The 68,594-nt window shown below is 31.9% G+C and overlaps 2 protein-coding genes across 2 annotated transcripts in view; both read left to right on the top strand.

The window, feature by feature from the left end:
• The first annotated feature begins 14,236 nt into the window (after positions 1-14,236).
• LOC134694780 (BMP-binding endothelial regulator protein-like) lies at positions 14,237-62,792 on the top strand. Its single transcript, XM_063555833.1, has 13 exons — positions 14,237-15,075; positions 28,344-28,426; positions 41,420-41,611; positions 45,691-45,781; positions 51,139-51,221; positions 52,457-52,556; positions 53,066-53,175; positions 53,961-54,098; positions 54,910-55,014; positions 56,064-56,115; positions 57,037-57,703; positions 58,307-58,437; positions 61,125-62,792. The coding sequence occupies exons 1-13, from the start codon at positions 14,970-14,972 to the stop codon at positions 61,304-61,306; spliced, it is 2,040 nt and encodes a 679-aa protein (XP_063411903.1). The 5' UTR covers positions 14,237-14,969; the 3' UTR covers positions 61,307-62,792.
• Positions 62,793-65,349: 2,557 nt separating this feature from the next.
• The window catches only part of LOC134693913 (perlucin-like protein), a 6,320-nt gene continuing 3,075 nt past the window's right edge, over positions 65,350-68,594 (top strand). The window contains exons 1-2 of the mRNA XM_063554848.1: positions 65,350-65,463; positions 66,176-66,276. Of these exons, the coding sequence (XP_063410918.1) occupies positions 65,412-65,463; positions 66,176-66,276 (153 nt within the window). The 5' untranslated portion in view covers positions 65,350-65,411. The remainder of the gene's footprint in view (positions 65,464-66,175; positions 66,277-68,594) is intronic.

Raw genomic sequence — 68,594 nt, 5'->3', positions numbered from 1 at the left:
CACTTTCAATTTTAAATGTTCATGATAAAGACAATTTACTTTAAAATTGTGAGTTTCAATTTAAAAAGATTATGATAACGAAATTTAATTTTGACATCAAATTCCGAAAATCATGTCAATGAATTCAAAAACATCCGAAACTAGTTTTCGTAGAATACACATCCATTATTGTAATCAAACACAAAATTTCCAAATCTCTTATCCTGTAAACAGATACAGTTCTAGGTGTATGTTTATATATAGTAAATAATCCTACATAGATTAATCCCGCCGACAAAAAGTAGGTCTTTGTGCTTTATCTGACTTTAACGTTATTGTCAATACCATGATAATGATATATTTACAAATAAATTTTAACATGCTTTTGTTAATTTAAAATTTAGCGGGTTGCCGAGTAGTTTTAATGATATATGATAAAGATAAACATTGACTGAACCGGAGATCTTATATCTGTATTTATGAGCCTCTTTATGGGGTTTGATCATGTGATTACTTGGCTGTTTTTAAACTTGATTATCTGATTACCGGACCAAATATGATTATTTGTATATCCATGACTGTATTTTTTATTATTTGATTATCTTTTTTGAAAAAAATGATTATTTGATTTTATATATGTGGCTCGATATGTGGTTTTAGCTTAATTCTGACCAATGCTTATATTCCAAATATATATGTATTTATGCCTCTATTTTGTTGTTGTTACCAATTATGTAAATCAATTTATCTGATTTTATGCCCTTTATGGGCCCTGTAATTTGGGAAATAAAAATATTCTATTCTATTCTAATCTATTGGCAAAACATTCGTGATTATGTGATCATTAATTGGACACCACCCATAAAGGGCCTCTATTATCAGTAGATAAAAATCGTATTTGCTGTCTGTGATCGGTATAGTGTAATGCGCGGGGTATTTTTCATTTGCATGTGTAACAATAACGCATTGATGGGTGAGAGAAGATTTTGATCTCAGCTCTTCTCACTTTCTAACCAAACATTCAAAATCTGACATATTTAATTATGAGGATGTATCTTACTACCAGATTTACGGGTAAAATAACGATGGGACATATAATCTACGTTATTTTCTTGCAACACAAAAGAAAAGGATGAAATTAATTTGGGATTAAATAAAATTTGCTATCATTCAGTGAAAAAAATTAATAAGTAATTTGATCATGGTAAACATAAATGGTACCGTTTATATTCGTATGCACTAGTGACCTGCTATTCGTTGGAAATTCGCTATACATGATGCTTATTTAAATTCACAGTTATATTTTGCATTCAAAATGATCATAAAATTATAATTCATCAGAAAATGATGAATGTCTGAAGATAACTGGTACTTTTATTGCGAGTAACACAGCACTGCGCACGAGCCAATTAAGATGATTCGCTTCACTTAGTCTTGAGTCGATTGGCCTACATTTTACGATAGCTTTACATACTCTTGTTATTAGTTTACCTCCTTTTATAGCTATTATATACCGTAAGTTGTCGTAACCGACGTAACTCTGATAAGAATCGAATTCAGTAAAGCATAAAGTATAACATACTAAGATGTGGTATGCTTGCAAGAGAGCAAGAGATGAAATTGTGCTGTGTCGTAGATTTAAGCAAATGAAGGGCCATCAAACGCTTATCATACCGTCTTCCATATTCTACAGAATGCATACCGTATTGCGTGTCGAGTTCATTGTAGGCATTCAGTCAATGGATTGTCAAAATACAACTCATTGTATCTTTTTGTTAAATTGTACTTTGAAGGGATTGACTTTTTTGTATTAACCTATTACTATTAGATTTACTTTAAGCTTCAGTTTAACTTCCATTTAAACAATCCGTTTAATGTCGTCTTTCATATTCAAATTTACTTAATTTTTAAAGGATTAACTGATCGAATCAAAACAATATTAAAGACGTTAAAATAATAAGATGTGGTATCATAGCTAATGATATACTACTCTGCACTAGAGACCAGATGAAATAGAAGAAATAACTATAAATCATCGAACGGTCTTTAACATTCAGCAAAACCCATACCGCATAGTCAGCTATAAACGGCATGACAAATGCAATACAATTCAAATAAGTACACTAACGGCCTGATTTAGGTTATTAAACAAATGAACGGACAAATGATGTACAGCAGCAAACGAGTTACTGGTTACTGGCATGAGACAGACACATTCAGAATGTGGCTGGAATGAACATGTTTCGAGGGTGCCAAATCTTCACCCTTACCAATGTCGATTTTAATAGCACAGAGTAGATGTTTTGCCACTGGTTTGCGGGTATTAAATTGAGAAAAAAAGACGCCCTAATGGCAAATCCCTGTTGTAAAAATTCGGCCTGAATTCTAAACTGAAATAATTGATTCATCGATATAAACAAGTAATTTCAGAATTTACCCCAAAGAGAGATAATAGCTGTATCGGGCCTGTCAATAGATGACATTTCATTTTAATCTCAATTTAGCACTTGTCATACGGAAACTTGCATGTCATCTGAAATAGTCTAAATTGTAAACCGAGATAATTAATTTTAATTAAAGTCATTATAAGTTATAGTATGACTATGGGGTTTGTTAGCGGGGGTGCGAAACCATATTGTGATATTTCGATATCTGAATAAAAAATCTGTATCAATTATATTTGAATCATTGATAAGTATGATCGACTAAAATGTTTAGCTTTACATTTAAAGAATTAAAGGTTAAACGATACAAACAAAATCACAACTTAATTAATGAAGTTATTTTTTGGAGGCTTTTTTAAAATTCTAAAATGCGTATTTGCACAACCAATATTTGAAAAACAGGAATAATTGATTGAAATATTTTTAACGCCACTTTCAGCACCGATATGCCTTTTTCGTAGTAGTCACTTTTTATCGGAGTGCTCGGAGAAAAACATCAATCTTCGGTAGGCCTAGGAAAACTAGATATCCTTGTCAATTTAAGTCGGAGTCCAGAGCACCTTCTATGGATTCGAACTAATATCCTCAGTTTGACAGCTTTAGTGATACAGTAGTTAGACTACTTACATGTAAATCCCCTGAAAGATCAGCATACGCCATACAAAAGCAAGAGCGATAATATGTTATTTGAAAGTGGTCGTTATTCATGATTATTGCATATAAAAATTTGAACAATTTCGTACTAAAAAAGTACATGTATATGGTTTCAAACGTAATTTTTGAAAACATTTCGGGATCAAAAAGGACGCCCCCAAAAAATGCAACTGTTATAACATATTTTTTTTTATTATAAACACCGTAACAAACAACTGCCTTAAATAATTATAGATATATAGAAACCACGTTAACAAAAAGACACGGAGCTTAAAAGTGAATTTTATAGATTTTGAATTAGATTGACTTTCCCATAGTTGCTGATTTATCAAAAATAATAATTTTACTGTATTTACTGTCAACTCACAGGAGAGCAAAAATAAATTGAATTTTCACGTGAATGGCATTCTTTTCTTTTCTGTTTCAACTTCAAATTCCGTCCTTAGAAAGAAAATTGTTATAAGTTTTGGGGACAATGGTACTTCTAGATAAAGTCTCAGTAGACGTATTATTTGTGCATTGTACACCCGGTACAATCTCGCACAATCTCGTATATCATACGCAAATCCAAACAATATTTCAAAAATGTGTGTTAGTCTTCTTTAATCATAAAAATTTCCTAATTGGGTTCTATGATCAAAGCGACTATGCTTGTCTATAGGCGGGTTAAAACATATATCGCCCAAAACAAGCAGAACATTACAATTATATCCCGTAAATAAAACAACACTCTCAGATAATTACCTATAATCAAAATGACAAAAAAACAAGACTATTGATACTAACACGTTGAAATCTAGCTTTTAATCATGTCGCTAATGATTCGTATAATTACCCATTCTCCCGGCAAAAAACAAGATGTCGACAAGATACAACGAACCGATTAGTATTGTTACTTACTAAATTAACGTGTCAACATTTGTTTAACAAGATTTTCGTGGCATTTATAATAAAAAGTTCAATAGTAATCACCGTTAATGTATATTTTACTCTGTTTGAATGTTTTTAAATATGCCAAATCACCTGTAGCCCTAGATTTCATGCATTTTGTACATATTTAGAGTGCGTTTCAATATATTATATATTTCATAAGCATGTTTAATCTGACATGTAAAAAGGGCGATCAGATCTGTGTCAGTATAACATGTTTTACTGACAGTTTCGTCTACAATTGGAATAAATTCAAATTATGCCCACAATCTGTAGGTCAGAAACTCATTTTAAAACTACTTGCAATTTTCTATATTTTATTTATTTAATTGAATTTTTAGCGAATTATTGATTAACCATTTATTTTGTAGGTTATATTTTAGATCAATTTATGTGAAGATGGATGGGTGACATGTTGTGTTTTGACAACAGCAATACATTATTACTGACCTAGTAAAGGGGCAATACTAACGGGTATTTATTGAAATTTGGTGTTCAAGATTTGATTAAGATAATAAAATCACAAGAACTCAGAGGAAAATTCAAAACGGAATTTTGTAATCAAACTAAAAAAATCAAAAACTGATGAAATTCATCAAACAAATGGATATCAACTGTCATATTCATAACATGGTATACATGCATTTTCGTATGTAGAAAATTGTGGATTGAACCTAGTTTGATAACTATCTAAACCTCTCACTTGTAGAAAAGTCGCAATAAATTCCATTATATTGACAACGATGTATGAACAAAACAAACAGATTTTATAGACACACACTTAACTTATTTTTTCAGAACACAGGTCGTTAATGGTTTCCATGGCCATCAAACGGTGCAGATGTATTAAACTACGTTTCCAACTGCCTTTAAATAAATGCAATGTTAGCCTTTATTGAATTTGAATCTGATGTACAGTGGCTATCGTTTGTTACACTAGTATTTTTGAATATCCTTTATAGCTTGCTGTTCGGTGGATGCCACGGCTTCGTGTCGAAACCCATACTATGACCTTTAATGATTTACTTTTACAAAATGTGACTTGGATGGAGAGTTCAACTTAATTGTCTTATACCACATTTTCCAATACAATGTATCTTTGACTATTTGTTAAGGAACTGTTTGGTCAGATAGGTTTTAAAATATAGAAAACAACGCTTCGGACGCACTAGATTAATAGAGTATTTAATATTTCATTGCATATTATTTATTTTAAACATTCTTTGTTTAAATTGTGTTAGTGTCTTAATGTTCTAACTGTACTGATTGCAGCTAGGTAACTTGATCGGTCGGATTCATCGATAAATAATATTTCGAAGCAGGAGACAATAGCAGATGATCCCGCCAAATTTTGGTAAATACCTTAAATAAAGAACATAAAAGTATACTGGTCGTTGATATATTTCATAGGCGGACACAGGAGGCCCTGGTGTGTGTTGGGGAGGGGGGCCTTGTGTAGGAAATATTTAGTTCCTGAAATAGGGAATCACTGACGCATGACAAAAGCGACCCCCACCTTATATCAGTCAAAGGATGTGGATGGGGAATACAGAATAGAGATCAATTGGCATAAAGAAAAGAGAAACACGAACCTAAAAAAATCAAGAATACGAGATTGATGCAGTGCTTAAATATAAAGAATATAGATTCATATTTAAGGACCCAGAATCAAGACCCTCTCCCAGTGACAGAGACTAGAAAGAGAACTTTTACCATGTTAAGCTGTAAAAATCAAATTAAATTAGAAATGAAGACCCTCTCCCAGTGACAGAGACAAGAAAGAGAAATTTTGCCATATTAAGCTGTACAAATCATATTAAATTCACCATGCAACAGGTGACTTCATTTAAAAAGTAAAGAATTTAAACGTTTGAACTATAAATTCGAACATTCTTTACTAATTGGATTAAAATTTTACCTTTAAGACGAAAATTGCCTCATTTAAAACGAGACAGCTGCATATTCTGCACTCTTTATAGATGTAGAAACATAAAGTCTGTTTGATAGAAAAGTGCACCGAATTCCGTAAATTGCAACAAATGTACTAAGTGCAATTTAAATATATCGCGTTCTTTCTTCGAAATTTCGAAAATGTCTTATGACTGAATAAAACAGTACCCATGATTTTGATCATGGAATACACTAAAATGTTGGTGCCATGCATGCTCAGGATTCTGGCAGGGTTATACATATATCAGAGTGACTGAATGTTTTAGTATTTTCTTCTAAACTAGATTCGGAAAGAAAATGTGTACGGTTATTGTCTTCTGCATCATTTCATCCTTGGTGGTGAGTTGTCAAATTGAAAATCATACCACATCTTCTTATTTTTAAATTGATTTTTATGTTCTGATTATGATCAGTGATCGTTCATCGTTCAAGATATTGTTTTTTTTCTAGAGGCTATGTTCTTGTTATAAATGTACTTGCATCGTCTATAGATAACTCGGTCATTTATTGGTAAATAAAATAATGTAATAAAAATACATGATATACCGGGTACGAATCAACATAGACTGTCGGGGAAAATAAGAGTCCCTACTGTGGACAGTAAATAACTTGCACTTGTTTCTTCAGACAGCTTCCAAAATTATTTCTCTATAATGTATGCATAATAAAGTAATTAGAGAAATGAAATAAGATGTAATAAAAATGGGGCATGAATTTTGAAATACAGTAGTGATTTGGTCCAGTTTGAAAAGGTCAACAATAAGTATGTCTGAACCTGTCAAAAGGAATTACAGACCCTATTATCAGATTTTGAGTAAAAGCCGATTGACTTTTCTTTCATTTTGATAGAATTTGTCCCAAAAGTAATACACTACACTGTAAAATTCGCTTTTGTGAATTTCTTAACTTGGGTTTTTCGTCTGAAGGGGTACACTACGAAATAACTGGTCTCGGGCCATACGCTATAAAACAGATTATTGGTCAATCAACACTATATCAAGTTCGGTGGTGGTCATTTAACACGTTTAAAATCAGTTGTAAAATTTTTAAATAAACTGACGCCATTATTTTTGAACAAGTGGCTAGATGAGATTAAGATAAAGATCACTTTCTTTAATACGATAATGACCAGGAATTAGGCTGACGAGCCATGGCCTCAAACTATACCATTTTCTTGTGTTGACTTTACCCTGACCGTAGTGAAGAATGTCTTCCTGCGTTCTCATTGTTATTGTTGAACGACCATTTAAATTTAGAAAAAGGGGGGTATGTTTTTTCCCCTAAAATATAATCAATTATTCTGATCCCCAATTAAACGAAAACAAATATTTCTGATTTAGATTTTCCTCACCTTATATATATATTTTTTTTATAGAAAACAAAATTTGATTGATAGCGTATAAAAACAATTCTGATCCCCAATTTGATGAAAAAAAATATCATCATTTAAGAACTATTCCGAATGAAGATTTTCCTCATATATACCTTATAGTGTTAAATTGAGAAAAAATATTGATTGATAGCGTCGAAAGTATTGGTAATAATTTCGCTTTGGGTGAACAAATTTCTGACTCAGATTTGCAATTTTAACTCCATTTATTGAAAAGTCCCGGACAATGAGGAGACAGGATTCTACAATTATATATGCTACAGTTTGCATAAAACATGTATTACTTTTATAGATTGTGACTTGGATGGAGAGCTGTCTCATTGGTTCTCATACCACATCTTCTTATATCTAAAGCTTCTGTGAACACATTTATTACAACATAATATGACAAATTTTAGAAAAGATAGAAATAGTGCAGCTTCAATTTAGATTTGTCTTTGTTAATGAAGGATGACAATTAAAAATACTCAAGAGTTTTATAGTCGATATGCGTTTTTCATTGTTAAAGGCCGTACGGTTGCTTATAAATGTGTACAACTAATTAATTTGAACTTTGATGGATAGTTGTCTCATTGACAATCATACCACATCTTCTTTTTTTATATTTGGTGGCTAGTTGTTTCATTGGCAATCATACCACATCTCCTTATTTTTTATAGACAGGATATTATACTGGGATGTAAAATAAATTGCTTCATTACGGGTAAATTTTCGTGGATGCTTTTTAAAATAAAAATGATACATTTAATTATTAAATGTGAAGTTACTCAAGTCTTTAGATTTTACTTGTATGCAAAGCAATTTACTGAATTTACCAATGGACCGCAATGATTTAGAGAAAAGTTTCTTAAATCAGTTCGATCAGTCAACAAGTTCAACGTTTAAACCTTATTTTCCAATCTTCATTTATGAACAAAAAGCGAGTTAGATAACAAAGACAGGATAATGTGATTTAAGGACAATAATTTTGAGATTTATTTTGTCAAACAGTTTGTTCTTTCATTAATTTCTAGCCAAATAGACTGTGGTACAACGTTGTCGCGCCAGGCATCCTCAATCACAATGTCCTAACGTATGCCGTCATTTTTGTGGCCTTTTAACTTTTTGAAACTGCAAAATTTGTAATCTCATCTTAATTCGGTTATAAAAGATGAAAATTTCATACATGAAGCATCATAAAGGCGGCTTATGCTAATCAAAACAGTATAAAACCTGGTCCGCTGTCCCGCAGAGAGTATAAAAAATTGTCGTAAAAAAGGTAAATACAAACAGTCAAAATATTATTAATATTTTATATGGTGCCGTTTGTTGTATTATATGTATAATACCCTATTATCTCTACTATCTAATCTATACTTTAGTAACCGGAGAGGCGAAAAATGAAGAAAGTTTTTACACTTCGATAAGTTTGTACAACAGGGACCACCGAATTTGAAATATTATCGTGTTTAAATTCAACAAAAACAGTTTATATCAAGTGATTTCAATCAAATCGTATTTGTTGCCGGTTATAAAACTTTCAAAATTGTTAATGTTTAAAGAAAAATGGTGTCCCCCAAATGAGAATTTTATTTGATAGGTAATATCTCAACATGTTCTAGACGAATGGCGATAATTTTTTCATGAGGGGATTAAAAAAGATCTGACATCTTCCCCCAAAAAAGAAATTTATTAAAAAAAATGGGTGCGCTGTTTTGCTTTTATTTATGGCTATCCTGGGATTATACTATTCTGTTAGTATAATGGTTCCAGAGCTACATGTATCATGCAGATATGAAAAAAAACGTGTATGTATCTAAAAAGATAGAACTATTGTGGGAGAATTGTTTTTCTCGTTTGTCGGCCAAAATTTTCCCTTTTCGAAGAACACAAACTTGTCCAACGTATTAATGTTTTGTTAGATGGAATTATTTTCTAAAGCAATGTAAAGTCTTATAAGTTGCATTTTCCCCCTTATGTTTTGCATCAAACAAATAACTACATGAATAATTGAAATTTCTACATTTACGATTTACACAGGCAATTGCGAAAAGAATTTCCACGATATTTCTACTTTTAGTATCTATCTAACGTAAAAGTAGACTGAGTCGCCCGCTCGACTTTAAGCATTTAGTTGGAAATTTTAGACTCGCGTTGGTTGGCTTGCGTTAGATCTCGTCTGTGTAACAGTCGTTTTTGAAACACATGAATGTACGCATGCATGCGACTTTCCATTTTAACATGTAGCGCTAGACCAAAAATATTTCATATCATTGTCAATTTTACAAAATGATATCAAAATACCTGAAAATAATAAAATAAATAAACAAATATCCATGCCAAGTTACGTCTATCAGAGGCAAGCTTTAATTCAAACACAGATTAATATTAACTATATCACAATGTTAAACAATAATTCACGATACCCATGCAGACATTTTAATCAGATACTAAACTTTTGTTTATGATGCTGTAAAGTTATATTCAATTAAACAATCAATTTATATCATTAAAATAACGAAACTATTGCGACTTTATCTCCTGTAGACGGCAGAATTGTAAGTGTCACGATCATACACGTCCATAAACGTTAGGAAATATCCACAGTGGTGATAAGATAGATCATAGTGGTTTGTGTAAGTTTATATCAGTTCTGAATATTTAATAGTACATTGGTATGTCTTGTTTATAAATACGACTTCGAGTTGATAATATTTCATGTTTGCCTTTTCCAACTGTTTTCTACTTGGTAATATATATCCCAATGAATTTAACTTCATACTAGAGTTAGTACACGGTAGGTAGTAATACTCCCATGTTTTCCCCTTATTTAAATTTAACAGTTGTGTTCATTTTAAGTTACTCTTTTCCCTTTTCCCTTGTTTTTATTTAACAATAATATTATTTTATGTTACTATTACTATTAGTCTTTCTCTCTCGTTTCTTTGGTTGTATTTCCCGCGATAATTATTTTACGTTAGTGTTTCTCTCCTATTTTTCATCGGTTTTTTTTCCTGGTACCTTTCATAACTATTTACACCACTGGGTCGATGCCACTGCTGGTGGACGTTTCGTCCCCGAGGGTATCACCAGCCCAGTAGTCAGCACTTCGGTGTTGACATGAATATCAATTATATGGTCAGATATATAAATTTTCTGTTTACAAAACTTTGAATTTTTCAAAAAACTAAGGATTTTCCTACCCCAGGAGTAGATTACCTTAGCCGTATTTGGCATAACTTTTTGGAATTTTGGGTCCTCAATGCTCTTCAACTTTGTATTTATTTGGCTTTTTTACTATTTTGATCTGAGCGTCACTGATGAGTCTTATGTAGACGAAACGCGCGTCTGGCGTATAAAATTATAATCCTGGTACTTTTGATAACTATTTATATTTGCCAATGATATTTATTTTATGTTAGACTTTCTCTCCTACATGTTTACTACTTTTTTTGTTTTTTTACAAAATGACAAAGGTTTTAACGATTTTCTGAAGCAGTTTAATGATAGACGAATATAAAAATGTGGTAAGGTTGCCAATAACACAACTTTTCACATGTGACCAAAAGCATACTAGAGATACGTGACTGTTTATGCACCAGTCTCCAGGGTATGGGGAGAGTTGAGCACCCAGCAGGCTACTTATATGTTAAAAAACAATCCCGTTGAATTCAAATCTATGGCATGGCGAGTTGTCTCATTGGCAATCATAGCCAATTTTCATATAATTAGACCCAAAAAAAACTGCGCCAAATCTATAAACAAAACATGCAACTTATATCCTAAATACATCTTTTGAACTTATAATAATATCAATATAGGTCAAATAGTATCAATATAGGTCAAAATAGTATCAATATAGGTCAGAGTTTGCATTTTATTTTCTCTCTCCTGTCTATGTTATCAGGTAACAGTACAATCATATTGACTAATTGATGTAGCTGTCATGTCATGTAATCGTAATCCTCAATTAAGTCTTAATTAGGTAGATAAAATATTGTATTGCCCATAAACAAGATTTACCTTTAAGATTCTACTAACCAGTATTTTAGCATAATTTTATCACAAAAATATATACATATAATAACCTAATTGCTTATATCTACGTCATAATATTTTGGTGTCTGGTAGATAGTTGTCCTATTGGCAATCAAACTATTTTTTCCAATTTTACCTTTAAGAATTTGTTAACCAGTACTTATATGCATGATTGTATCACAAAAATAAATACTTAAAATAACCTAATTGCTTATATCTACGTCATTTGGTATCTGCTAGTTAGTTGTCTTGTTGGCAATATCAAACCACCATTTACTTACCGTGTAGTAGATCATTCATATTGATATCAAAATAAGAAGATGTGATATGATTGCTAAAGAAACCCATCTTCACAAAAGACCAAACGCCATGGAAGCTAACAATGATAGGTCACTGAAGGTCTTCAACAATGAGCAAAACCCACACTGCATATATTCGAATAAAAAAATCTATATCATCTCGTTGTAACCTCATGCAGATCACTATACTTAAGGCGACACCATATATACATGTATATGATTATCAAATTTGTTGTTTTTGAATTATGTGAATCATTGCGTGATTTTTTCCAACTTCTTCGATGAGTTGATTGATTGACTGTTGTGTGTTTGATGCCACTTTCAGTATTCGTCTCTGTATCGTGGATGTCAGTTTGTATTGTTTCTAGATTCAGGTTATTATTGTTTCCAGAGTTCGGGTTTTTATTGTGTCTAGAGCTCGGGTTATTATTGTTTCTAGAGTTCGTTTTTGTTTGTTTTTGTTTTAGAGCTCGGATGGCCTGGCGAGAAACAACGACATTCGACAGACAATGTCAATCGTATTCAATTTAGATCTGAGTTGAACGCACCTGTCGAATGCGGGATTCATACTCATTACATCAGCTGCATATATACCACTTAGTCAACGAGACCTAGCCATACTCTTCTACCCTTTAGTTGTAACAAAAGCTTAGTTTCCGTATGGTTTTAACTCCGATTGAAGCATGCCTGTATTTAAACATAAGCAAATATTTGTACCGTTGTGTTGCTCTCTTATTGGAGTCATTCAATATTTATATGTAGTCATCTTCATTATATTTGTTGAAATAAAAGACGATTACCAAAGAAGAGTGAAATTCAACACATTTAATCAATCACTTCATATACACAGTGAGATCTGTTTAATCCGAACCTCTTCTGGACTTAGGATTTTGTTCGATGTTCGATTTAATCAGGTTCACAACGCACATCATTTGATATGACGGTGCATTCGAACATGCTTGGTTTATACAGGTTTTCGGTTTATACAGGATTCGGTTTAGTCAGGTTTCACTGTATATAGGCTTCTTTTTCTTCTATGATAAATGTGGTTTTATAACTGACACATACCTATCCATCTTTATTACATCTACTTAGTATTTTGTTTTTTTTAATTTATTATCAGTAGACTGAGGTTTTGTTTTAATAGTTGTGGTCAACCAGTATACAGATTTACCAATACCACAAGAAACTTCCCAAAACCACTAAAACGTGTAAACTATTATTGTTGTTTTTGAGTAGTACGCTTTAAAATTGGCCTATTTTATATTTTTATAATACCCATGACAGGAATCTGGATTTACAAAAACCAAGTAGCCTATTTGAAACATGCCCCTCAGCCCCCCACTCACACACACCCATCCCCCTCCCCTGCATATTTATCAGACTTAATTGGTAAAAGTATTGTTATGATAACAATATTCGAAATAATAGCACAGTGTGCCAATACATGTGTGTCTCGCAGAATGGGTGTTGATACATTGTATTTTTAAATGCTTGCTAAGACTTCAAATGTTCGTTTTTACGTGTGTATCATCCTTTGTAATATTTTGAAAATAAAATATAAACAGACATTTTAATACAAGAATCCCATGGTTCTTGTTGTTTCGTAAACTGTGACAAAAACATTTGATGAGATGCCGTTGGAAGATGAGAACTTAACCTTCCTAACTGGTACCCGAGACTGGTACACTGTTTGAAAGAGGACGTATGTATACATGTCTCTAAGGTTCATATTGAATAAGCAAAACACCGACTTTGTTTTAAAGGGTCGTTCATGCCCGAACACCACCTTTAACATTGGAAAGATGTATTCCACAATAGTCTGATTTCTGTAATACTTAAACATCAAATCGCTTAAACAAGGACAAATCACGAATGGAGAGTTGAATTGCACTGAACTTCAAAATATGTTGATCTCAGAAGAGTCCACAAATATGCTGATCGCTTTCATACCAAAATAATCTAATCACTGAAAAACAGGAACAGCCAATTCTGAATGGATTTTTCGCTGAACTCGAAATGCACAAATCATCAATTGGAATCAAAACAATTTTATTAAAAAAAATACAAAATTGTAATGTTAAAATTCTTTGTCTTTATTACAAATACTAATGTACTGAAACACCTGTACTTACAAAAAGTCAAATATCTTTACGAAGTCGACCGTAGATTTTTGTCAATGAAATTCATTTCCATTTTGATCACTTAAGATTTCTCTCCTATCGTTCATGGATAGTTACTTCTCATAAAACACGATCAGCTATAATGTTTCAAATTAAATGTAAAATATTTTTATTAATATAAAAATCTTCAAAAGGATATGACAAATTTTATGATGATGTGCAAAAGAAATAAACAGCAATACATTTAAAGTTCTGACGGTAAAATGGCTCCATTAACTAAATAAATCCACGTGAAATGTTGGTCGTCTGCAAATATTTGTACTGCATACTATATTAATGTTATTAACTTTCTTATTGACCACGCCCAATTGTTGTAAGGTAACCAATCAAAATATGTCCTATTATGGTGAAAAAATGTAAATTTAACTATTGGATAAAGAAGATAAAAGTTTGTACTGCAGACGACATAATTTTCTTAAGTCATGAATAATATTTATGAATTATCTTTTTTGAGGTTTATTATGAAAACTATCAGATCTGAGAAGAACTTAAAATAAAACCCAAGTGGATTGCGGTTGGGAAGTAGGCAGGACATGGTCTCTGATGTTAGCGATCGTCCTGATGAAAGTGATCTGTGTCAATTAATATCTCCTGCATATCGACAGAGGACTTCTTGAGGGTAATTAAGCAATTTTGATTATTACCCGATGATAAAGAGAAGAAACAAATGACATTTTAATTTTTTGCGATAATATTCTTGATATTAACACGGATTTTTCCTGAGGCTATTTAAGGAATACTTTAATGGTATGATCAGTTAACGAGATAAAGAATTTAATTACTGGTTTATCTTGAAGAAAATATTTGAGAAAGTTTTAAAACGAATTAAGATCGTTATCATCGAGAAATCTTAGGAACATGTATGTCTACCAGGGTGTGAAACGGACTAAAACCTGGCGACATATCCCGTAACTGTTAAAAAAAACTCTCTACCTGGGAGTTTAACTTAATTAGGAAGCAGTTGATATTTTTACGAACCAAAAGGGATAATTTACTTCTTAATTTACATCTTTAAGTATATAGTTTACGTGGTGTGTTTTTGTAACTTTATTACAAGAAAGTAATTTTGACCATAGTAGAATGATCGTGAACTGCCGGGAAGTTCCGATGTGTAATTTTGACTATGCTTATTTTGACGATTAATTACAGAAATCATCAGTGTTTTGTGATTTTTTGGATACTACATACACTGACATTTTTATTCGCACCTGTCGGATCCCAATTAGTAGGTAAGTAACTATAATTACATTATTATGCTAATTTCTTATTACACCTTTTTACATTATTAGATATGTCAATTTTCTTAACTCTCACCTGTTATATATTTTGCCTACCTATACTTACAAATTTATTATTGTCATTCTAAAACAATTTACTTTTTTTCTTGTTCGGGTCTTTCATAAAATCAATGCATGTCATAAAATTATTTTATAAAAATATGTTCTGTTCTAATTGTCTCAATGTCTGCAAACAAAATTATAGATAGATTTAACAGTGCATTTTCATTAGTTTAACGGATAGTTCTGAAAATAATTATATCAAAGTAATAAATATTTCCATAACAGAAAATGATCAAAAGCAATAACAAATAAAAGTATTTATAATATTTTCATTATTAATACATTCATACATTTGCATTCCTCTATAAAACTTATTCGGTTTAAAATTGCAGTCGCTAACAATTGCTACAAATTTTAGTTTTATAATACCCTTTCGTTTAAAATTTACCAACTGCTAGCCAAAGAAATTGCAGATATATTCGTATGTTTTATTTTGGAATTCAGTTAAACCGTCTAGCAGCGTTCTCCTATTGCAAGGCTTATTTGGTATTAGCCTATTAAATAAGATAAACAAAAGAAAACTTTTAAAATGAACGCGTGTGTAGAAACTTAAAAATCATACATGTACAATAAATATAACCAAGACAACTTACCCACAAATTTAGATTTAGAAAAATTTAGTATTTTTGTTTGTTTGATGAAATATTTTAAAAGTTTCACCTAAATAATTATTTGAAACTTTTTAACTGCATTTATGTTTAGCGCTATAACATCAGGTTTAATCCATCATTTTCCACATTTGAAAATGCCTGTACCAAGTCAGGAATATATGACAGTTCTTGTCCATTCGTTTTTGATGCATTTTGTTATTTGATTTTGTCATGTGATTATGGACTTTCCGAATTGATTTTCCTCTAAGTTCAGTATTTTTGTGATTTTACTTTCGTTTAGATGTTTGGAGACATTATTTCTTAAGTATACGAATGCTTTCTTTTATATAAATTAAAGTAAAGAAAATATAACGAACTCCTAATACAATTCAAAACGGAAAGTCACTTTATCAAATTACAAAATCAAAAGCTCAAGCACATTAAACGAAGCTCGGAATAACAACTGTCATATTTCTTATTTTGGTACAGACATTTGCTTCATGTAGAAAAAAATAATATTTTTTATCGAAAGATTTTATTTACGGATAGCATATAGTATATGTTGTAAAAGTATAAACCCTTTTTAATTTGAATCTGAAAAGTATAAAAATAAAAGATGTAAAGTGATTGCAATTAAACAGAGGCAACTAGCCCACTAGAAACAAAATTAGATATAGATATACGACTACAAATATGACATCCCGTCCTTCAACAATGAATATACAAAAGTCCTAAGATCAAGTGGAGGGTTTATACGGCTGTTAATCAGTGCATATCATATTTAAAGCATGCACGCGCTCCTGCACACGAGCAGAAATATTGTAAAAGGAAGATTTTAAACCAGATGCTCAACGTATAAAATTCTTCCACTCTAGTATACTAAATATATCTACAAAAACCCCGGTACAATTCGATTAAAAATTATGACCTGCCGTGTTATATTGTTGCTGAAATAAATTACTCGTGACTCTCTTTATAAAGAAAAATATCATTTAAGATAATAATCCTAGATCCAATTTCATCGTAAGTAAATGCCAAAAACAAGTACAGCGAAACCTGGCTAAACCGAATCCTGCATAAACCGAAAACCTGTATCAACGAAAGATGTTCTTAAGCACCGTCATATCAAATTGTATGCGATGAGAACCTGATAAAACCAGACATCGACCAAAACCGAACTAAATCTTAAGTCCCGAAGAGGTTCGGTTTAGCCAGGTTTCACTGTATTAACTTTGATAAACTTATTATACAGGGATGATGGGTGTCGCATACTGTTTCTTAAATATAAAACGTAAAGTCAATTTTCAAATGCATTAATCCTGCGTCAACGATCAAACCTAATTTAATTAAAACTATATATTTTTTAAATTCCATGTGTCCGAAGCGCTTTTCTAAATTTTCCTTTGCTATAAAAAGTAAACATTTGAAAGATAGAGACGTAAACAAAGTTAGGAGCTACTTTATCAAAAGAAACAGATAGCCACAGAAGTGATTTTTAGATTTACCTTCTTCGAGATTGCTACAAAAGTAAACATTTGAAAACAAGGGACTTTAACATACGAACCTACGTTAGAGGCTATTCGACCAAAAGGAACCTATTAAAAGGGAATAGCGAGAGTTTTTCTACATTTATCTCATAGGGAATGCTAAAAATTAAACATTTACAAGCTAGAAACGTAAAAATACGTACTTGTAGCTACGTTAGAGGCTATTTGAACAAAATGAAGCCAACAAGAAATAGCCAGAGAAGCAGTTTTTTAATCAATCTCCACAAGAGAAGATCAAATGTAAACCTGTGAAATCAAGAAATGTAAAAGTACGTAGCCACGTTCGGAGTTTTGGTTTACCACACGGAACCTAGAAAGTAGGCCAACTAACGTTGAAGCGCTTTTTTGTTTAGATTAACCATCATTAGGAATGCTCAAACATAAGCATATGAACTGATGCTAGATATGTTTAATCACGTAGACTCGTTATGAGCTATTCAACAAATAGGAACCTAAAGCATTTCTATATGGAAGCTTTTCTAAATTTCCCTTCACCAGGAATGTTGCCTTTTTTTTCAATTATTAAATAATTAAATAAACAATGGAATGCATTTTTTTTACACATTCTTACAAGAAGGAAGGTTTACATATACCTAACAACTCAAAGCCAAACTTTCAATTGCTTTTAAATTTTAGCAAGTTATTGGTCATTTGACGATTGAATTTGATGAATATCTGTGTCTACCTTGTATTTCCCGATATATCGTAGTTTAGGGTGGCTGTCAGATTGAAGAATACTCAAGTCTCACTCAACTAAATGATATTTTCAAAAGGAAAAAAAAGGTTCCTCTACCAAGTCAGGAATATGACGCTTGTTATCCATTTGTTTGATGTGTTTGAGCTTTTGATTTTGCCATTTTGGCATTTGATTACGGACTTTCCGATTGAATTTTCCCCAGAGTTCAATATTTTTGTATTTTACTTTTTGTTATGAAGTGATGTTACACCATTAGTAAATAGACAAATTCGAGATATCGCTTGAACCCTTATTTCTTTTAAGATTACTCACAAACACGTCTATGTACACAGAAGGCCTGCTAATATAAATAAATACTAAATGTTTCACATTGTGATGCTTTCTTAACTGGCTGTAATTATTAAAATAAAGTATCAGAAAAAAATTTAAGCGAAAATTTAAAAAAAAATGTTCACCATTTTAAGCATTTGTCCATTGTGGTACCACCAATTTATTTATTAGAATCCATCAGAGAATTCTACCTGGACTTTTATTTATAAATCCGTTGTGTCAAATTGCTTTTCCTGCATATTCTTGCCTGAGCTTTTTGCTAACCATATTACAAAACTATACACATGGTAAAAAATCATACGTACATATGTATATGTATATACGTGCTGTATATGAATTGAGTTTAAAAGAAATTAAGTCATATATCAGGGACCGCAAAGTGATATTCACCTATGATAATAATGATCTAAAAATCAAATTTAACTGTTTTTACTGCAGTTCCGGGGTTCATTGGTATTCGTAGTAGGGAATATTTATTGAAATTATGACTAAATTTGCATCTTTTTCCAATTTAATATATGGCTGCATATTATCATACAGAGAGCAGATGTTTTATTAATCATATTTCGTACTTTTATAAAATTGATCGAATTCAAGATTGATTTCATCATTGTATTAATTAATTTAAAAATAGAAATGGATTGTAATTTTTTTTATTTACATATTGATTCGAAACAATAGAAGTACAAATTAACGTTAAGGATTAGATATTGAATATTTTAAAGTTTATTTTAAATGTCAACAATGCTATTATAAATCATGAATTGGTTTTGTCAGATTTGTTTTATGTCACAGATTAAGAAAACAAATGTTCGCGGCATCTTGGTGGACGACAATTGTTGCATTTGCTTGTTTTATGAGCTCTGTAATTGAATATTTGTATAATAAATCATTGAAAGAGGGAAAATATATAGAAATCATTGAAAGAGAAAAAAATATATATAAATCATTGAAAGAGAAAAAAATATATATAAATCATTGAAAGAGAAAAAAATATATATAAAACATTAAAAGAGAGAAAAATATATGATAAATCATTGAAAGAGAGAAAAATATATAAATCATTGTAAGAGAAAAGAAGAGACTTTAACATTTGTCAATTAATAGCGGCGAGTTGCTTTCCAAATAATACATGTAACTATTCAGAGGGAGAGACCAAATAACATATTTAGAATGTGGCATGGTTAAACATGTTCAGAGGACCACCAACCCTCACCCTAACTAATTAGTACAGTGGTGTAAAAGTACATCAAAAGAACAAACTATACAAATCTGTTGAAAAAGGATTAACTCATCAGATGGATACACATAGACACACATCTAAAAAACCACACAGAACGGACGTGGCTGTGTACTTGTACATCTTGACAACAAAAAGACATTAAGTACATATCTGAGATTATTCGCAGTTACTGACAGCTACATTTTTTTGGTTCAAAGCCAAAAATAACTTGCAGGGGCGGATGCAGCAATTTTAAAGGGGGGGGGGGGGGGTCCCAACCCAGGATAAAAAATGGGGAGGGGTTGGACCACATTTTCGCATTCAAATATATTGATCGTCACAAAAAAGGGGGTTTCAACCACGAGACTCCCCCCCTGGATCCGCCACTGACTTGTTTATTTTCAACTATTAGTTTGAATGTCCCTCTGGTATCGTTCTACTCTCTTCTTTTCAGTGACAAATCAACTTTTCTATCATAAATGCTTACTGAAATATTTTAGAGTAAACATAAAAAAAAAACTTTTTTTTTAAAACATTTTGACCTAGGACTGTAAATTTATATATTCATTCATTTCTTTAATTATTGGTTGCTTAACGTCCAGTGACAAATATTCAATGCATGTTCACGGCGATTGGTTGAAATCAAAGTACATATAGCGCTTCGTGTGAGTTCATTATAAGTGTATTCTAGTATATATATAACCTACATGTATTTTGGCTAAGAGTTGCAAAGTCATGATACAGGGATGATGACCCTTTTCGTACAAGCCTCCAATGCTTACCTCTTTCTTTTATTTGAAATGCACTAAGGACCGCTGATCACCTCGACGTTAAATATCGTCTGGTAAAAGTCATAAATATCGCATTAAAATATCATTACTGTAAATAGCTCCGAGAAAAATATAGCATCAAACACATTTTCTACCCGCAAAATCACGATAAATGGTTAAATAGTTAGCTGGGGTAATGATAAGTGTGACAGAATATAACAGCTATGCTATGTTTTTCTTTATATGACAATTGGCATTAAAATTTAAATTAGGACATGTACATAAATATAAAACTAGCAAGTACAATTAAAACATTTCAAGTGACTTGCAGTGGAAATGAATATAACACTTGATAACCTACGTGCATCCGAAGTCCTTCTTGAGAATGTTAAACCACAAAGACACCGAAAGCAAAGATGTAAAAGTACTTGAATACTTGTGTAAACTACTGAAATAAACCTCTTTTTAAATGTATTTGTATTCCCGTGCTTGTATTTCTTAACATTATTTCCTTGATATAGGATTGCTGCTCACAAGGAAGCTATTAAAACAAGAGTTCCAAATGGTGAAGTTGAAATCATCCTTTCGTAAATTTTACGGACGCCATCACGAGTTGGTGGACCGTTATTGGATAACCGTTTCACAAATGATATCGGATATGTTCCTTACGTCGTAACTACAATCCCCTTCCCTTTCATGAATGTGACCTACCGAATGAGACTATTTACCGGATTTGTAATCACATAAGCAACACGACGGGTGCCACATGTGGAGCAGGATCTGCTTACCCTTCCGGAGCACCTGCGATCACCCCTAGTTTTTGGTGGGGTTCGTGTTGTTTATTCTTTAGTTTTCTATGTTGTGTTATGTATACTATTGTTTTTCTGTTTGTCTTTTTCATTTTTAGCCATGGCGTTGTCAGCTTGTTTTAGATTTATGAGTTTGACTGTCCCTTTGGTATCTTTCGTCCCTCTTTTACAATACCCTTTCCTTTTCACGAATGTGATCTACCGAATTGACTTTTTACCGGATTTAAAATAACATAAGCAACACGACAGGTGCCATATGGAGAGCAGGATCTGCTCACCCCTCCGGAGCACCTGAGATCATCCCCATTCAGATTTGGTAGGGTTCGTGTTGCTTAGTCTTTATTTTCGTTTTCTATAGGTTGTGTCTTTTGTACTATTTTTTGTCTGTTCGCCTTTTTTATTTTTAGCCATGGGGTTGTCAGTTTATTTTCGATCTATGAGTTTGACTGTCTCTCTGGTATCTTTCGTCTCTCTTTTTATATGCTATACTATCACCTTACTGTCCCACTCGTCGGGTACTAGGCTTTAATTCGGTGGTATCAAGTTATTTGTTGCTTCATATTATATTTGTATGTTAGAGCTGTTCGTTTCACTGGTCCAAAGCTTACAACTACTAATTATACTGGTCTTTGGAACATTTTTGGAACCAACAGCAAAGCTTCTCTTATTTCAGTCCTGGAGGAACATCTGATCAGCACAAAACTTATGACAATTTATTATTGGTCCTTTCATTTCTGACTGAAACTTTCAATAGAAAATTAACGCAAAAAAGGTATAATATAAGAAACATATCATTGATTTTGGTTCAACATTTCTTGTAAATGAAAATAAGACACTACGACATATCAATGCGTGCAATTAAACACGCCACTGCAGTATCGGTTCTGTTCATTATTGAAGACCTACGGTAACCTAAGGTTGTTAATTACTACGGCTGCTATGTCATTTTAATTTCTTGTGGAGAGTATTAGTTGCAATCTTACCACATCTACATACTACCATACTAAATACAAATAAACAAAATCGTTTATTTTATTATTTTAAGACTCCGCGTAACTTCTGGTTAAAATGATGACTAAGAAATAATATCATTGTGGTGATGTCGCAATATTATAGATTTTGTCTGTTTCAGACAATAATAATAATCATACTACTGAACTGATGTTATCTTAAAGGACCCAATTTTGTTTCTGTTCAAAGGAAAGAAGATGGTCTATTTTGGTAAAATAGTTTGTCCTTTATCTTATAGTATTTTTATCTTACCACAAAGGCATAAGTGTATTGTAAAAATTATATTCTTATTGTTCATGTGACGTCGAGGAATTTCCCCCATTGAATTGACATACGAGTGGCATTGACACACATACTGTTGTATAGAGGAACTTTAAAAGGCGTACCAGAATAATTATATATGGTATTCAAACAAAAATGAAAAGTCATATATATAATTTTATGAATTAAAACCCTAAGTGTTTGGTGAAAATAACATTTTGAAGCATGTTTATGTAATGCTATTATATACGAATATTCAGAAACTGGTTCATTCGTTAATCTAAAGTTTCTTTTTGTCAAGCGAATAATTCGATATGGTATTCAAACAAAAATGAAAGTCATATATATAATTTTATGAATTAAAACACTAAATGTTTGGTGAAAATAAAATTGAATATTCAGAAACTGACATATTCGTTAATCTAAACTGAGTTTCGATCTCTTTTTACAAAATCGAAACGCGGATAATTCAGTCGTTTGATTCCGCAGATCTACGACAGCATTGCTCAAACTAAGCAAATCAGCACAACTGACTTTATGCAGTTGGTTTTTCGTTAGTTCGTCGAAATTTTCCCCACTGTTCCCAAATCAACTTAAAAATAGTTCTCGTTGTAAACATCGGTTCATTATTTCGTTACTCCGATTGATATGTGACAATATTCTATTTTATTATTGAAAAGTGAATCCAAGCAATATTTGTTAAAAGCATTTCAATTAATTTAAATTCCAATTTATCTTTTATATCAAGCTTAAACCACTACTTTGATGTACATGTTAATATTTCAAAATTGAGTAAAAACAAAACAATTTGTAAATGCAATTGAAGAAGATCTACAACTGCCAAACAGAAAGCTGTTCATTTCAGGACTGAATAAAGATATAAAATCAATAGAGAAATATGAAGAACTCATCATTTTAAGAGATAAATCAACGCCTATGTTGTCAATTTCCTAATCAGATATCATCTCACACTTACCAAAGAATGAAATAATATTCTAAATGTATCTAGACGAAACAAATGGGAATTGATCAAGTAATATCCCTCAACAAACATTGTTTCCTGATGCATGAGGTCTGTAAGGGATAGAAGTCCATAAATTTCTAATTTCGTTTTTGATTTTTTCAATATTGGTCCCCTTATTACTTTTATTTTTAATTATTGCCCTGTTTTTCTATATTATGTAGCAAAATCTCGAATTTTTGAAATACATCCTTTTAATCATATATTTTTTCACCCCCCTTAACTCCTCTTTGTATTTCTATATCTCGACACAGTGTTCATCCTTTACTGATTCTGGACGTTTTGACGAATTTATGGTCATGAAAAATCTTATAACATTGATGTAATCAAGATAATGCTTCCTATTTTTTCTTACGGTCATCTGTGTCCAGACGATATTCACCATATTGGTCAAGATGTAATACAGATAGGACTGTCTTTTATGATGTAATTACGAATTTTGATTGTGTATAAATGAGGAACCGCTGTAATAAATCGTATTTTTTTAGACCTTGTCAATAAAATTGACGGAGAACATAAGAGTTGTATTAATACATTTTTTTTATCGGAATATAATTCACATGATATGAATCACTGTCTGTCGTTCAACGATCTCTATCACTTACACTCTTGTTACTGGTACACAATCAACGCCCTCTATCGGTCAAATGCTGCTTCCATAGTGTAACAATAGAGAATGGTATTTGGATTGGAATATTTGCCATCATACAGAAATAATTTCACAAAAAATATAATTACAATAAATAAATAAGTAAAAAGAAAATTATTTACTAATATAAGCCCATCGAAAAAAGAGAAAATATGATGAAGTCAGGGGCGGATCCAGTCAATTTAAAAACAGGGGGTTCCAAACCTAGGATAAAAAGGGGTGTTCAAACTACATGTCCTCATTGAAAAGCATTGATCGTCCAAAAAAGGGGGGTTCCGGAGAAAGCTCGTTATCATCGGTTATGATTGATTAAATATCTCTTCAACTGTTTCTGGTCTGTTATAAATATTCGACTCTTAGCCAGTGGCGACTAGCGGTTCTGTGGTTGAAGTTATAAAACTTTGCTCACTGCTGATTTTTTAGTTTCTTTTTTTTCACAAAATTATCAGATTTTTTTTTTTTAAATGCCTTTGGCTACACCTTAATATTCATAATATTTTATGTTCATATTTATGGTTCAAAAACGCTAAAATCCAGGAGCTTACGGGGGGAGGGGGTTCACCCCCTGGTCCCCTTACCAGGGCTGTGTCCTTGACCCACTGGGGGGATTACTTCAACATCAGTCTAGCTACGCTCCTGTTAGCGGTTCTGGGGGTGAAGTCATAAAATGTTGCTCACTGCTCGGAGCACACAGTTCATGCTCGCAACATGAAAGCCAGCATTTTGATTGGTTGATTTTGGAGTATGAATACAAACAACTGACTGGAAAGTTTGAAGACTTCAAGGCCTGATGACAACTACTCCAGAAAAAGCACTTTCAAACTAGTGAAGTGCTGATTTTATTTAATTGAGCCACCTCGAAAACGTTTTTTAAAAGTCCATAGACAATGAAAAGAATAAGTTTGGAGAATTTGTGAATTGCAATTTTTAACAATTTGTAGCGTGAATAAATCAATCATATAATCCAAGTCCATTTCGTTCTTCGAGTAAGTCCGTACATTTCGTCAACTTAACGGACTAACCTTGCTTACTTAAGAAAAAAAACCCACACAAGATATAAAGATTTCGTAGATTGTCCCCCTTATGTATTGTAAGAGAATTTTACCATATCATCAAATTGTCCCCATACATTAATCATGAATTTGTTCTTAATGAGTACATATAGCCTCGCTTTAATCCATTCTTACCTATCATTTTTACCTTATAGATTGACTAGGTGATAACCAGGTGTTTCATGACAGACAATCAGCACTTTACCATCACAATGTCAAAATATAAAAAGGAAATCGATCACGAAAACCTATTATCCGGACAGGCAAATTGAAATGGGACAAACTACTTTGTTAAAGTTTTGATGAAAATCTTTATACTTTTCAAAGTAATGTATTAAGTTTCACATACTATTTAACCAACCGAATGTTAAACCTTATGATAAATGTTCATCGCTTTTGCATTAAAATTAATTCTTCAGGGTATATTTTAAGCAAAGAATGTTTGATTCATTTGTAAATGATTTAAAACGCATTTATCATATGAAAGATGCAGTCATCTTTATGGTGACGTTGTGGTACGAGCTCATTATGACATATGTTTTGTAAAAAGGATGAGGAAAAGGTATTTCAGAACGTTAGCGTAATGAAGCATATGTATATAAACAATTGCAAGGAGCGAGCATATTCTCTGTATCTGATCGTCATAGGACACTCATCAGTAGAACAAGAGCATCATTTGTTAGAGTTTACATTCCATAGACTTTTCAAAATGACTTTATCAGTTTGCTCTCAGGTTGTAATGTTACGCCACTATCTTAGGGGAAGTTTGGGTCCCCATACGCTGGTTCAACCAAAAACCTGCAATTCTGTGTAATTTGCGTTGGTTTCTGTGTGTTGTTGCGGAAGTTTGAACCCCAACACACACGCTAAACCAAGACACATTCTCTATATGTACTTGTCCCAATCCAGCGCCATGTAATTCAGTGGTTGTCGCTTTGGTCACAGTTGTTGTCTGTCATATTTGATTACCGTTTATTGATTTTGCGTAAATGATGCCATTAGTTTTCGCTTTTGAATTGAATTGAATTCTCTTAAATTTGTCTTTCCGGAGCTCTTTGAATAAGGCATTGAATTGCCAAACTATTTATTTTCCCTGTCGTTAAAGGGGGATGGGTCTGAGCCCCACACACTTACTTAACCCCGTAACACTCTCTGTGTTCTAAGCTTAATCCAGAAGCCTTTATTTGATTCAGTGGCAATTTCATGTTGCTGTCTGACTTTTTTCTATCTTTATTGTTATGGCTATTAATCAGGCCGTTAGTTTTTTTTTTAATTGTTTTTTTCTTTTGTCTTGTACGCGGAGCTTATTGAATAAAATTAAGAATGGAAATCGGGAATTTGTCAAAGAGAAAACAACACGACTATAGAACAGACAACGGCAGAAGGTCACCAGTAGGTCTTCAATGCAGCGAGAAACTCCCGTTTCCGGAGGCGTCCTTCAGCTGGAGGCTGTATATTTCTCTATAGTTGCTTACATATATTTCAATTCGTTTCTTGTGAATTGTTACACTCATAATTGATGTTATATCTTTGACCAAGTAAATGTGATCTAATTTGTTTTGAGAATCGCTTTCACTTGATGTTAAATCTTTGACCAAGTAAATGTAATCTATTTGTTTTGAGAACCGCTTTTAAAATTGGAAATACTATTTGTTGTAGTCTGAATAATGAAAAACATTCACCTCAATTTAAAGTTCAAAGTTGTATTTTACATGTTTTTTTTTATCCCGATGCACAACTTACAATAACATAAAACACAATAATCGTTTGAAAAAAGTTAACAATTGACAAACACAACATCAGGCTTACACATTGTCAATTTGAAAAAGATATATATATATATATATTCTTAAATATGTATCGAAATACCAGACGCTCTATAAGGTCTATAAGCTTGCGAGTGATCGAGATATGATATATTGCTGAAATATAAAGACTCTATTTATTTTTTTAAATAGATGTATTATTTCATGCTGTTCTGCGTTGTGTTATTTAACGCATTTTTCAATTTTAAAATATTTCATTCAATCTTTTTTTTTAAATGTCGATGTATTATAAAGAAGTTATTTAACAAACTACTAAATAACCGATTATGGCTGTCAGTTAACATTCATTTAAAATTTGCTAATTCAGGCAAAAGTATGAATTGCTTGATTGAGTTAACATACGACGAAGTTATTTTTCTGTATATTTAAGACCTACAATATAATAATGTACATTCTGATATTGTTCTGATTGTTACTTTGTCGAAACAAAATTTAAAGGATGAAAATGTGAAATTTTGAAAATTAATAAAAATTTACTAACTTAAATGAAAGAAAGTGATAGTACAGTTTTGTCGATGAAAATATAAAATGAACACGTAAATGCATAAAACATGTCATTTTTTGTACAGAACTAAGGCCGTTAGTTTCTCGTTTGAATTATTTTACATTGTAATTTCGGGGCCTTTTATAGCCGACTATGCGGTATGTGCTTTGCTCATTGTTGAAAGCCGTATAATACGGTGACCTATAGTTGTTAATTTTTGTGTCATTTTTGTCTCTTGTGGAGAGTTGTCTCATTGGCAATCATACCACATCCTCTTTTTATAGTTTGGGTCATCTCGATTATAGCACATATATATGATTACAACATAAATAGTACTAACATCGTACGCAACGTCGGTGTATAAAATTGATTGTTAATTGCTAAAACGTCTAATGACAAATATATCATGTCGTAACAAATAAACATAAAGGGGTATCCCGGGAATGTAGACGAATATCTTGTAAGGTCTTCATGCATACTGGCAGGAGTATGGCAATTGTTTTCAATCGATTGTGCTAGGTGATAAGACCTAAATTTTGATTTTTGTAAGTTTGAATAAACTTCCCCTTTTTAAAGTTCGTTGGTATTTTGTTGTTAATCCCCTTTTTTTTTTAACAAAAGTCCTTTTGAAAAAGTAAAATCACAAAAGTACTGAACTCCGAGGAAAATTCAAAACGGAAAGTTCGTAATCAAATGGCAAAATCAAAAGCTCAACCACATCAAACGAATGGATAACAACTGTCATATTCCAGACATTTTCTTATGTAGAAACATGGTGGATTAAGCCTTGTTTTATTGCTAACTAATCTTTTCTCTTGTATGCCAGTTGCATAAAATTCCACTTAAAAAAAATACTCCATTTTGATTTACATTGATTTTATTTTGTAGGAACCATATCTCGGTGTGATACGGAAGGAGAAGACATTTACATAGAAGGAATTACGGGTCCGTGTATTCGGTGTTTTTGTAAGGTAAGTTTTGATATGATTTAAACACCAATGACGGATTAAGCGGGGGGTTGGGCGTCTTATGGGGCATTCCAAGGGTTGGAACCTCGTTTTCGACGATCAATGCATTTTAATGGGGATATATGTAGTTGGAACATATAGAAACCCTTGTTAAAAAAAGCCTGGATCCGCCCCTGGGTACACTTTTTCAACATTCTAAAGTATGTATCTAAAAAAAATGCTATCATTGTCGCCTATGGGGAAATTATTTGTTTATTTTAGTCTGTATGCAGTACATATAGTACATTATCTCCCTCTTCTCTTCTTTAACTTAATATGTTTTAAATCATTATCAGTTAAGAGTTCAAAACCTTCAGTAAAGACGACCCTCCCTATCTAAATCTTGAAAAAGCCATAAGGATTTATAAATCACATAAATATATTTTAATATATGTTGTAATTGAATTACGCAGCAACAAATCTTCATTTCCAAATTGCATAATCTGCAGAATTCACGCAACTGTCTGATTCTTTTTTAATATTTATATATTACAGCGCATTTTAAATACGCATTGTCTTTAAGAAAATAGAAAGAAAAATTGCGAAAAACAAAATCATTGTTGAAATGGAAGTGCAAAATTAGGGTCATTGCAATGCGTCGGTTTGTTGCACGTGGGTGACCGTCATTCCGATGATCAGAAAGTCATTTTATGACGAAATTAGATTCTCGCCCAAACAGACAATTATAATGAGTTTCCAACAGGGTTAATTTTCTCTTTCACAATAGAATACCAAAATATGTGCACCTTTTATCAAAGCATAAGATACCACAACGTATTTAATCTTCCACGATTATTTTAGATCGTACCATTTGCTACGTGACTCAATAAAATATCAATTCATTTACACGCACTGAACTTATTAATATAATTTTTATATCATAAAAGATTGTTTAGGTAGAATCTTTGTGAAAAATGATAGGTCTCGTTTTGCTTAAGTGCAAATAAAGGGTTGCTTGTTAGAAGTAAACCTGTAGGCTAAAACATACAATAAGATTTTAACAAACTATCAAGTTTATGTTGACCTTAAATATTGAAAAAAGTGCGATTAGACTAAATTTTACAATAAAATTCCAATCTACTATCAAGTTCGTGTTGACCCCATAAGTTGAAAAAAAGTGCGCTTAGACTACAGCATACAATCAGATCCCGCTGCCCCTAGCATGTGCTTATGATAAAACACAAAATAAGATTTAAACGCACTATCATATTTTCTTGATCTGATTTATAGGAAAAGTGCGCAGAGACTAAAACTTACAATAAAATCCCGATGCGCCGAATATATTAAACAACATGTGCTAATGAAGTATACAATAAGATACAAGAGTATTACCAAGTTCTAATTGACCATATGTACTGAACAAAATGAGCGCTAAGTGGACAACTGTTTTAATATTTTTTTTCAAAGGACAACTTCAGTTTATTTCTTTACGCTTTTTGTATTAGACAAGATTCCTACCAGGGCTGATTTTTCATTTTCCAAATCCTGGTACCCCCAATTCCTACCCCCATATCTTGTCCACTAAGGACTAAATTCTCTTTTATCTTTTTGTTTTCTGCTTGCTGTAGAATTGATATTCGGCTTTAGAAAACTTGACGCAATTGTCAACAACCTGTTTGCATGACAAATCTAATAAATATGTATTGTCTTGTGTAAGTTTGTCTTTCTGTCTTTCGAGGCGCACCAAAACAACTTAAAAGACACATGCAATCATACCTCCCCGCATATTTACCATAATAATTTTTCGTCAAATTAAGCAATGTAAAAATTAGCATAAACGGTCTAAATTATGTCTAGAAACGGTATTCATATAAATCAAACAAGACACATGTAAAAACATAGATACTATTTCACACCTATTCGAACGTAACTGACATCTTTTGTGATCAATTATTTCATAATACAAGCAATAAAACATAATGAGATATTTTACACCCCCATCAAGTCACATAATTATGTAACATAAAATACTTGACGGACGCGTAGTAAATATATTAACACTTGTAAAAACAATTGTCGTAACTGCCGTCTCAGTTTAAAGAAAGGGGGATAATCATCAGTCTTAAACGCAAGACGATTCACTGAGAATGCCATGACCAAAAGACACAAGACCATTCACTGAGAATACCATGACCAAAAGACACAGGACGATAAACTGAGAATATCAAGACCAAAAGACACCAGACGATTCACTGAGAATACCATGACCATAAGACACAAGACGATTCATTCAGAATACCATGACCAAAAGACACAGAACGATTCACTGAGAATACCATGACCAAAAGACACAAGACGATTCACTGAGAATACCATGACCAAAAGACACAAGACGATTCACTGAAAATATCATGACCAAAAGACACTAGACGATTCACTCAGAATACCATGACCAAAAGACACAAGACGATTCACTGAGAATGCCATGACCAAAAGACACAAGACGATTCACTGAGAATACCATGACCATAAGACACTAGACGATTCACTGAGAATACCATGACCATAAGACACTAGACGATTCACTGAGAATACCATGACCAAAAGACACAGGACGATTCACTGAGAATACCATGACCAAAAGTCACAGGATGATTCACTGAGAATACCATGACCAAAAGACACAGGACGATTCACTGAGAATACCATGACCAAAAGTCACAGGATGATTCACTCAGAATACCATGACCAAAAGACACAGGACGATTCACTCAGAATACCATGACCAAAAGACACAAGACGATTCACTGAGAATATTATGAACAAAAGACACAGAACGATTCACTGATAATACCATAACCAAACAACACTAGACGATTCACTGAGAATACCATGACCAAAAGACACTAAACGATTCACTGAAAATACCATGACCAAAAGAACAGGTTGCTTCACTGAGAATATCATGACCAAAAGTCACAGGACGATTCACTCAGAATGCCATGACCAAAAGACACAGGACGATTCACTCAGAATACCATGACCAAAAGACACAAGACGATTCACTGAGAATACCATGACCAAAAGACACAGGTTGCTTCACTGAGAATACCATGACCAAAAGTCACAGGACGATTCACTCAGAATGCCATGACCAAAAGACACAGGACGATTCACTCAGAATACCATGACCAAAAGACACAAGACGATTCACTGAGAATACCATGAACAAAAGACACAGAACGATTCACTGAGAATACCATGAACAAAAGATACTAGACGATTCACTGAGAATACCATGAACAAAAGACACATAACGATTCACTGAGAATACAATGACCAAAAGACACAGGACGATTCACTGAGAATACCATGATCAAAAGACACACGACGATTCACTGAAAATACCATGACCAAAAGACACTAGACGATTCACTGAGAATACCATGACCAAAAGACAAATAACGATTCACTGAGAATACCATGACCAAATGACACAGGACGATTCACTGAGAATACCATGACCAAAAGACACAGGACGATTCACTGAGAATACCATGACCAAAAGACACAGGACGAATAGATAAACACTCCGAATAAAATACGATGGGGTCGTTTATACGTGTACTTTGTGGTATATGTGTTGATCAATGTTGAAGGCCGTATGATGACATATAGCTGCTAACTTCTATATTATTTGGTCTTAAGAAGAGATTTGTTTCATTGGCAATGATAAAACATTTTTTTTTTCAATATTTCCAATGTACATGTATATGGAAACGGTAGCCCACAAACAATCGCAATTAAAACAAATATGGAGATAAGCTTTCAATCAAGGCAGGTATAAAGAAAATGTTTTAAGCTAACGATTTTAATCGTCCACATAACACCGAAACAAATGATTTACCATGATGAACCCTATTAAAACGCACGGAGAATGAGTACATATCATTGGCAAGGAAAAGCAGGCCCCGCTTCGCAGATGCAACCTGTGCCCTTGATAAATATAGTCTATGTAATAAGTCGTTACAGGATAGAGTCGGTTTGGCATTACAAATAACATCGACCTTTTTAAGCTAAGAAATTTGGAACTGGCAATAAATGTCAATAATATTCTCTCACAATAAACAAAAAAATAAAATCAATTAATATGTTAAAACAATATTGCCTACTGACAGCGTTTATATCTGGCAGTTACTGTTGACTGGTTATGGTGATCAATTACACTCATGCTTCATCTCACAATGATATTTTATTCGTGTCATTGTTTTCATTTCAATGTCATGCGTACTTTAAGGTGATACATAACAATACAGGGAGATAACTCTTTAAAAATCAACTGAACGTTTTAAATAATGTGGTACCTTACACTATAGGGAGGTTACTTTGTAAAATCAGCTAAACGTTTTTATTACGTTGTTTTGTTAAATATTAAGCTTCTCAATGATATCATGCATTTGTGTGAGTTCGTGGTCTAGTGGTTAAGACCGATGGCCACAGTGCTGAAGGTCCCGAGTTCGATCCTTACTCGTGATGCTAAAAATGGCAGTACATCAGAAGGGTTATTTTAACACTCTCACACACATCTCTGGTATCCAGACAGGAGTTTAAACTAGCTTGGATACTTCGGGGGCCTCGGTATGTCAAAGTTGCTCCCAGCTTGACCTGGAGATTAGTTTTTGGTTCAATGTTGCCATTTCATACGTTCAATCATGCTGTTAAAATTGTTTCCTGGTCAGTTGTAGCTCAATACATGCATGGTGTGGCGAGCCTCATGTCAACTTTAATCCTCCTCTGATTATTATTATTTTGTTTAAGTAGACTGAAAGCGATTTTAACCATGTTTATCTGAATTATTCCGTCAGGTATAAATACTGTTATGATTCTACTAGTGAAAACAGAGATTCAAGTCATTTAATTTTGTTAAAATTTTTTGCAGTTGGACTCGGACGTCTCTTGAACTGAATTTTAATGTGCGTATTGTTATGCGTTTACTTTTCTACATTGACTAGAGCTATAGGGGGAGGCTGGGGATCTTATTAACATGTTTAACCCCGCAGCGATTTTGCGCTTGTCCCAAGTCTGGAGCCTCTGGCCTTTGTTAGTCTTGTATGGTTTTTAAATTTAGTTTCTTTTGTATAATTCGGAGTTTAGTATGACGTCCATGATCCCTGTACTAGTATACATATTTTTTAGGGGCCAGCTAAAGGACACCTACGGGTGCGGGAATTCTCGCTACATTGAAGACCCATTGGTGGCCTTCGGCTGTTGTCTGCTCTATGGTCGGGTTGTTGTCGCTTTGACACATTTCCCATTTCCTTTCTCATTTTTTTTCAAGAAGAATTCAACCTTTTTGGACTAATATTATATATATAGCAGAACTTAGTATATTTTATGACATGTTTCATTGGTGGTAACAAAACGTCGCACTTACACTTTTTTTTCGATTTTCCTTTTTATGAAGATATGCATGTGTGTATGTTAAACATTTGTTTGCATCTTATTGTTAAAAATTAATTTTAATCAGATTGTCTTGTTTTGCTATAAAGTTGTACTTCAAATATGTCGATGAAAATTTTCTTTAAAAATGTTTCTATGAGAAAGATATATAGATATAGGAAGATGTGGTGTGAGTGCCAATGAGACAACTCTCCATCCAAATGATAATTTTAAAAAGTAAACCTTTATAGGTCAATGTACGGCCTACCATACGGAGCCTTAGCTGACACCGACAACAAGCTATAAAGGCCCCAAAATTACTAGTGACGGAAAAACCGACGGTATAATCTACATAAATATACCAATAAGAGCAGAACATTTGTAAAGATTGTAATATCTGAAGAGGTATACGGAAAAAACAACTTAAGTACATCAGAACCTTTATAACATTACTGAATTAAAGAATATAATTGATTTGAACTTATTAATAAGTTGGGTTATTTGACATTTTGACATATTGTGGCTTAATATAGATCAAACTTGAAAAAAATGTTGAAATGAAAATTAGAAAATATCAAAACTACATGATATTAAACCAAACTGCTGGGTACTTCCTTCAAATGACAATTATGTTGGGAAATGTTAATGCAATTTTGTGGCTGAATATGAATAAATTTGGGAAAACAATGTTTAAATGAAATAAAAAAATGTTAGACTACACGATAATCAACCAAAATGCTGAGTAATTTCTGTAACTAACATTTTTAAAGAAATCAAGTGGTTAATTTTGGAAAAAATGTTGAAATGAAAATTCAAAATTGTTTAACTATATGATAATTAAACAAATGCTAAATACTTCCTTCAAATGACAATTGTTTTTGGAAATGTTAATGAAATCTTGTGGCTGAATATGAATAAATTGGAAATTTTTGTTGAAATGAAAAATGAAAAATGTTGAACTACATGATATTTACCAAAATGCAGAGTACTTCCATTAAAGGACTATTTTAAAGAAATCTAGCTTGTAGCTCAATTTTGAAAAAATGTTAAAATGAAAAATCAAACAAAAATGTTTAACTACAAGATACTTAACCAAACGGCAATTTTACAGAAATATAGTGGCTAAATTTAGAAAAAAATGTTGAAATGAAAAATGAAAAATGTTTAAATACAGTATATTTAACCAAACTGCTGGGTACCTCTTTCAAAAGACAATTGTTTTGGAAAATTATAATGAAATTTACCGGCTTAAAATGAATTAATATGAAAAAAAATAATGTTGAAATGAAAAATCAAAAATGTAAAACTACATGATATTTATCCAAACTGCTGGGTACCTCCTTAAAAGGACAATTGTTTATTTTTACCCGTCTGTTCAGACTTATCTAATTGTGTTGACACAACGTTTAGATGGCTCTTCACAGAGAATATAAAGTGGTACTCAAACTATCAAAATGTCTTAATGATAATACACCGAAGACAAAAACACAGACGACTTTCAACTCGTGCAGTTACAAAAAGAAAGCTTTGTCTTGAGTAGGATTGAGATGGGATAAAGTATGGCCTTTCACGTAATAGGTTGACTGACAAAAAACGGGGTCTTTATGTGAAATTGGCCTTTTGAGAACCGGGTTAACAATGGCGCTTTTACGAGTCTTTGTAACATAGATATAATCGGTATGACAGGAATTTGTATGAGAAAAAGATTCCATTAACAAAATTGAGTTCTGATTTTGAACAGGTGTTTTATGGTATTATCATATCATTGAAAGATATGATATATGATTAGGTATTCATTTCATCCGAATACCCCTCAAACTGTTTAATTTTAAGTTTAGTAAGTACCCGATATGCGACGCAATTAATTTATGGTTTATTATTCAGTTTTTATCTAAATGTACAGCTTTCATTCGACTATATATGCAGTTTCCGTTTGAACATTTTTTTGGGACCTTACTTTTTTGGTATAAACAGGTTCTGCGTGACATAAATCTCATGGGATTACGCAGCGTTAAAATGCCACCAATCAATCATTACTAGTACGGTATTTTTTTCTTTCTAAAATACGTGCATTACTTCATTTTTCAAGTTGCACATGTAAGGATCCTTCATAAGGTTTTTTCCAAGACACATTTGCATAGATGCTTTTTTGTCAGGGTCAGTCCAGTGTTTTAGAACTCAACACTCTCTCTTTTAAAATGACCAGTGCGTTAACTCATGCAACAAGCAGCATCATAATACACCATACAGAACATATCAGAAAACAAAACAGGTTTGGAGAGGATGATCGTATACCTGTATTATGGAGACCAAATAACAAATCTTGAATGTCATAGGACACATTTGTTTGTGTAATTAGCACAAATTTAAATTAAACTCTGTTTTCATGGCCGTAGCGTTTAACTTCACTCCTAGTTTTGACATTGTTCGTAATCAAATATACAATAAAACATTTTTGACATCATTAATAATTTTATTGATTTTCTAACATTTTTGTTATGTAGTTTATTACCAAGATATTTTAAAGTTGAAAGTCAAGAGTCGGGTTAATAAACTCCATTATTTGGAATGTGAATGTTTGCTTTCTCACTTTGTTAAATTTCAATCAGGATAAGCGCCTCCTATGATAATTTACCGAATGTAACCGTAAAACCTCGTTAATGATCGCTAATCTCCGACACGAGTCGGAATACACGATTGATACTTAGCTGTTTTGTTTATTTTGGCTCATTATTCGGTTATAAATGATCGCTTTAATACGAGGGTAAACGAAATTATTTGTGTAAATTTACATAGGAATGTTGACAAATGATAAGGAGACAGTTATAAATTGTTTTGATCTTACAAATTAATTTGTCATCAGTTTTGTATACAAATCGTATGTTTGAACTATGAGTTTATAAAACAAACTCGTCTAAAACAAAACAAACTGCCTAACTTTCAGTCTTTAAGAAGACAGGTTTTGATTGGAATTTTCAAAATTGTATAAATTGTAAAAAGTTAATTTACAAATTTATTTTATAAACAAATACACCTACTCCGCAGACTAATATCAGCAGACTAATAAGAAACTTCTGGTATTAACTAAGCGATACGGAAAGACTTTTTGACACACATAACAAGCTGATTGGCAAACACGCACCGCTCGCAATTTGACCCTTTTTGAACCGTTACTGACGATAACTAGTCAAAATCTGATTTAGAAAATATAAAGAAAAAAAAAAGAAAAAATAATTCGTAAGCTAATAGCACATTGAAAAAGTGTAATAAGTTTTATAAAGTTTAGCTAATATTATCACACTTACATGGTTAATTACCTGAAATAAAGACTTTAACCTATGATGCACAGACATACGGACGGCACCGAACAGACGGACGCATGATGTCATATACCAACCTATCGGGGTATAAACAAATAGCAAGTAGATTTATATTAAACCCCATTTTAATCTCTCCCAGCTGCTCGTGTGGGGTTAAATTAGCGATGCACATTAAATAAATAAAACATACTTTATCTTTCATCCGAACTACCAAATTATGCGAGCGTTGTATCATAAATATTAAATACTATTATTTTTACCCTACCGAGACTAGTCGACGGCTAAACTTTTGCTTGTATAATAGAAACCTGTCGAACACCGCCATGGCTTTACATTATACGGCTATTGATATCTAGTTTAAAAACTATTAAGTGACAAAAAGTAAACATCAGAGTCGGCGTCCTTGTCTAACCCCTGATTATCAGACTTTAAAATGAGGAGCTGAAAGGGGTACTCAAAACGGTTATAACGGTTTTAAATTTGAATTAAAAAAACCGGTTGTACATTTTTGATTAGTATTTGAAATATCCCAGTTCAATTTGGGAAAAAACATGAATATGTATATTGATTAAACACATCATCTTATAAAAATACTATTTATCAAGTTATCACCTGTATTGTGGTGCTATGGACCACGTGTTTGTCTGAAAGAGACGAAAGACACAAAAGGGACGAGAGACACACGAGAGTCAGTCAAACGCATAGATTTAAAATAAACTAACAATGCCATGGCCAAAAATAAAAAGTCAAACAGACAAACAAAACTACAGCAGGCACAACATAGAAAACTAAAGACTAAGCAACACGAACCCCTACAAAAACTTGGCTGAGGCATAACAAACAGATATAAATTGGCTTGTTAATCACCACAACTACCGCTTTACTTTGAAAGTGATATACACCAGTCCTCAGTCATTAGATATGTTTTGTCACGGATTTTTGTAAATAATCGGGATGCTGTTAATCTGTCTTCTTTAACATTAATACAACACATGAATTGTTTTACATTGTCATTTCGGGACCTTTTAAAGCCGACTATGCAGTATGGGATTTTCTCATTGTTGAAGGCCGTTCGGTGACCTATAGTTGTTAATTTCTGTATCATTTTTGTCTCTTGTGGAGAGTTTTCTGATTGGCAATCATACCCCATCCACTTTTTTATATGAAACTCATTTAATACTAAATCCAGTTAAAATAATGGAATAATTTAAAACTAAATCCAGTTAAAACAATGGAAAACTATCAAATTATCAAAGTAAAATTAAAATATATTTATCTTAAGATTACTAGTTATGAACTTCTGCTATGATAAGTGATAAAAACATTTGCGGTTTCCCCCTAGGGTACCTCTGGGGTATTTTTTCCTATCTTAACATACAAAGCCATGTCAATACACTGATTAAGTGCTGTCGAACCATTTAAGAAGTTTTATTGAGGAGACATTATTACAACAAACTTTATATACTTTATTACCGTCTGTCGCTACAGACCTTACGAGTCTATTACCTAAATCAAACTTTCAATCCTAATCTTTTTAAAATTGATATTTTAGTTTTAACAAGAGAAATAACAATAAAAATGATAGACCACTTGTAGAAAAGATAAATAATGTATTGACACTACTGTTCTAATACTACAACACCATTTAAATCCTATGTTATAATGCAGTATTTTTTTTTATCCATTAATAAATTGTAAACCTCTCTCTGATATTGATCCTCATGGGGCGTGAGCAATCAAGAACAAAATGCCGCCCTCTTGACTCAGTTACAAGTGTGTTAAAGAGACACTGTTTATACAAATTAAATGATTATATTACTTTCCCTTGTCACTGATATTTTACAGTTAGCTTATTCGGGAGAAATAGTTATTTTAATCATTGAAGTATTATGATACCTATACTTCTTCCACATTTTTTTATCTTTTTTTTTTATACTTGTCCTTTCTAAATTAAATAATTGCGTCTTTACAGGTTTTCTTAATTAGTATAATTATCTAAAACTAAATTTTATAGTGTACTTTGTATTTTCAATGACTAGCCTGTAAATGATTGGTCTATATATATATGTTCTTAATTAGGTGGTAACAACAAAAAAGCAATAGTCGGGTAAGAAGCATTGCTTTCATTTGACATTCAGCGTCATTGCGTCATATCCGGTCCGACTTCCTGTTTTTGAATAACTCCTGTCCAGTCACTCTGTTTAACCCTGCAATTAAAGAATTCAAAAGTGTATACATGCACATAACTTGCAGGTACTTCTCTGTCTAATGATTAGAAAATTACAAAGATACCAAAGTGATTATGAATAATTGTAGATTAATAAATGACGGACTTGCGCAGTTGAAAAAAAGGCAAACTCTGGTCTACAAAATAGAAGACAGATAGATCCGCAAGGATAAGCTGAGCAAGGACCCTACAAACATATTCAATTAAAAGATTTAAAAATAAATAAAACCTATATATTCACCTTATAATACCGTTAAAATAATAAGTGTTAGGTACAATAAAATTGCGAATGGAAATAGGGATTGTGTCAAAGAGACAACAACCCGACCATATAATAGACAACAGCAGAAAGTCACCAACAGGTCTTCAATGCAGCGAGAAATTATATTAGGAAAATAATATTGAAAATGTAAAATTGAATTTCAATAACACATAAATAATTAATACCTTTTCTTGGATAAAATAGATAATTTACTAACAAGTGAATAATTATCATTTCCATAAATATAATCTTCTGGATAAAACCTCTGGTGGAGAGTATTACGACCGTGTAAGGGCTGTATAGCCAGTCAAGGTCGTTAAAAACTTCCGTTTGTTGGTGGAGAGTTGTCTACCTGACATTCCTATCCTAGTATCTTCTTAATTTTATAATCCTAATAGACCAATAAATAAAAGATGGACAGCGTTGACATTCAATGATTTTAAAGGTTGTCGATTTCCTGTTTGCTAAATTTTGTTTTATAAACAGTATTTATATACATGGAATACTAATTATTTATCTCTTTTTGAGAGGAGATAAAAATGTTGAAAACTTTAATTGATCAACAAATTGAGTACCGTGGTCCCGCCTCTTACCCCACCGATTGCCGCTATGACATGCGACCACCAAAGCTTTGATACAAGTCTGAGATAGCATTTCATTGTAATAAGTATAATCAGTTACTTAAATTACCACTCCGCGCTAACCATAACTATTGTTAACATGTCCCATTTGAAATATGAATTCACATATTCTCATCTTGCCGTATATATTTAGTTACGAATTTTAATGTGTACATTTTGTCTCGTTATTACCACTGAATACAACCGTTGTCTATGTTTTTAAATATGAATTAATATTCATATTTTATAAGGGTCTTGATTTACGATACCCTTATCTCCGAATTTTTAGAAAAATAACCTCAGCCTACCATTTTTAAATTTATGAGACGATTAAATAAATTTTATACGCTCATAAATATTTGGTAATTTTGGTCATAGACGCAGTTTAAGTGCTCATGATTGTGCATGAATTTTAGAACTTTAGTTTATCAAGATCTAAAACCCATTATATGGACTCAATTTATACGAAACTAAATTTTAGAATGTCTTCTTCAATCGTCGGTCTTAGTTTACACCGGTGATATTCATTGTACCGAGTATATTAAATCTCCGAATACACAAATATGATGTCCATATTTAATGTTTTTCCCCCATATTTTGCATACTGTAACAGACATTATCTTCTGCTTGATCTTAAATGGCGGCTTTTTTCTTCTTACATTCTAACTTTGTTTGTTAATATTATGTAAATATGTCTGGATACAATTTCGTATATGCATTAGACAAACATATTAGTTACCTCCGGGAACTACAGTTTAATTCGAAGGGTCTGTTTTGACCATTTATTTTTTCGTCTGGCACAATAACGATTTATATCAGAGTCTTGAATTTTTCCTCTTTATTTTTTTTTCAATACTCTTATGCGGTTTTTTCGTTGGAAATGTTTCTCATTTTACATGTCGGAGACTTAATTTATTCATACACTATACATACATTCTTTGCTAAAGGTAGTTTAGAAACCTATTATTGCTAGTATCTACGCCATTGATACCATTAGGGACAGGAAGAACAATAAATTAAGCTAGAGAATAGAAACGTCTTTTGAATGAAGGATAACTGTGAAAAAGCCATTCTTTATCCCTGTCCTAATTGTATTTTTGTCTTATTTATCTGTTATTCATTTTTAACTTTTCTGCCTTTATATTTCAGAACGGTGAAGTTCGTTGTGAAAGAGAAGTTTGTCAGAGTTTAGAAGGTTGTTACATGATATTGTTTGACAACCCGTGGCAGAAGAACGAGTGTTGTGAGGTGTGTAAACGCTGCCAGTACCAGGGCAAGGCTTTTGATAGTGGACAGTCGTGGGTAGAGGCAGATGACCCTTGTGTTACATTACACTGTAGGGTAAGTACAAAATACGAGGAGGTCATTCATGTACATTTTGATGGTTAGGAAGGGGGTAGGAAAATGAGCACCAAACGGAAATATTTAAACGGTATATCTGAGTGGATCAAGGATTTTTGAAATAGCGGAGGTTGGGCCTTTATTCCAGCAAATTGAATATTTAAAAGAATTTTTGTCGATATTTATGTCCAAAATTACATATTTTCAAATCAATTGGGGGACCTACGCATTATAACCTCTTCTAAACAAATCCGCTAATGCTAACGTTTTCTGAATTTAAACGAACAGATTTACAAATTCAAGCTATTTACTATTGTATTCTACTATAGAAAATCCCAGAGTTCTCATTCGTTATTTTTTTCGATCCCTTAAGGCAGTCAAAAGAGCATGAAACATGCATTGTGGAGCACTCTATTATCTTCAGTTTATCAGAGAATCTAATGTGTAATTTGTTTAGCCATTTGAAGGGTGGCAAACTAATGGTACATTGTGAGACCATGACTCAACCCCTTAAACACGAGGTGTACAACAAAAGCTTTTCATCAACCCCTTAAACGCGAGGTGTATAACAAAAGCATTTCAACCGGACATTTCACTTTCTTAATTAACCGTGTATAGGACGATGGTCTGTGTTAAATATCTTCTTTTCAAGTTCATTATTGAAAAATTAAAGTTTGTGAAAATGACTTTCGCTATTAATTATCCTCTTTGACTTTTCAAGACACCCCCTGTCAATTTATCGGTTAGCGACACCAGTTTTCGATTGTTATAATTTTCGGCTTCTGGCTGTTTAAAGGCCTGTTTAAGCTTTTAAAGATTGAAAATTTGAAATTAAAGCTTAATTGTATTGTAAAGGTTTTTGTACCCTTGAACAAGAGGTGAGATAGCTAATTTTCTTTTCGCAAACAGTTTTTTTGGACATCGAAATTCAATTTTAAGGTAGTTACTAAATATTTCAATGGAAGAATGAGGACGCACACTTTTAAACTGTGTAAGAAAAGACTAAATTGTCTAATTAATTTAAAATCGAATGATATATAAGATGTCCTTTAATATTCTCAATTAATTTTTATAGAAAGATAAATTGGTTCCATTAGCTTAAAATATTATTCAACTAGTACTATAAAGAAAAGTTTCCTGTAGATCGTAGTGAATAAATTCCCATTTACCAAAAGGTCGTACAAAACTGAATTAACGGCAAATGAAAATATGAAAATTCAAATTAAAGATAGTTGAACGATATACATGTACGTAAACCTGATCTCTAATTAGTTGCATAATAATAAATTACAAAACATGAGAAATTAGAAGTTAGAAATTTCACCAATCTCTTTTATTTTGATTTAAAAATATTTTAATCTTTATATAGAATAATCACATAAATTTCGTACATATAAATATGAAACAATTAAAAAAACAGAAAAATAGAACAGAAATTACTACTCTTATAATCATGATAATAAAGAAAATATTAACATGTGTACTGTAAAGGTTTTTGTACCCTTGAACAAGAGGTGAGATAGATTTCTTTTTGCTATGCACAATATGTAACCACAATTTTTAATTTTCAAAAATGTTTTTAAAATTCCATGTCTGTATGATAATAAACAAAGAGACAGCGTAATTGGAGTGCAACAAAGACCATGCTTATTCAATTCTTTAAAGTACATATATACACCACAAATGTTATATAATAGGTATTTTTACAAATAAAGTTGTAAACAAATTTAAGATTAAATTTTGTATAAATTTCCCAAATGTCGGACAATTATTTGATTTTATCTGTTGTATTTCCCTCATAATCCCTTCCACGGATTATATGAAATCACCAAGTTACACAAAACATTATAGTCATGTAAAAACAACTTAGGCACGGAAATGCCTTACACCGTAAGGACTATGACAGTTGTTTTCCATTCGTTTGATGTGTTTGAGCTTTTGATTTTGCCATTTGATAAAGGACTTTCCGCTTTGAATTTTGCTTCCATATTTGTACTTTTGTTTTTTCACTTTAAAAAAGTACAAGCTGTTATAAATTTAAATGTGAAATTTGTTTAATAAGTAAACTGAATGTTCGTGAAAAAAGTAATAATAAGTTGTAATTTATAAAGACACAGCTGTATAATTATATAAAAGTATTTTAGAAATTTAACAGTTGCACGAATGTACCACAGTTTGCATAACACATAGATATGTCATTTGTCTTTCGATTCCGAAAGCTTTTAAAACCAGGTTCAATCCACCATTTTCTACATAAGAAAATGCCTGTACCAAGTCAGGAATATGACAGGTGTTATCCATTCGTTTGATGTGTGTGGACTTTTGATTTTGCCTTTTAATTTTTGATTTTCCTTTTTGATTTTTCCTCGGAAATTAGTATTTTTGTGTTTTTACTTTTAAGCATATGTACATGTGTTCATCAATCCGGCACAATTGTGTATTTATATGTTGTACAATTAAAAATATCATTTTTATGCCATAATGTTTGTTATACTATCCTTTTCAAATTGGTATATTCGAAATATTTATATTGAAAAACATTAACGTTTAGACTTTGAAATTGTTTGACATGAATTTTACATTATCCTAGTGAAAAACATTCCACATAATTATAAAATTTTATTTTGTAGCTTTTGATTGTTAACTATTTTATATCAAGGCTACAACTACGTATAAATGATATGTACTACAATTAAAATCTGTGAAAATAAAAATCTAAAACATTTATTAAAAATATTTTTCAGCATTTTCAAATATCATTAAATCAAAATGTTTATCAGCGCTAAACACTGCTGTTGTTTAGCTCAGAATAACATGTATTTCTTCACATTCTAACTTCTTATATGAATAGTTCCCTGTACATTTTATGTGCAAAAGTTGCAACAACAAACATCTTGTGTAAGCATTCCTATTATACCTGTAATCAAACCCAAAGCAGAATACTAACTGTTAAAATTGAAACCTTGCAATTAAAGTCTTCCTATTAAAAAAAAAGACTTTAATTTAACAACAACAAAAAAAGTTGAGGTAGTTAGGAATCTGGAATTTTGAGATGTTTATTTCTACTGATTTTAAGTCAAATTAATATCAATGATGATGTGTATTGAATTAAAAAGTAAAATCACAAAAATACTGAACTCAGAGGAAAATCAATTTGGAAAGTCCATTATCACATGACAAAATCAAATAACAAAACGCATCAAAAACGAATGGACAAGAACTGTCATATTCCTGACTTGGTACAGGCATTTTCATATGTAGAAAAAGGTGGATTAAACCTGGTTCTATAGCGCTAACCTTCTCACTTTAATAACAGTCTCATCAAATTCCGTTATATTTACATGATGCGTTAAATAAAAAGTCACATTTAATTATATAGTCAAAATATGGGTATTTCAGTCATCATCGTATAACAATTTTAAAAGGAACAATTGAACAGAACACAAAAAAATCTATTATCTACGAACACATTGAATGATTTCAGTGTCTGACGTCTGAAAATTTGTATACGTCACATAAATTTAATAAATATAAAATAATAGAGAATCAAACAATTAAGAAATGAAGAATTTAGAAAAGTGTGCCATAATTAAAGAAAAGAATAAACTTAAATGACAAAAATGAAAATAATGGCATTACGAAGTAAAGAATGCAGAAATAAAAATGCAGACCTCCCTTCTAAACCCAGCACCCTAAACTTTGTTGGGCTCATGTACATGTGATCGTTATGTTGTGTACTGTTGTGTTTGATTATCATAAATAAAGGCAACAGTAGTACTAGTATACCGCTGTTCAAAATTCATAAATCGATTGAGAAAAAAAATGCGGGTTACAATCTAAAACAGAGGGAAACGCAACGAATACAAAAGGAAAACTACGACACAACAGAAACACAACAATAAAATGAAACACATACAGAAACGAACTACAATTCAACATTTGCCATTTTCTGACTTTTTACAGGACATTTTATGTAAAAAAATGGTAGGTTGAGCCTGGTTTTCCGGCAAACCAGACTAAATATCACTTGAATGTTGCATGTTCAGCAGTAGTGATGATTTATAATTTTCCAATTGTAGGCTGGAGTTATAACACGATCAGAAATGAAGTGCTACACCCCTTGTATGAATCCTGTTACCACGTCTGGGCTGTGCTGTGGCTCTTGTATAGGTGAGTATATTTGATGTATATATTGTGAACACATCGAAGTCAGATGTTTACACATTCTGAGAGAAAGCTCTTCACGTTAGACAATGTTTTCCATGACCTTATGAATGCAATATACTGATTTAGCAACCTTTGAAAACGCAAAACAGTTTTTTAAGGAAATATATCAGGAGAAAGGTGTACTGAAAACTTATAAAGCTTGTTGTACACGGATTTTAAAATGGAGAGAACCGTTTTGACTCGAGTTTGACATACCCAAGTAAGTAGAGGTATTTCATAGGATGCACGATGTGTCTTAGATAAACATTTGTATTACGTTCATATAAAGTACTTGGAATTAAAATTATCGTTTAAAAAGTGAATCCATTTAGTTTTGTCCAGGAAAGCATTCTGTTGTTCAAAAGATTATAAATGTCTTGCGCCCGCCCTAGTACACAGAATGTATTCTATTATTCAAAAGTTTCCAAATTCTTGCACCACTCCTAGTCCCGGAATGCAATGTTATTTAAAAGATTTTAAATTTTTGCATCTACCCTCTGAGTATACACAGAGAGATAAACCTGACTTAAACAAGTACTTCATACAGTCTCTTGAGCAGTTATTAAAATTTGAAAAAAGGACAACAAAAGTTTTATTTTTACATCCTAGAAAGACGAAACGATCAATTGAATAATGTAAAAAAGCATGCTGTACCTTCTGATAACCGTAATGTTCCCTGAACAAAATAATTTTGAGAGAGAGAGAGAGAGAGTCTAAGAATTGTATTACATGAGATGTGCGACTTATTTTGAATACACATTTGGATAACATTCATATAAAGTACTTGAAATTAAAATTTTCGTTGAATAAGTATATTCATCCAGTTAGACAGGAATGCCTTATATTATTCAAAAGTTTCTTAATGTCTTGCATCCGCCAGTATGAACACGAATTTCAAAATTGGAGAAATTGGAAATTAAATGCAGTTTAGTTTTCAAATGACTTAGATTCGCGCTCCACTGCTATGTTTGTGAAACGCGAGTCTGGTATAACCAACTATCAGCAGAGGTATTTCATGGGATGCACGATGTGTTGAAGATAAACATTTGTATTACGTTCATATAAAGTACTTGGAATTAAAATTATTGTTTAAAAAGTGAATCCATTTAGTTTTGTCCAGGAAAGCATTCTGTTGTTCAAAAGATTATAAATGTCTTGCACCCGGCCTAGTACCCAGAATGTATTCTATTATTCAAAAGGTTCTAAATGTTCGCACCCGCCCTAGTCCCAGAATGCATTCTATTATTTAAATGTTTCTAATGTCTTGCACCCACCCTAGTCCCGGAATGCAATGTTATTTAAAAGATTTTAAATTCTTGCATCTGCCCTCTGAGTGTACACAGAGAGATAAACTTGACTTAAAAAAGTACTTCATACAGTCTCTTGAGCAGTCATTAAAATTTGAAAAAGGACAACAAAAGTTTTTTTTTATTTTTTACATACTAGAAAGACGAAACGATCAATTGAATAGTGTAACAAATCATGCTGTACCTTCTGATAACCGTAATGTTCCCTGAACAAAATAATTTTCAAATAGAGAGAAAGAGAAAGATTCTAAGTAGTATCTAGTTAATGAATCTTTGTTCTATACCCATTTGATTGATAACGGAAATAGTGGATATAATATACAGTATGGTTTTTGAACTGTTTTGATTCCAGCGCCACTACTATTTGTTTGATGCACCCAACTATAATCCTTGGTATCTATTAGGAGTTATTTCACGAGAGGCGCGATTTGTTTCGAATAATCATTTGTATTAAGTTCATATAAAGTACTTGAAATTATTTTTTTTGTTAAATAGTCAAGGAATGCATTCTATTGTTCAAAAGTTTCTAAATTCTTGCACCGCCCTAGTCCCAGAATGCATTCTATTATTTAAATGTTTCTAATGTCTTGCACCCACCCTAGTCCCAGAATGCATTCTATTATTGAAAAGTTTCTAATGTCTTGCACCCGCCCTCTGGGTGTGCACGGAGAGATAAAATTGACTTAAACAAGTACTTCATAGAGTCTCTTGAGCAGTCATTAAAATTTACCGTCATCAAACAGACCACAAAAGGCATTTATCTTTATATTCAAACCATTCTAAATATTTACTTACTGGCAGATAACTGATGTCTACTTAAATACAACCCGACAGGGGCGAGATTTAAACTTTAAGAATTAGATAATATGTGGATTTGAATAAAGAAGATAAATACAGAACGAGGGTATAGATGGGGTCATTCAATTCTGTATTCTACAACTTTTAAAGACATTTTTTTTCTAATCCTTTATTTTGTTATGCCCATAATATGTTTTGGTACTTATTATTCTCTTTTCTTTCTTTCTTTTTGTCTTTTTTTCTGCATGTTTTGAGCATTATTGGCTATTTCATAAACCCAATCATTCAGTTATAAACTTAACGGATACTCTCAAATTTGAAAATGATTTTTTTTATAAACCAGACGCAATAGCGTCGTTTGTGTATTTGTGTCGTGGATTTAACAAACCACGTGTTTAAACATTTTTAAGTCTAAATAATGACTGAGTGTATACATTTTAAAGTATACATGTTAAAATGATTATCATACAAGTATCAATAACGTACTGTTTATATATGATGCCTTATTATAATTTTCTGTAGATAAAGCAAAAAATTCTTTTGAAATTCCACGTAGATATTTATAAAAGGTTTGTTTACATTTTAAACTAGTTTGTTTGAAGAACAAATGGGACGTCATATATATAGGACACGATTAGTCTAACTGGGTACAGTACGTCTAAATGCAAACGAAAACGGCTAATTAAACAAAGCATCTTGACAGAAAAATAAATCTTTTACTTTTGAATTAATTTGACAACTCTTAGTTAATAATCTCGTCCTAAGTGTAAGTCTCGCATCATGCTTTTAGTCCCATTTGGTATTAAGACTCAAATACTATTTTTTTCTTGTATTTTATGCTTTAAAACTATATTGAATGACAGACTAGATAATTAGATTAGATAAAACATATAAGTAGGAAGTTACACACATGAAAGGATAGCTTTAATGTTCTATGAGAATGATAAACTAAATAAGGAATGTATAAGTAAAAAATAGGGTTAATATCTCTCCAAAAGAGTGTCTAAAACTGTCCTCGTTATATACACGTTTGTCATTTTGTAGTCCAAAGAAAAGTTAAACACATCAACACAAATTTGAAATATGTTAAATGTTAAATACCTAGAAAGTGTGTTCAATAACAACATGAACAAATTGCAGGCCTGTTTCATTAGGCGCTGATCCAGACACGTAAATATAGTGTCAATCTTTTTGTGTTCCCAAAAAACAAACGAGGGATACTAGTACATGGTTCAGCCTGATATTCGTTCAGGTTCAACGATGACCTACTCTCTCTGGATCTGCCAATAGTTTTATGGACATTTGGTTTCTTTGTCTAAAGAATTGGAATGTGTTTAAAAGGATATAAATTAGAGTATTCAAGAGTTTTTGGCACAACTTTTTGAAATTTTGGATAATTAATGCTCTTCTGGCGTACTCAATTATAATCCTGGTATCTAATATCAATGATCATTGTTCAGGATGTCGTTTTGCTGTTATATATTGATACGGCATTTGGATCTATACGACTGAGTAAACTATCAGCATGTACTCTTAATCTAAAAAAGACCCGAATTATCAATGTTCCAGACTCAACATTTCAAATGCTATACGATTTCGTCTACGATAGACAAATAAATAACGCTCAAATCACTCGAAAGTTTGGAAAGCCCAAAACATGTCACCACATACATTGCAATCATTTTCTTATTTCAATATCACATTGAACTTCTCCAGCCATTCCACGAGGTTGGGAATTAATCTACCGTAATCAAAATGTATATACTACATGAGGAAACATACAAAAAAACAACAAAGTGAACTTGACTGAAACAATTGCAAAAACATGTTGGTTTTTGTCTATCCTGTTCAAAGTTGATTTGACAACACGTTCAATCTGTATAACTCGGTTAATCATTTTCTTATGTAGAGTCAGCGACATATAGTGGATTTTTTTGTATCCCGCGAGTTAGTTGTGCTTCTGCATGGAATAGTTATTCACTAGTAATCAGTAGTTCTGAAGGGAATATATATTATTTGAAGCGTATTTATTTGCCAGCAATCCGTACCTGCACTAAGGTTTGATATTCAAGGCGTATCATGGGAAGCGGAGTACTGAATGTTTCTTCACTTGCCTTGTATCAGTATAGTTAAAATCGATTCGAGCGCAACCAATGTTTGCTTTACTATCACGGATTGTTGACTGTTTATCTCTCAGGATGGGTTATAGCCGTAGCTTTCGTATGAAGTACTTTTGAAATGATCACAATAACTGAGCATTAGAAACTGAACTTGTGTTCCACGAATTGTAACATTTTTTAAAAAATAATTATGTTCAATAAAAAAATAAAAGGTTATTGATACTTTAATTTTATGATATCATTTTAATATGTTTACTTTAAATTGTACAGAGTAAGCCGTTATTTAAACTTTAAAAAATTCAAACTTTAATCACACACACACACACACGCACAAGCGGCGCGGTTATTGCATCTCGAAAACATATACTTTGACATGAGTATGTCAACTAATGAATTTCATTCTATTAAATTCTTATTTTGTGCAAACACTTTGTATGACATTTATATCGTTAGTTTAAAAGTTGCAAGTGAATAAAGAAAGATAACTCTAGCACAAATATAAGTATGATAATCCTTGTCAAACAGCATTTTGGATATAACATAATATTCAATTTTAGTAGGTATCTTACAGGTAAACTTTTGCTGGAAGTCGTTGGTTTTATGGTTAATTGTTTTATAGCCTATATGACGCAATTTACCGATCTACAAACTGACGTGTCACTGTAATGCAACCTATCTATTAACCTTGATGTTTTCATTTCATACAAATATAATGTACAACATGATATTTTAATTTACGATTTGATAATATTATATGGACAGACAGTTTGAACATTTGTCAAAATGTCTGTCCATATAATATTTTCGTAAATTGAAATATCATTGTTTTATTCACTCATCGTTGACAATGTAATGGAATTTGATGCGACTGTCATACAAGTGAGAGGTTTAGCTAGCTATAAAACCAGGTTCAATCTAACATTTTCTACATTAGAAAATGCCTGTACCAAGTCAGGAATATGACAATTGTTATCCATTTGTATGATGTGTTTGGACTTTTGATTTTGCCTTTTGATTTTTGATTTTCCTTTTTGAATTTTCCTCGGAGTTCAGTATTTTTGTGTTTTTACTTTTTATGTTTGCATTTTTATTTCAGGATGTAAATACCAAGGGAAGCAACTCAGTGATGGCGAGTCTTTCACGTTAAAATCAGACCGATGTACAAAGTGCTTATGTCAGGTATGAAATAAGTAAAATCAATGTTATATAAAAAGAAGATGTGGTATGATTGCCAATGAGACAACTATCCACAAAAGACCAAAATGACACAAACATTAACAATTATAGGTCACCGTACGGCCTTCAACAATGAGAAAAGCCCATACCGCATATAGACAGCTATAAAAGGCCCCGATAAGACAATGTAAAACAATTCAAGCGAGAAAATTAACGGCCTTATTTATGTAAAAAAAAATGAACGAAAAACAAATATGTAACACATAAACAAACGACAACCACTGAATTACAGGCTCCTGACTTGGGACAGGCACATACATAAATAATGTGGCGGGGTTAAAAATGTTATAGTGATATTGATTTGTGTTTGCGGATAATACCCGAAAGCAGAAGAAAATAATAAAATACTCATATGAAATGGAGTATATAAATTCAGGATCACAATAGACAATTTTCATTAGCACAAACGCATTTACATTAAATGGTTATGGCATACAAAATTAATACAATAAACTGATAATAGTCAAATTGATTATAAGTATATTAGAGTGACAGTGGTATTCACATCGAAGGAAAAAAATACTATAGATATAGTCACAGGACAATTTTCGATTGAAACAAATGAGTATGCGAAAAACGATTTCAATAGACATTTTCATTAGCACAAACGCATTTACATTAAATTGTTATGGCATACAAAATTAATACAATAAACTGATAATAGTTATCAAAGGTACCAGTATTATAATTTAGTACGCCAGACGCGCGATTCGTCTACATAAGACTCATCAGTGACGCTCATATCAAAATATTTATCAAGCCAAACAAGTACAAAGTGGAAGAGCATTGAGGATCCAAAATTCCAAAAAGTTGTGCCAAATACGGCTAAGGTAATCTATGCCTGGGTTAAGAACATCCTTAGTTTTTCGTAAAATTCAATGTTTTGTAGACAGGAAATTTATAATAGTTAAATTGATTATAATTATATTAGAGTGACAATGGTATTCACAGCGAAGGAAAAAAATACTATAAAAATAGTAACAGGACAATTTTCGGTTGAAACAAATGAGTTCAATGGTTAAAATTTGAAGGGTAGGGTAAGCAAATCCTGCTTCATATGTGGAACGACCCAGCATGTGTTAAACGTTCAGTTGGAGAAAAATATAAATACACTACTAAAGAGTTAAAATTTGACATTGTCATGAAAAGTAATGTTTCATGTCTTTCCTGTTTTACAGAGAGGAAGCATAGTTTGTCAAAAGCAAGCTTGTCCCGTTTTAAACTGTCCAGCTAATGTTATATATACTCCAAACGGATCATGTTGTGCTGCGTGTTCAGGTATGTTTTCAGGTTTTGAAAAGTCATAATTTCAGTTATAAATAAAACATATTCGGTACTGAGTTTGACACATCTCAATGTTCGAATACAATATCGAATGGATTTATAAAGAGCAATCAACATTGTCCAACGTCTTTTGATCAATTTGCTATAGTTAAGTAATGGTTTGTTTTCCAACTGTTTTGATTTGAGAGTAAATAATGCGACTTGTGGCGACAATACCAACGTCTTGCATACTAAAATATATCTTTGGTAAACCATATACATCAATAAATCTTGATAAAGACATTTAAAACATATTTGGAAAAACAAATTTAGAACAATGTTAGAATATGCTAATAGTTACTGTATAAAAGAGTATAAACAAAGTGAACTCCCTCAATCTCACCCCCCCCAAAAAAAAAAAAACGACAAAAAAACAAGACATTACTAGAAAATACAAAAAAAACATTAAAAACCATAAAACCCAAACATGATCATCAGTTTATACTGACTATATATTGTTTCAGGAGAAAGAAGAATATTCAATTTACCTGGTGGGCGGTGCTTCTTTCAAAATAAAATTTACAAAACAGGACAATTATTCATGCCAGGGAACTGCACAAAATGTACATGTATGGTGAGACTATAGTAATTATTCATTCATATACTTTATGCTAATTTTATTCATGATTCAATAATTTGTCTTTATTCTGTTTACTTTTGATTTTTTTAACAAGGTTTAACATGATATATGTTTATGTGTCGTTACGGTATGATACGGATTTTGCCATGTATTATTCTCTATGTATCATATTTTTTAGTTGTCAGGTATTTAAAGTATCTCTATAAACTCTTTTCATCAAACAATGTTTTTCTTGCTTAATTTTGTATTCGTGTTGATATATATATATATTAAGGTATACATTTTTAAAGATTGTATGGACGAATATTTGGAATGGAATAAAATCAAACCAACACAATATGTCCATAAATGCACATATACAAGTAACACCTAGCTTAATGGAAGGTATTTTCAAATTATAACGTAATTTCGACTTTAAAAATCATTCAATTATACTAATGGATTTGTAATATACAAGTTTGTGAAGAATTTTAATAATGGTTTACAAAAATTTAAATGCTAAAAGAAGTATGTGTCTATCAGAGCTTAATTATTTCTGATGTGTACAGAAAAGGGGCAAAACAAAATAAGCCAGGTTCAAATATTTCTTTACATGTTTAGTGTCCCAAATCATTGTTATGTTTGTACATGTTAGTCATCTATTAATTGTTTGTGCAATGTTAATTGTTATATTTGTATTGAATCCTATTTATAAATAAAAACATTTAAGTTATGAATTTGTAGTACATCTAGCTTATTACTTATACTTCAATATATTTTAATCTTTCCTTTGTTTACAGGAAGGTACTGCAATATGTGATAGAGAATCTTGCCCACCTTTAACCTGTTCTCTAGATAGAGCATTCCAACCAAAAGATTCCTGTTGTAAAGTGTGTCCTAGTAAAGATCCATGTGAATACAAGGGTACATATAAACAGGTTTGTCTTTCTTAATTTTTCTAAGTTTCGAATTCATCTATAAAACAAGGTTTAGCCCGCCCCTTTCTACATAGGAAAATATCCGTGTCAAGTCAGGAATATGACAGTTGTTATTCATTCTTTTTGTGAATAATTTGTTGCGATGAGCAAAAATGTAAAATACAAAAATTTGCACAGGGGATATAAATTACAGAAAGATTTATCAAATGAGACAATAGTATCATAGACAATATAAAAGTAAGAAGATAAACAGACATTACACAAATGGTGTTCTATTGTACATGCTTTAATTTTAAAAACAAAAAAGAACGATCGTGCAAAGAACTACTGCTACCGTAGTTAAATCGAATATCTTGAACAGATTTTTATCTACAAAAAAGTAGGTATACAAATGTTATTTAATTTGACAAAAATGTGAGAAACAGGGGAAACCAACGAAGAGACAAGAATATAACTGAGGTTTTAGCAGAAAAATTAAAGAAAACCTTAACCTACAAAAATAATCAAGAATTGTCATGGAATTCAAAATTCAGATTGATAAACAAAGGTAACTTAAGGTTAAGATTGGTTACATATATGGTTCCACTCACCGAATTCATATATGATTTTAGTACGGAAAGGATGACTGAAATGGAACTTAAAGCCAAGGGTCGATTTACGTATAGACACACACATTATCAAGAAAATCAAGTTCCAACTGGCCTTATATAAGAACTGAAATATCGTACTGTTTTTTTTTTATTTTACGATACCTGATGAAGGGAAATCATACTAGTATATAACACATAATTTTCATTTTATATTTAATTAGGATGGACAGAAATGGCAACCTCATATATGTATGTCCTGTTACTGTGATGATGGTGCCACCAGGTGTCGCATGGAAAACTGTAAAAATACTCTTTGGTGCCCAATGGTATGTATTGATTCAAAGCAAATAATTTAATGTATCGCGTCTTCTGATTGGCTGACGTTATTTTGTTATCATCCCATAGACATAATTTAGTCATGTGAGTGTGACGTCATCAACGTTTTTTCATCTTTTCTACGGTTTAAAATGGAATTTAAAATTAAATTATAAGGAATGACTGTATTTTTTTCCCTGTCTAATCGAAATAACATAAACAATGTTGTGCATACTGTTAAATAACGCGCTACGCGCGTTATTCAATGTGCACCAAATTTTTTATGTTATTTCTTCATAAAATATTACAGGCATCATTAAATGTTAAAACATTTTGAGGTGTTATTTGTATTTGTATCACAAGCTCAAAAGTACAGCATGCATGATTAATACTTTTTGATATCTATTTCAGAAATACAATTAATGTTTTCTACTGTTATACAAAATATTATCAAAACACTGTGAAACAGAATACTATTCTAAAAGCTATCATCCAAAAAACATCAAGAATATGACAGCTGTTTCTGTTCGTTTGATGTGTTTGAAATTTTGATTTTGCCCATTGATTGATGACTTTCCGTTTTGTATTTTCCTGGAGTTCGATACTTTTGTTATTTTACTTTTTGCAAAAATACAAAACAGTATTCTGCAGAGTTGAAAATATAAAAAGAATCAACAACTGGGTTTGAGAATACATATTACATATACTTCACCAAGATTTATGCAAACTACTGAACTGCAGTAACTTAGGTTATACTTGTAATATAACACATCAACATATACGTTCGTTATGAAATTTTTAATAACATATTCGAAATTGGATTTATACCCATAGAGTTGTATTCGTCAAACGTTAGTAGTGTATTTAGTTTTAGTATATTATCGATTTTCGTTATCATATTGGCCATTGATTATACTATACCGTTAGTACATGTTACGTTGTTATTAATCTCAACACATTCATCTTATATATGTCTCCAGTGTATTCACATTTTAATCTTCAACAATTTAACTCATATTATTTCTACTGAAAAACGAGTTAATATTTATCAATTTTTCAGGGCTATAAATTACAATATGTAAAAGAAGAATGCTGTCCACGGTGCGTAGAAGGTAGGAATAATATTGGACATGCATATTTAGTTCGTATTGTATTTTTTATTTCTATTTTGAATACATAGTAGTTATAAAAGGTACCATAGTTATAATTTAGTACGCCAGACGTGCCTTTCGTCTACATAGGACTCATCAGTGACGCTCATATCGAAATATCTATAAAGCCAAACAAGTACAAAGTTGAAGAGCATTGAGGATCAAAAATTCCGCAAAAATGTGCCAAATACGGTTAAGGCAATCTACCCTTGGGATAAGAAAATCCTTAGTTTTTCGAAAAATTCAAAGTTTTGTAAACAGTTATTTTATAAAAATGACCACATTTTTGATATTCATGTCAACACTGAAGTGTTGAATACTGGGTTGGTGATATCAATAGTAATTTGGTGTGGCTCTCAAAATACAGCTATTAGTTTCGATAATTTATATAGATCTGAGCACATATATCAATAAAAGGTTCCTTAATTACTATAAAGTGCTGCAAAAACATTTGATATTGATAAATTGGTCTTCCTAGCCTTGTTTGCAGTGGGGTTTTATTCAACAACAATTGGGTTGTATAAACATTTTATTAGAATATACCTTATAATAAAGAACATGTTGATATCCATAGTTTTAAACCGTCAACGTAGTAAAGCAAACATTGTTTGGTAGCACCAGGCATAGCACTGTTGACAATTTGCTGGCGTCCATTTCAATGTTTATTTGCATTTAATGTTGTCTCGTCATTGACCGGTGATACTATAATACATTGGGGACATGATGTTTTATAACTCAATACTTCAATATTTCCTTTTTTATAATGAGTAATATATTGTGTTAAAATTTGTCATTTTAAAACCATTGCCTGTAATATTGCTTCAATTGTAATTTTACAGATATATACATTATATATTTGTAATTCCCTATTTATCATTGTAGTTGAGGGTGTTTGCACTGTGTATGGGGATCCTCATTACCGAACATTCGATGGGAAAATTTTTAATTTCCAAGGACCATGTAAATACCTCTTGGCAGAAGATGAATCGGGTAAATCATTTGCTATACGGGTCAGGAACGAGGCGAGAACATCGCCTTGGTTCACGTGGACTAAAATGTTATCCATATTTATATCAGGACATAAAGTAGGACTTCATCAAAAACGGGTAGTAAAAGTAAACCGGAAGAGGGTACGACTTCCGTTTACAAAGTTACCTCATTTTAAACTTTATAGAGAGGGACAATCCATAGTCTTTCAATCAAAAATAGGTCTTAAAGTTGTTTGGGATGGTCATAGCTATGTAGAAGTCACTGTTGCTAGTCGGTATAGAACTAAAATGCAAGGATTATGTGGTAATTATAACGGGAATGCTGATGATGACATGCGCGGAAGAGACCAGAAAGTTTACAAAAGTAGTGAGGAATTCGGAGATACTTGGAGAGTAGGCAGTAGGGCTGCATGTGCGATTGTAGACAAACAAGAGACCAAATTACCGTCTTGTGATACTGAAAAGCATGCATTAAAAAGAGCTAAAACTGAATGTAGTACTATTTTGGGAAGCATGTTTACAAAGTGTCGACGCCGGGTAGACGTTGGTCCTTATTACAGGTATGCTCTATAATGGATATCAAAGCAGCTATTTTTAAAACTAAGTGATCCTTATTTTCTTTACAGATGATGTAACTATTATCTTTGTGTAGTGATTATGTGTATTGTTATTCTGGAATAAAAACTATCATGCTGAGAGATTTAATGACGAAAAAGACAAATACAAATAAAAAAAAAAGACTTAGAAACAAACCAACCATCTACGCATTTAACCTGCTTGTAGGTAGTGTTCCTAAATGACCAGAAACTTTCAAATTGAACATTTTCAAACAGCTTATACCATTCGACTAATACAGTTAGTTTAGAAACGATGAATGCCAGAGAGATGACAGCCTTTGAATATTAACCAACACTGTAGTAGATAATTTACAAGCCATTCTCAGGCTACCATATGCCAAAAATCTTAGCTTAAAAGTTAGCCAAACAGTAAAACATGTTCGTTTATTTCCCTTGGTTTTGTTGTGTGATCCGAATTTATTTTCGCTTGATCGATTTATGACCATAGAACAGTTGTATAAATTATTCATGTTAGTTCTGCATTGTGACTCAATCGTGGGATGTACACTAACGATTTCGTATATTGAAAGTTCATTTATCTTTTAGATCGTGTATTACGGATATGTGCGATTGTCCACAAGATCAAATATGTGCATGTGAATCATTCAAAGCTTATGCACATGCGTGTTCACGATTTGGAATTTCCACCAAGTGGGATGAAGAAATAATATGTCCACGTAAGTTTATATTTTCTTATATGTTCATTCTTGTATGAATTGAAGTTCGAACAAATAGTAATTTACCGATGTTAAAAAAATGATCAAATATACCAAGTTTTTAATTTGTAACGAGAAAGGCGTATGTCGTTTACCAAAATATTAACCAATGGCACTCCAATAAAAATGATTTTGAAGTTAAAAAAATTACGAAGTTGTTAGACAGCTATTGACGAGACACAGACCATTCCGTTACGTTTTACATGATGTTTGTCAAAATGACAGAAGAAATTGATCATTTCAAATGTTAAGTTACTAAAAATAATATTTTTACATACACGTGCATGGTTTTGGGTTTCCAATACCTTTATATTTTAGTTTAAACATGAATTGCATATTAGATTTACATTTACTAATCATCTGTATTTGGTGTAACATAATCTAAAAAGATCAATAAAAAAAAGGACATGCATTATAAATCGTTACATTTGCAACATGTTAACATTACTTGTGTTCTACTTTAACTCAAACAAAATAAAAATAATGTTGTTAAAAACAATAAAAAGACATATTGTAATTTTTGTTCACTTCTTTCAAAATATAACAATTGAGAGGTTGTTAATATTATCTAAGAAGTATCTCTTTTGTAACATATATATATATATAGCGGGACGGCTGCAGTGCAGGCGATTTGGTGTCACGATATCACAGTAGCATGGGTTCGAATCCCGGCGAGGGAAGAACCAAAAATTTGCGAAAGCAAATTTACAGATCTAACATTGTTGGGTTGATGTTTAGACGAGTTGTATATACATTATGTACACAGCCATGTATCACCATCATTGATGGCGATCCGATGGATACATCTGTTGTAGGGTTGTCACTGACTCAGACGTACTTATGAATATAATTATTTTCTGTGACTGTATCTTACATTAATTTGTAGGATCCTTTACTATAGATAATTTAGCTGATCTGTAACAATAACATCTTCATGCCTTATATATCATGTACTGTAGTACGCCGCTAGATTAAAACTGACGTGGAAAGGTAACATATGGCCACCGAAAGCTCTTTTTTTGAGAGCCCAGGTGGTCGTGTGGTCTAGCGGGACGGCTGCAGTGCAGGCGATTTGGTGTCACGATATCACAGTAGCATGGGTTCGAATCCCGGCGAGGGAAGAACCAAAAATTTGCGAAAGCAAATTTACAGATCTAACATTGTTGGGTTGATGTTTAGACGAGTTGTATATATATATATATATATAAGTATGCTATTTATAGTTTGCTTTACCACAATTCAGACAAAATGACAATCAAGACATTATATACACATACAATGTTAAAAACTATTTAAAACTAAAAGAAGACCAATATTATACAGTCATTTATATTTAATGCTGGTAGAAATTTCGATAAGTTAATAGTTGGCTAAAGTTTAATTGTTAATATACAAACATACACACTAACACATAGGCTGCTGTATATTTCAACTTCGTCTGTTATGCGTTACAAGTACCGAAGATAATGTTAAATCTTGCATTTTAAGATTTGCAATGTTATGCCGTCGTAAAGTTTTCCACTGAACGTGTATACATTTTTTTCGAAAAGAACTTTCGAGGTTAACCAGCGAGTATCGAAAGATTTATATACCTTTCAACAATATGTGAATGTACCACGATTGAAAAATTGTGTATGTTCACAGGGTATTGGCTGCTTGATTCTAAATATTCTCACATTATTCAAATGAATCTGTTTGGGTAGCTCAACCGTTTTTATTAAGATAATGAAGCTATAACCAACTGCCATATAATGATAGGTTTAGCTATGTAGTTTAATATACAATGTACTTAGTAAAATGCCTATACCAAGTCAGATACATGGCAGTTGTTTTCTATTCGTTATATTATTAGTTACCTTGTGTATGAGTGACCTAATAAGATATATATATATATATGGGGTCAATACATTCCATATGGGGTGAAATTAACTGACTCCATATATATCGTATTAGGTCACTAGCACACCGTGTAACGAATTCATCTTGTTGACTATCTTCAAATGGGGTATTTTGATCGAAGTGATCAAGTCTTTTGTTTGTGTATAAAGATCCTACTTCAATTGGTCTATACAGAAAAATAATGCCAACAATAATAACTTTGAGCTTTAAGTTTATTTCATGAATGTAATTCAATCGTTCATTACATGTATACATTTCTTTTTATGTCGAATCCTTTCAGATTTCTTTTTTTTTTGAAAGGGAATTAACTCCGTTATACCAACAATAACAACGTGTTACCTTTATCTTTTATGAACTCATTTCAACCTATCATCATCCATTTTTCGTCTGGTGAATCCTTTTTGAATTTCCTTCCAGACTTTGTTTAAATAAAGAATTGCGACATCTTTTTTTTTAAAGGGAAGTAACTCCTTACATACCCCATATGGTAACTAACTATTTATGGTAACTAACCGTATATTTTTTTGGACACCCTATATTAAATATACGTAGTCACCACGTGAAGTCCTTTAATCAATCATATCCATATAAATCTAATGAAGGGAGGGTAATGGTTGATATAGTTTAGAAGTTTAAATGGCGTTTTCAAATTTTGAGTTTACATGTGATTGTGATTTGTTTGGTTACAATCTGGTTTTTTTATGTACATGTGTAACGCAAATACTAAATGTATTCTTTTTTTTTTTCAGATCAATGCCCAGAAGGCGCACGTTTCAAAAAATGTACAAAGAAATGTGAACGAACCTGTGATAATCCATACACAAGGCGAAAAATATGTAGAGACACGTGTGCCCCAGAATGCCTTTGTCCGAAAGGACACGTTTTGTTAAACAAGAAGTGTGTTATGAAAAGAGACTGTCCCACGCGGTAAAACAGGATCAATCTAGTCTTATAAGTCCGTCCTGCTCAATATGTAATCCTTGTGATGTGCAATGAATTATTTATGGCCAGTAATGATATTCCATTGTGTAGTACTGTGGATTCGTTATTATTCGTTGGATACCAATTTTCATGGGTTGTGTTGGTACAGGTGACCACGAATTAAAATATGCAACGAATTACAAAATTTCTATAAGCCGTGTATACAGAGATTGGCAAAACTACAAAATCAAATATCTACGAAAATGCAAGTTTTTCTCAATCCACGAAAATTGGTTACCACGAAAATAAATGTATCCACAGTAATTTAAAACCGAATTAATGTAGTGATTTGAAGTCTGCATTTACGTTCATTTTTTTAACATTATTGTGCTTTTTTCAATAACAATTGTTTAATGTTTCGTAATTTATTATTTTCTCTTTTAATCAAATTCAATACATATAAAATATGTCGTCTGATATACAGGTGTCAGTTTGAAATCATGAAACAAATGAAGACACAATGATTCATCGGAAAAAAACCAGTATCTTTGAATTGGTAACATTGCAAAACACTGAGCAAGTGACGATTTTTAAGATACGTATTCAACTTTTATGTCCGAATAACCTTTTGTCTCACGTGTACGATCTGTTTTGTTTATGTATTGAAAGGTTAAAGTTTTATCATTGGTTTTTAATAAAATAAGACAAAAAAAAAACATATAATGAGATGAATACTCTTTCAAGTGAAAAAAGATATTAAAAAAAATATGTAGAAATAACATTTTAGCTTTTAGTTTTTTTCCAACACAAATGACGTTTGAAGTTGAATCTAAATTAAATTGAATTAAACTAATCTTTTAGCTATTCTAATCAAAATATGCTCGTTAAACATGCTGAATTTTTATTTCTCAGTAAAGTCCAAGAATTATTTAAAATATAATCATTAAAGAAGTACAATCAGAACGATACCTCAAGTTTACAAATGAATCACACCATAAACGAAACTTTTTTTTGTCTATATCTTACAAAATTAATGTCTAACAATTTCATGTCATTCCTAAGATAGTTATCAAAGGTATCAGGATTATAATTAAGTACACCAGACGCGCGTTTCGACTACATAAGACTCAGCAGTGACGCTCAGACCTAAATAGTTATAAGCCAAATGAGTACAAAATTGAAGAGCAAATGGACTTACTAGTTTTCGTTACCCAGTGGCAGATCCAGGGGAGAGTTCCGGGGATTGGAACCCCCCTTTTTGGCCGACCACTGCAGTTCAATTGGGACATATGACCCCTCCCCCTTATCCTGGGTTGGAACCTCCCTATTTTAAAATGGTTGGATCAGCCCCCTGTTACCTATTTGAAAGGAAATTTGATTCATACAACTTGTCTCAATTCATAATTTTGTGTATTCCTTGTATGTCTTACCTAATATACTCCATGAACAGTTTTGCCAAAGTTCTTTCTAATCATTTTGTTTATGTTCAGGATTGTACATTGTAATATTTAACATTATTTATTATGTTATTTGTATTTTTTATAAAAGATCTGAAGAAACTTTTATTTTGTTTCTTTATTTGACACAACCATAATGTATTGATACTTTGGTAAAATCAGAACGCCAAAATATGTACATCCATACATGCGAGTTTTCACCGAAATTTTGTTTGCTGTGATGAACACGACACGTTGCATTTCAAAATGTTGGCAATATCTGCTTAAAAACTCAGAAAATGTAAATTTGCGCCATAATTTTCATTGCTGTTTTAATACGTTTCATGAGTTTGAGCTTTTGATATGGGTTTTTAGATTTGGGCTAACCTTTTTGTTAATGTTTTAGCAAAATTGAAACACAAACGGTGGCTTTTATAAAACTGAACATGGTTTGAATAAAGGCGACTGTACTTTACCAATAATGCAACTTTGTAAATCGCATTCTAGGTAACTAACAATAAACGTTAAAAGTCTCCAAAAAGGCGGAAAACTAGGTTTGTCAACAGTTTATGCATCTACTGCTATTCATCCATTTAGAGGTCTATACCCTAAATCTTGTATACTTCTTGGTTGCAAAAGTTTATAAACAATTGGATCTATAAAAACTATGAGTTCAAAGGAATGGTAAATTCTATTAAAAACGACGACAAGAAAAAAAAGGAACAATACAGACTAAGCAATATAAGCCCCGACATAACGTAAAGGATCACACAATATATGTAAGATAAATATTATCTATTCATACACCGTCACCAATTTCATAAACATGATTGATATCGGTCATGTTACTAGTTTTTTTTTATCCTTTCAAGCATTCGGCTAACTGTGTTCCTGATGAACCTAAATCCAGAAAAGCTCTTATGATACATGGAAGTATTAACATGTTTTTTTTGTTCAACTGAAAGAAGATGTAATTTGAATTTGAACACATGATCTTTAACAAAGGATTAACAAAACTGTTATAGGTTAAAACACGCAAACATTTGACAATTAAAAGTACAAATACACAACAATCCAAAATCATAAGTACAACACAACATCCTTTAAATAAAACTCATCATAGATACCAGGACTAAATCTAGTATATACGCCAGACGCTCGTTTCGTCTAAAAAAGACTCAGTGACGCTCGAATCCAATAAATTTAAAAAGGCAAAATAAAGTTCGAAGCAGAAGAGCATTGAGGACCGACATTTCTAAAAGTTTTGCCAAATACAGCTAGTGTAATCTATGCTTGAGGTAGAACAGTCTTAGTATTTAAAAAATATAAAATGGTAAACAATAAATTTATAAATATAACCATATCAATGACAATTAATGTCAGCACAAACATTGCTGACTACTAGGCTTGTGATACCCTCGGGGAAATAAATCTCCACCAGCAGTCGCATCGACCTAGTGGTTGTAAATAAACTCATAGTATATCGGCTGTTCCGGAAGTATCCCTGTTCCATTTGTGACACTGGTTGTGTTACTCATAATTTCGGTGATACATTTCATTTCGAGAAAACCGAGTTGTTGTTACGACAATTGAAACCTATACGCGGTCATCTGTCTATAATAGACAAGAAAAAAGTGATGGCGATGATTAAATCTGTCATCAAATTCAACACATGAAACCCTTAGTTTAATAACTTCCTTGTTTGAAGGAAACCAACTATTTAGTACATATTGATAGTAACCACAAACTTTTCAATATCGATTAAACTTTACTTTATATGTTCTATATGCAGGCGCTGTCGAGTTATTGCTACCTGTACATTGGAAAACTGAACTCATTCTTAATGTTTTCAAATTAACTCGTCATAGATACCAGGATTAAATTGTTTCGTCTCCACGCGTTCGTCTTCATAAGACTCGTCTGTGACGCTAGAATTAAAAATGGTTAAAAGGCCTAACCCAAGTACGAAGTCGAAGAGCATTAAGGACCAAACATTCCTAAAAGTTTAACCAAGTACAACTGACCGTCACAGAAATCTTTTAAATATAAAGACAGATAAGAAGTAGACATAACTGCATGTTGAGCTAGCTTGTTTTATGTTCTATTGTAAAGATTAGAACAAGGTAGTCACCACGCTGTCAATAGTTACTTATATAAACGAATGAATATATCACTGATCTGCTTCTGACATCAAATTACAAGCCTGAATTTTTGTTGTTTGTTTTATCTTATTTTCAAAAGGATTACAACAAAAGTTTTCAGTGATGACTGTCTTAGAATATCATATGAAGGGGTAAATCTAGTTTTGTTTTTCTCAATTTCGCTGACTTAACATTGATTCACCGCTTTATTCAAAATTGACTTTTTATGTTAACGAATCTATATAAAGAATTTGTCTAGTGTTACTAGGAAGTCTAAATGTATAGGTTGCACTATTTGGTAGTCAAAATTTCCTTAAAAAGAAATACATAATTTTTCAAACTTGTCAATTGTATTATATTCGTAATATAAACCACACGTATCCATTTCTAAATTTACAGAACGTACAGATGAATTTATGTAGGTCTTGATAACACTAACACAGTTTATCTCTGGACGATATGATGATAATAAAGGTTTATAAGGTCAATAGATTTAATTCGGCCATACGAATCACAAACGGACTACCTCTTACAAATCATGAAATTGGTTGGATATGTGTTGATAGTACTATTTGTACGAATTGTTGAGGGTGAGATATATTATTTTTTTTATAATGAATTTTTGTGTTTATTATATGAATAGATAAGTAGCTTCAATCGAAAATTTTAATAACCATGGTTATACATCTATTTTACTAAGTTGTGTTTTATTTGTTAAAGTAAAGCTAAAGAATTTCTCTGCCATTGTATCAACATTCTCAAACTAATGTAGTTAACATGAATTCATAGAACAAAATGACTTGTTGTTGTTAAAAATTATTGATTGGTCAAATATTCAAGAGCACATTTCAAGTTGATTCGTAAGATACTCATAGGTTTCATAACGTGATAGAATATGATAACGCTTAATGTAAATTCGGCTAATTCAGGTATTTGGGGTGTCTAAATAAACTTATCATAAATACCAGGATGAACATTTTATATTTTTGCAAGACGCCCTTTTCGTCTACATAAGACTCATCAGTAACGCTCGCATCAAAAGATGTTGAGATACCATATAAAGTACGAAGTTGAAGATCATTGAGGACCAACAAAATCCGTAATTTTGTTTTTAAAATTGTTTTATTTTTCAGTTGCAACATTTGTACGTGTCTGTTATATATAAAATAAAGCTTGATTAACATGATACATATTTGTAAAAAAACAACCACTTTTCTTTCAACATTTTTAAAAAGAACGCTCAGAAAATGACTACGATCTAACTGATCTTTATCACAATAATGAAAACGATCCTTTATATAGTTGACAGTCTTCTCATATCAAACTGCCCGCATGGATGGCTACCTCATAGTGGACACTGTTATGGTTTCTTTAAGCATCTAGTAAGCTGGTATGACGCATCTGTAAGTAGACAAATGAAATCTTAGAACGATACTTTCTTGTTATATCTTACTTAAAGGTTTGTCTCTTTAAACTCAAAATATCGTGTTTTTTTAAGACTTGAAATACATTTTTGAAAATCACCTGAATATAATTTATCTTGTATAACCTAGGGAATTCGAAGTAAACACAAGAGGCCCTATGTTAACAATGATCAATCGTCCAGGGATAAACGGTGGACTCCATAATATAGTCCAAAATATCGTTCCTAGTCTAATGGTTGATAATTTCCCAGTGATAAGAATTAACATTAAAAAACAATTAGATATGTAACCAACTTGGACTAAACGATGAATATAAGCAGCTTAATATAGATCACAGTACAGCTTTCAACAATACACAAATACCCTATTGGTCCGAGAACACAATTAATTCGTAGTGCATTTCTTTTAGAACATAAATGAAAATTAAAAAAATCCCACCTGCGCTTTCTCAATGAAATTTTTACAGTGTGTTGTACTACTTTTGGGACAAATTATATCAAAAATATAGAAAACTTCATCGCCTCTAACTCAAAATATGGACAATTTTGTGTTTAGGGTGTCTTGAAATCTTTTGACAGCTTCCGAAGTGCTAATTTTTAACCTTTTTCAGCTGGACCAAATCACTACTTTCCTGTAAAATTCTGGACCCAATTTTTTTTACAGTGTAGTTTCACCCCCCTTCTTACAATTTGAGGCATTAAACATGGAGAAATAAATTTGGAAGGGGTATAAAAATTATTGGCAATTAACCCACTGTTAACACTAGGGACTATATTCGTGAACAACGAAAATCAAGGGACGACAATTGTGGTCTCGGACCTAATAGGATAGAAATAGTTGACAAATCTTAGAAAAACTTGGTATGACCAAAGTTTAATAAATTATAACACTGCTTGCAAAGTTTCATAACAATAGGATATATATTATAGACAATATGTTAAATTCTATACTCATCTTTGCGTGTTAAATTTTGACGTTAAAATTGAATAATATCAACTATCAACATTTTGGGCTTTGAAAATTAAAATATTGCAAAAAAATACTTTTTAAATGTCCTAATATATCATTTATTATGTACTAAAAGAAATAGAGTACTCATTTGATTTATCAGACTTAGCATAATTATTCAAAAGTCAAATTTATATCAGCCTTGGCCCAAAAATTTAGGTTTTTCAATGAAAGGGAGCCTTACATGAAGATGTAATATTTTCCAGCAATTTTAAATTTGTGAATCTTTTTGGTTATAAATAATCTTTACATATGTATTGAATGTACTTTAAATGGAAAGAAAAGTCACAAACAACATATCATATTAGTTTAAAAGGGTCTTAAGCCAAGAAAGACTGGAAAAAAATAATGGTCAATTTATGCCGTGCCACATATTTACATTAAAAAATACATATTGAGGCTATAAGAAATAAAAAATTGTGTCTTTTTTATCATTTCTATACTCATGTGACATGATACAACAAATCTGAGCACAAAAAGGCTCTTGCAATTAACTTTTCTTACAGACAGTATGGTCTGATACAAAGATTTTTGCCTTTTTAATGAAAAACTTGAATGCAATTTTAATCTCAACAGGCTTATATTTAAACCACTTGCTATCTTACAGAAGAAAAGAAAGATATTATGTGAGATGGAACAGGTACAATAGACATTGTAAAGTGCTTTTGATACAAATTTAGTGAGGTCTTTATTGTGGACTTCAAAATTTTATGTACCAAGAACCCCACTTTTGACTTCATCCAAACAGGGCGTTAGACAAGGGTCATTTATACAACACATTTTGTACATATTGTCTGAGATAATCTTCTTTTCTGTAGATTCTGAGTTCATAAACAAGTAAAAGAACTAGACAAAGTCATAGAAACACAAGTATTGACACATGAAAACCTGTCAGATAAAAAGTCAGGATGCCATGTATGCATCAATATTGAAAAAGCCTTAAAATGCCTATTTCGACCATAAAATGCCAAAATTGGTCATTTTTGCAGAAATTCTATAAAATAAAAGTTTAAATCCTTTAGTTTCATGCTATTCGACAAATTGAAACCACCAAATCATTTAGGGAAGTTGCAAAAGTACAGATTCTATATTTACAGACTTCACCTCTTAGGTCCGAGAACACAATTAATTCGTAGTGCATTTCTTTTAGAACATAAATGAAAATTAAAAAAATCCCACCTGCGCTTTCTCAATGAAATTTTTACAGTGTGTTGTACTACTTTTGGGACAAATTATATCAAAAATGTAGAAAACTTCATCGCCTCTAACTCAAAATATGGACAATTTTG

This window comes from Mytilus trossulus, chromosome 13 (genome assembly GCF_036588685.1).
Source record: "Mytilus trossulus isolate FHL-02 chromosome 13, PNRI_Mtr1.1.1.hap1, whole genome shotgun sequence".
Taxonomy (NCBI): Eukaryota; Metazoa; Mollusca; class Bivalvia; order Mytilida; family Mytilidae; genus Mytilus; species Mytilus trossulus.
Note: the sequence above shows the minus strand (reverse complement) of the source record. Positions and strands in the feature narration are given on the sequence as shown.

Coding starts and splice junctions, on each gene's coding strand:
- LOC134694780 (XM_063555833.1), top strand. CDS start 14,970: ATGCTTATTTTGACGATTAATTACAGAAATCATCAGTGTTTTGTGATT. Junction 55,015..56,063: donor ATACTCTTTGGTGCCCAATG/GTATGTATTGAT, acceptor TCAATTTTTCAG/GGCTATAAATTACAATATGT. Junction 58,438..61,124: donor TGAAGAAATAATATGTCCAC/GTAAGTTTATAT, acceptor TTTTTTTTTCAG/ATCAATGCCCAGAAGGCGCA.